This window comes from Phallusia mammillata, chromosome 1, assembly GCF_965637545.1.
Source record: "Phallusia mammillata chromosome 1, kaPhaMamm4.hap1.1, whole genome shotgun sequence".
Classification (NCBI taxonomy): domain Eukaryota; kingdom Metazoa; phylum Chordata; class Ascidiacea; order Phlebobranchia; family Ascidiidae; genus Phallusia; species Phallusia mammillata.
The window spans coordinates 1,623,635-1,687,725 of NC_137252.1; the positions used below are offsets into that span (position 1 = coordinate 1,623,635).

Consider the following 64,091-nt stretch of genomic DNA (forward strand, 5'->3'; position numbering starts at 1 on the left):
ATAGAATAGACCTAACCAACCTTAATGATTCAGCATCCCCGCACCCCCTAGGAACAGTTCTCGCACCCCTTGGGGGTGCGTGCACCCCAGGTTAAGAACCCCTGACCTAAACGTTACGACACTTGCTACAAAAAATGCCAAACGTCAGAAAACGTCAGAAACCCTATACTTGGGCACAAAGTAAATGCATCTCGCGTGTTATACCGGATAATTTGAGGTGCAGCGGCTTAAAAAAGATTAAAAAAATGTGAGTAAACCCAGTTATCCGATCACCCATTCAAAGTTACATTCTGGCTTTCAATGTACCGCAAACGACTTTTTCAAAAACTGATACTATTATTGCATACTTTTACTGTGTATGATTGCTTAAAGAAACAGACGTATGCGTTTGTATGAACCTAGTAGTTGTTTTTTGTGTGATTGTTTTGTGTTTATGTGGGTGCAAGAAATAAACTTTTAGTAGGTTGCAACGTTTTTAGCATAAAGAGCTTAGTACTCGTCAGTGCAGCATTGGTGGATGAGTTTGTCTTTTCGCATTTTCTCACTAGTTAGCAACGATCTATTAAGCCTGGCGACTGTCGTAAAGATTACAAACTAGTAGCTGGAAACAGCCAATATGTTAGAACACGCTGCCATGCAAACAATTGTTTGAAACAAACGCTGGTTTTCGAAAAACTGTCAGCCATTTCATACGAAAGTTTTCACACCGGAAAACATAGCATCTTTATCAACCCATGGGCGTATGCCTGCTTTTTTAGATGCCAAAAAATGCAGTGGCATTTTTCTTTTTACTCTTGTCCTTTTGGATGCATTTTTTCTTAAAAGATTGCGTAACATAGAAAGTTTCCCTTACCACATTTGGACAGTCTGACAAGAGTTGTTTTAATTTTTCGTCTGTCCTGTCATATTGGCAATAATATAAACTGGTTATCGTTTGCGTTCCGATTTGCGCATGATATTAAATACAATTCGTTTAAATGAAGTTAAATGTATTCTTCAAACTCTACATTCAATTAATGGCCCAGGGCATGGAGGTTTTCATCGTTGTGTACACTAGCGTAAGTCAGCTTTCTTGCCCTCCCCGCAAACCAAGAAATTTACCTAAATGTGTCAAACTAAAAGACTTGATTATTTTACAACTTACAACTATTAACAATATATAGAGTATGTGTCCGCTATAGCTTATTAGTGCTAAATATTCTGCATCTAAAACAACATGCAATAAAAACAACCTAAAAATATAAGTCAAATATCAAAACTTTCTGATATTGTTAAAACGAAAACATTCACAAACCGTTTCACCATTCCTCACTTTTATTAAACTGCAGTGAACACACATTCATATTGCATTTTATTTAACTTCCATTTCTTCGAGGACAACAACTTCATCAACCGGATTAGTTCTCTTTTTCACGGATGCCTGAGAGAGAGGTCGATTGGTCGCTCCGCCATTCTGTCGCCTAAACCCCACATCCATAGTAGAATCAACTTCGTTTTGACGAACTTCTCTGTATCTGAGATAAGTTAGAACGGTTTTAAATCTTGCCAAAGGGGCAATATTAGCGTAAGTATTTGCATGAAAGTCAATACCGTCTCAACCTAATCATTCTTTTGTTCTACAATTATGTTGGGACCTTTATGAAATGAAAAAGTAACATCAGTCACCCCGTTTAAACATATAACAAGCGTAGTTTATTGTTAAAAACATAAAACAACATACACGAGCATCCTTGCTCAAGAAGGGTATTGGTAATATCTTTTCTTGCCCAAAAAACCTACATTCATTTTTGAAAGTAGGTCATATTCTTACATTATAATAAGAAACATTGATTACAGTAAAACCATTTCTCCTAAATGTTGGCCATCTAAATTTTACTTGAAAGGTTTAAACATTACTGTTGTGGTGTCGTTTAAAACCACAATCTAATGTTGGATTCATATTAGTAGGTTTATTACCATAAATAACTTACACTTAGTAACCTGCTTTAATGTATTTGCGTCTGCGTCTCAATAATCACTTGTTATGACTCGGACTTACAGTTTCCTTTAGTTATATGCTGTTGTCATAAATTTACCTACCTTAGTAGGTCGATGTTACCTCGAATATAACAAATAAACATAAGAATAATTAGGTTTGCAAGTAAATTCACACAAGCTACACCCAGACCAACGTAACTGAACCAACTATTATCATCCATCACTGCCTGCTTGTGATTGACTTGTGCGACGGACCAGCAAGTTTTATTTGGATTTCCTTGCATTCATGATAATTTGCATTCCATAAAGTCACAGAGGGTTCGTTTTTAACTTCACCTGTTGGCAGTTATTTCTTTGTACCTAACCCAATTTCTTCTAATCATCTTTCCTTGCAGTAATTAAACACACACATTTATTTCAGTGCGTTTGAACTCATTCCAAATGTATTGTAAACATGCAGGCATTGGTCGTGCACCCAGAATCGAACAAGTGTTGGGATAAACCAACATTTAGTTGTGTGTAGACCAGACATGGGGTCGAATACACGCGTCCTGTATTCGAATACTTTACGAATACCTGCATGACTGTATTCGAATTCATGAATACTTTGGTAATTTTTGAGTGACAGCAATTCGAATGGTATTCGAATAAAACGAGTCAAGTATTTGTATTCATGAATTGTTGACCAAACTACAACAACATGTAATTGGAATACTATTCGAATAAACCAAACCATGTATTCGTATTCATGAATACTTACACTCTTTTTGAATTTCAGCAATTCGATTTGTATTCGAATAATGCCAGTAAAGCACTCGTATTCACGAATTGTTTCGTAATGTTAAGGTGACAGCAATTCGAATTGTATTCGAATAAAACGGTTCAAGTATTTGCATTCATGAATAGTTGACCAAAACACAACGACGTGTAATTCGAATACCCCTAAGTGTGTATTCGTATTCATGAATACTTCTTTCCTGTTTAGATATAGCAATTCGAATTGTATTCGAATAGTTCTAGTTATTTGTTCAGTCGTTGTAAGAAGCCAACAATTCGAATAGCATTCGAATGCACCGATTCGGGTATTTGTAGTTGTGGAAATTAAAAGAAATAAAAGCGCCCCGAAACTCAAATGGTATTCGAACAAAAAGTAACATTTGGGTTTATGAATTGCAAATTTATTGCTGAAAATGTAAACCAACGAGCTTTGTTTTGCCACATTAGCTTGAGTGATGTAATTAACATGAGATTTTCGCCTCACAAACACGCTATGTGCTGAGAACAAACCAATGTTGCAAGCTTTATAACACAATTCCATTTATGTAACGTCACAAACAAACTTCTATGTGTCATTGTTTCGTAACATAAACAAAACTTGTCAAATCAGGTCACAGATCATTGCCAATTTGAATTGTATTCGAATCTTTTTGGCAAAAATATGTGGCAACATATTCTCGACTACTCTTAGTTTGGAGGTAATTGACAATTCGAATTGTATTCGTAAAATGTAGTCATGTATTCGATTTTACGAGTTGTTACGTTACCAAAGACAGACAACAATTCGAATTGTATTCGTAAAAATGTAGTCATGTATTCGATTTTACGAATTGTTACGTTGCCGAAGGCCGACAACAATTCGAATTGTATTCGTAAAAAATTATCGTGTATTCGAATTTGCAAATTCCTAAGTTGGCAAAGACCTACAACAATTCGAATTGTTTTCATGCACTATCGAACGAAAGCCAAAATCATTCGAATACAGCACGAAGGTGGTAAAACCTGTATTCGAATGCATTCGAATACGAATGACGAATACGAATTGCCCCATGTTTGGTGTAGACACAAAAACTTAAAAACGAACCATGGCAACCATGACACAAATCAACTTCGCTAAAACGATGATGCCACTGATTAAGTCTGTTGCAAGTTGATTTGAGAAAGGCATTTTTGGTTTGCTTAGAGGCGCTTTTCGTTTCGGCCAAACGGTTTTCGAAACGATTTTTTGGATCACAGCCATTTTTCCTATGTCTGCCGTACCTGTAGTTTTCTTTGTCTCTATCATGTAAGTTGTTGTTTTGGTCATTTGGAATGCTGCTGAAGTTGATAAAGGCGCCCATACCTTTGTGATGGCTTTATTTGTTTACTCATGATTTGTATTTAAACAAATGTTGTTTAGAATGAATTAATTATTTAGTTTTTGTAAAATTGGTAATGCAAATACATTGCCCAGAAACTGTATCAAAGTTCAACTGTAGTACAAAGTTTTATCTCTTGTTTCCTTACTGTTCAATAAATGGGCATTTTCTGTACCTCATTTACATTTGATCGTTGGTCGCACGGTTCATCACTGGTTAATTTGCATGTTGTATTGTTGACGCCGCTACAATAGTTGCTACTTCCGCTGAATGATGCTTTTCTGCATAGCTTGGTTCTGCGAAAGTATAACAGCTTGCAGAAGATACAAAAGTCGACATAATGGATGTAAAGTTATGTTTAGTGCTGTTTTTAACAGGTAAGTGGTACTTTTTAGCAAAAAATGCATGCATTGCGACTTGTTAAATGCTACAATCATTCCAGAATACTGTTAATATTAAAACGACTTGCTAAAAAAAATATTAAAACGACGTTCTACGTTAATGTTGACGAAAATTTAATAAAATATTTTTTGTTTGAAAAAAAAAACACTGAAATCACTGAACCACACACTAATATAAACTGATTCCAGGTGCAAACGTGTTTCAATTGTAACATTATGTATTTTTAGGCTTTACCGTTTCGCTCGCTGTGCTTCAAACCAGCAAGTGCGGTCAGTATTTCAAAGGCAACTGGCTTGGCATTCTTTACATGGTTGGTACAAACGGATCAAGTTGTAATTTGACCCTTGTGCCACCCGTTGATAACCTCTCTGGGATAGCGATGCAGATTACAGAGCTGAGGACGACCAATCCAGCATCTCTTTGTACATTGGTGATGCCAGATTACAACAAGCTACTCAGTGAGCCTGTAGATTTTTACAACGCTCCCAGGCAGCAGTGCTTTATATTCACACAACCAGGCGCAACGATTTGTTCTGATGCGGACTTCAACACAACATGTAATACGCCGATTGTCACAACGACAAGCCAGTGGCCACCGGTCGTCAAAACCCAACTCTTCGACGCCGCGATTATTGTGTCATACACGTTCTTAAAATGCCAGAGAATCCCTGTTGTTCCAACAACGACAACTCTTACTAAAGTTGCAGGTGTGGTATAGTTTCATGCAAAATATCATGTAGTTCGTTTTGCCTGTTTGCTGCAAGTATTGTGAGGCTATGTAATAAGGCTTTGAGTAAACCGGTGATCAGGTTGAAACACAAATCTTCATTTTTCTTTTAAATCAGAATCTTCAGGCAACATGATTAATATTTAGTGTTTTTCTATTTTAGCTTCTGGAACTGATCTTTCACTTGCAAACGCCATTACAATTGCAACATCTATATTCTTGATTTTGCAGGCATTGATCTGTGTAGCATTTGTCAGGTTAGATTTAAAATCAATGATTAGAGCAGGGGTGGGCAAACTTTTCAGTGCAAGGGCCGCATTCAAAAGTTTGTAATCTTATCGGGCCGCATAGTATTTTACCAACAGCCGCCAGTTGCTTGCTTGTTTACGTTTTAAAATAACTGATGTAAAGAATTAGGTTTATATCACACATATACCATTTAAAGTCGCCTAAAATGCTCAGATTAATAATTTGTAACTTGCGCATAAGTTTAGCTAAACGAAGCTAACTGTTTATGACGTCATAAACTGTATTGTGACGATTGTGGTGCCTGTTTTATTCGCATTGTTTGCACACAATAATGGGATAAACGCCTGGCGCATATGGTTACTAGACTGGTAATATTTTTTCCAGTCTTGCAAAATCTGTTTTTAGCAGTTTGAAAATCAAAATATTAGGCAAAATAGTTTTAGTTACGTCACGGCCTCCAGTACATGTATTTTAACATACATTGTCACGGCCGCACAAACTCGTCTCCGCAGCCGCATGTGGCTGTACGGCCGCAGGTTGTGCAGTGTGCACCCCTGATTTAGCCCAAAATATTAACATGGTATATTTTCAGCTAAGTGCAAATACGTTTGTTGTCACTTCAATGATTGTACAAACATTGGTTAAAACGCTACAATTGCAATTGTTTCAAAAAAAACAAGCATTTGTTGCAACATAGGTTACACCACGGTTTTTTGTTAATAAATTCCTTGCGCCAACATTAAGCAATGCGAACCGCTTTTAATACCCATCTTTGGGTGTTGTGCGGGTCTGTGTTAATGATTCTAAGCCGTGTTTAATGTCCGTTTGCAAAGTACTGCAACGACTTGATCCAAAGTGACCAAAGTTTTGGCGTCAACAGTGCAAAGTGGGCTGTATTTGAAAACGTGAATCGCTTTTACTTTTATTTACTTCTATCGAACGAAGAAATTGTGTCAAGTGACGATTTGCATTATAACGTGGCAACAACAACAGGCTAAAGCACGTAAAAAGTATCTGTGTTTAGTTCCAAAGTATGGGACGGGTGCAGATACTGGACATGGTATAGGTATCGGCAAGTCGCGGTATTTTTAAAACTCTACGCCCGTGCTCATAATACTATTCAGCGTTACTCGGAAACTTTCTCTTTAAAATTTACTAACATTTGGCGGGCCGCATGAACTCCTTTGCCGGGCCGCATGCGGCCCGCGGGCCGTAGTTTGCCCACCCCTGGATTAGAGTAACTGCTTTATCGCTTATTTATTTAATCCATTTACAGTCATTGCTTCCAAATCAAGAGAAAAAATAGACGACCTCTATCAAATACAGGTAATAATAACTTTGTGTGTAAAATTCATGCAGATTCACCAAACAAACTGTGTTTTTAATCTAATTTGCCAGGGTCGAAAACTTTTCATAAAACGAGCCAAATTTCCTACATCAACTGCACAGACCAACCAGGTGAGTTATTTTCTTTATATATAAGCTTATATGTAGAGTTTGAACCGTAAAAGAGCCATTCAGTTTAAGTGAGCAAAATAAACTTGTTAAGTATGTACATATGTATGGTCACCTGTTAAAAGAAACTCCGTTAAGTTAATATTTTTAACTAACAAAATTGAAATATTTGATAGGTTTTGACGAAAGACTTCCTAAATCGGATATGGATGTGGATGGATATTTAAACCCAATCAGTAAGTTATTTTACGTCAGTTTATAAATACCACGAGTAATTGTTTATTTGTTTTCAGGAACCGGAACTGGCACTATAGAAACGGAAGTTACGTCACCGGACCCATACGTCAACAACAGAATCAGTCATGTTTATTTGAACTAAATACTGCATCCAAACAATTGTGCCAAATGAGCCTTGGTTTAAGACGTTTTCAGGGGCAAACCTTTGAAACCAGTGTTCCTATATTTTTTAACCAGCTAAAAAGTACTACTTTGTCCCGATCTATTTTACAGGCTACGGAAACGAAACATATTAAAACTTTAATCTGATGAGCAGATTGCAATAGTAAACATCCCAAAAGAATGTTCTAGCGAGTTCTGGGGCTTTTATGCATGTTGTCCCTAAACCCTTAAGTTGCAATATTTAAAATGAATGAGACTGTCTTCTGTGGTCATAACAACGCGGATATGTGTAGTTTTTTGTTTTTAGCAGGGTCGTACTCGGGCATGTCCCATGTTAACATATGCTTCGTACATCTGTTCAAGTAATTATATGTGAACAAAAACATGTCGTTAAAATTGTGTCTGTTTTATGCAAATGTTGTATACAGTTGGAATATTTATCTCCTATATAAATTTATCTCAAAGTTACACTGTTCATTGATAACCAGTTTAAAGAACCCAGTTTTCATTTATTCTCGCCTGCAGGCGATTCTCGCCATGGTTTTACCAATTTGTAAGTCGTGATTCGTATAAACTGATGACCATGCAATTTACGCATAGCTCGATCAGTTTTCAGCGGTTAAAGTACTTCCGATAGTTTGACACTAATTACTCAAGAACATATTTACATATTGTTGATTTCACCACACAAGTTTCACCGCATCAGTTCTTCAGTGTTGGAAAAATAAAAGGAGGAGATGAAGACTTTGTTACTGCTAAGCATAGGTAAGATTTGTTTGATGAATATATTAACAGATTATATTCAGTCAATCATAGAGTAAAAGCTCATGTTTCAAAAGTACCCAGTTTTTTTTTGCAGAGAAAATGCCTTTTTTGTTTTCTGCAATGAGGAAGAAAGCGAGATTTCGTGGAAAAGTAATATAGCAGAATGCAATGTACACACATCGACTACAAATCTTACGTTGTGTATTGCACGTCTATTGTTCAGTTGCTTATTTGTTGATATCATTTTGTGTTTTGTAAAACCACTCGCTAGTGTTCTATGATCTCTACACCGTTCGGTTTTCTTACTGTTTGTTGCCAGTTTTGTATTGTTGCAGCTTTCGCTACAATGACGATGGTCCGATGCACTTGCACAGCTTCGTTGAGGCAGGAATTGTTTGGAACTTTGTATCACGGAAGCAACCAAACCACACCGGAAGACTGTAGCACAACCTTTGCTGCAGTAGCACAACGCACGGACCTTGTGGTTGTGTTTAGTATTCTGCAAGCCAAGCTGTCCGTCCCGACGAACTACGATTGGAGTTACACTTTGCCAAACGGTAGATTCATTTCTTTGTTGTTGATATCGGGTTATTTAACTTCAAACCGAAAGCGGCTCACTAATAACTTGATCACATTGAAAACATTAGCTGCAAGTTTTCGCAAGTGTTTTTGGTGACAACATTAAAAGTCAGTTTATCCTTTACCGAAACATCAAATGGCTCAGATTAACTCTTCTGTATTTGCAACAGTAGCATTGTATCATACTTGTTTGTTGCAACCAGAGTCCGGAGCATTGTATTTCACAAATGACTGACAGTATTCACTCCACAAAGTTTTTACAGATTAAAACTTATTTTTATGTTATGTTTTGTATGTTATATCTTTTGAGCACATTATTCACCATCTAAATAGGGTCAGAATTATATAAGTAACGTCTATAGTGCTATCGGTCTTAGCTTTATTGTAACGTATATTCAATATTGTTGTTTTCTTTTTAAGACATGATGTTTGATTTCGCCGATGGCACCATCTCCAACATGTTACAACCTCGATGTTTAGCATTTGTAAGTCCAGCCTCAACCACTCATTCTGGCTGTAAGGAATATGTTGAGCTGCCAAACTTTTGTGGAGGAACAGCTATGACTCATACAAGTGTAAAATGGCCGCCAGTGTTTTCCAGTCATGCTGCGAAGTATTCTATTCTTATTCAGTTTAAAGTTATGAAATGTCCGACACAGTTTTCGATTCCAAAACTTTCATCCCGAGCACCAGGTAACGCTATGTTGCTTTGTCAGGTATCAGTTGTCGTGCAGCAGCAAACAAGATTTGATTTTTTACTTGTATCTCATTTAAAACGGTTGACTGTGTTTGTAATGTATTTAGTATTTGCATTGACTGAAATAACAATTTAAACCTTGTACAGCTATTCTAGTAGTTGTCTTAATGTCTTCCTGGAAAACAAAGACATTTGCCAAAAGAGCTTTATAAGATTATTATTATGCCTGGCAGCAACAGCTTAAACAAGTAAAACATAAAAACCATACAGCAAAAGATATGTTTTCAGTTCGAGGAATGTTGTAACGAAACATCACGTGTAAACTTAATTTTCTTTCGATTATTAGTGGTTGCCATAACTACTACGGCCCTATCAAGTACTGCAATCATCAACTCAACCACGTCTACATCTGCAATAACATCTCCAAAACTGCTTGGTATTTTGCTGGGGGCAATCTTCTTTATTTTCTTAACAGAGATTGTTGTCTTTTTACTCTGCAGCAGGTAAATATAAACCTAGTCAACAAACTATACGTAATATTTCTCGTAAACCTATGCTGATAAAGAGCAATAAACGTCCAGACAATAATCTTCCGTAAACTTGGAAAACGGTGGTGGGATTCGAACCCAAAACAATTCAAACGATCAATTTATTATTTTGTTTCAGCGCCAAGAATAAAATAATAGCAGTGTACGTATGTATTTAACCGCACACCAGTACAGACATTGTGCAGTATTGCCGCCCACGCATACTAAGATGTTTATGGTTTCGGGTAGACTGAACAAAATTATGATTATTTTACTATCATAGAGGGATGGAAAAAGCTACCAACACGTCAAAGGAGGATTTATCTTCAGGTAAAATGTTACATTATTTGTTTGCGGAACTTTAGTATTTTGACAATATTTCAGGCACAGGAAATGCAGTCAACGATTCCGAACAACCAGTTTCAGCATCGGACAATTATATTTCCCCGATACGTAAGTACTACAAATTAGATAAACTCTTAACCTGTAAAACATACACACAAATCAGATTTTCACATAATGCTAATTTGTTTCCCTGTTTGATCTAAAACTTGTTTCAGAGAAGAATGTCACAACAGGTATGGTAAAATTGGTATTTGAGCATTTGGTCGAATTACACTGCTGTTGGCATATTTTATTTTGCCAACAATAGAAATCCTTAAAATTAGTGGGGAATGGATCTTTACTGCCATTTGTGGATTTAATTTTTATATCATGGTTTACAAATCCACAAGTTATAACTTCGCGTAAACTATAAACTAAGCTTGGATATAGCAAAGACAACAATATTAATATTTTTTATTTTTAACTTCAAGGATACCAATCAAAATCTGAGATATTGGAACATCCCGGATACATTAATATCGCTTGCAGCTCAAATGAAAATGTTGATACTATATATGAGAAATACTCGTAAAGAAGCGCTTCTGTCAACTTTAATGGAATAAAATACATATTTATTACATCCATACGAAATAATTTTTGGATTTGAAATTTGTTGATGGAATCTCATGCAACCTATTTGTAAAGTTTTCTAAAGTGTATGAGCTATTGCATTGTCGTGTTTATACCCTATTGCATCTGCCTTGAAATTACTGACTTCTAAACATTTCGCGATCAATCAGTGGTATTTTTTTTAATACGTAATAATAAAACTTACCCACGCATTACCGTATAACCCTCTTATCAATTAAATATTTGAGGATAGTAGGAGGGATATTTGAACACTAATATTGCATTATTTGGTATCAGTTCCTGACTCAATGCAACAAATTTGAAAAAATCCGAACTAGCATGGTATTCGTATATTTTTGTAATGTCGTGAGGACGCAGCTATCCCCTTACTTGAAATGAATTCCACATTTCTGTCTGTTTAATAATTCAAAGCAATCACAAAACTGATTTGAGCACAAAAACAACAAGCGGCATTGACACATGGTTAGACAACGAAAGGGCCGCAAATTCTATACAATACCTACACATAAAAATAAAGCATTGACATTGTAAACTTTTAAATGATGCCGTTGTTGATATGCAGTTCATTTGTAATTTGAATAGGTGTCGAAATCAGAAAGATATTGCATTACGACCGAGTAGCAGTATTTGTAGAGTTCCTGTAACAGCATTTGTTCAGTTTTATGGGTAGGTTCTATATTCCTAACCCAGAACATTTAATACTAAAGACAAAAAATAATCTTCCAGAAGTGAGAAGTATTAAACGACTCTCAGTACTTTTGCAAAAGCATACCTTGTTGTCGACCATATTCGGTCTCATATCTCTCAGATCTTTCACAGTTCGGAATACATCCACCCGCTTTTGTGCCTTTAAACGTTCGAGAATGTTAACCAGAGCGATAAAGGTTCCAGTTCTTGTTGATCCGTTGCTGAAAACACGAAAACACGAGAGTTATATAGTAACCTGGCCGCTATGTGAACCCGCGTTGAAGTTAATTGATCTTTATGTACATGCTACAGTTGCGGTGTTAGTGATAGCCTGTTTGGTCGACGAGGATAGTCGATTTTGCAACAGGTGTTGTGCACGCGTGTTGGGCAAGTTAAAAATAAATTCACTTAGAACAACATTTTGGCAGCCATTTCGAGAGAGCCGTCTAATGGGACAACTACAACAATATCAATTGGTTGGCCGCCCAGTATACAATAGACTTCTTTTAATGAGCAATGCAAATGAAATATTACCTGCATGTTACCAACACATACTGGCAATTCTGTTTGGTCTTTAGTCGTTGCATTTCCTCGATAGTTTTAATGAAGTCCATTTCTTTCGGGGGTCGTTCCACGTCACTCCATCCCTTGACTTGCAGAAGCATCAACTGTGTATCAGCCTGAAAACAGTTAAAGCTAAGTTTCATTGTAAAACGTTAATATAATGCAAAATCTGTCTTACAAACATACCCAAAAACTGTAAGTATATTTCTCTGTTGTCTAATTTATTAGTTATTAAGGTATGAGGCTTGTTCGTTTTCAACTACATTCTAATAATATAATATAACCAGAACTATGTTTGGACATAAGACTGCAGTCAAAAGTTGTTAGCAGCCATGTTGTTTTGAATTTTTCAACTTACAAAGGCCTTGGTTGTTGACCAGACGTTGACAGTTATCAGATCGTGAACGTTAGTTTCATTCACATCACGTACAAAAACCGAAATGTCGTCATATTGTAAAGCTGCATTGGTTGGAATCTAAGGCAGTAATGTTTTTATAAAGAAAAATGTTTCTCAAAGAAACGATTTCGGTAAAAAAAAATAACAAACTTACATCAATGCTGCTGTCCAAATCAACGACAACCAAAGCTTTCTTCTCCACGATCATCTTCCAGAAATTTTCCTTTTCTCCAGCAGCAGGGCTTCTTGCTGCGATGAAGAATTCTGATGAGCCATGTTCCTGTGGGAGAAAAACAAGCTTAAAACCAAATTGGGTTAAACCAAATGAACGTTTCACACTGAGGAACATAATTATACTCTAGGTAAATTTTGAATTAAAAGTGCCAGTCAAGCAATAAATAACGTTTCGTCGTTCAGTCTGTACAGGGTAATCCGTGAAACCTATTTAATTTTACGTTGAAACACGTTCTAACAGAACGAACGCCGCCAAATGAAAGTGAAATGTAGATGAGCTAGCAATTCGTAGTTTGTAATATCACCTGGATATACGAGGCATCCAACTGACGCATAATCTCAAGTTTTTTGTCCCAAACTTTTACCGACGTGTTCTTATCTAAAAATAATATTTTGAGTTTTAATAATGAAAAAACTTCAGTAATTAACTTACATGTTCTCAGCTGTGGGCGATTTTCCTGCCATTCCTCGCCAAATCTCCACGCTGACAATGTTTTGAATTCTTTCTCTTGCATTTCGTTACTGCAAAAGAAAACTTCAAGGCCGTGCTCATATAATTTTAAGGGGAAGAAACTAAAGAGAATAAGGACGAAATGCTTTGACTTTTTTGTGCACAATGCGAATAATATTCCTTTCTTGCTTTTTCTGTTACTTGTTTTAACTTGCACAACCTACAAGAAATTAGATTTGCAATTAACTACCCAACTCATGTCTTACAAAAAAACCTGCTTACATTTCACTTAAAGTCGTTGATTGTAATTCTGCAGCACCTTTATCTGTTTCCATCAAGTTCTCACCCTCCATTAGCAGTTTATAGACGTACGTGTATTGTTTCTGGACAAATACAAAACTAGTACGACAAACATGATTTGATTGTGTGCTTGTCTTACATATAATGTATGCCCATATCTTGGGAATCACACATGTGATTCCATAATAAAACTTTTTCAATGTGTGTTTTCAAAATGTGTAACTACAGTTTACCAAATTTTGAATCATGTCTATTCGATTTTCCCTCGTTCTTAATACGGTTCTTGGCACATCAACTGTTCTTTTGTCGTCAAGTTCATGAAACAAAGTGTCCATTACTATGTAAGTACCTGTGCGTCCAACTCCAGCACTGCATACAAACATATGCTTGAGTGATTGATCTCAGTAGCATGGGAAAATGTTTTACCTACAGTGCACGATGATTGGAGCATTTGTGTTTTGCAAATCATCGACCATGTTACGTAGGTGGATCATGTTGGATGTAGTTACTGGAATCCCATGATCGGGCCAAGTTGTAAACTGCAACTGTGTTATGGTTCGTTGTTCCTAGTGAAGAACACAAGTAATAATATACTTGTTTTAATTATTGTTTCTTCTACTATAAAACCGTTTGCCAAAAAAGTCTTTTCTGTCTTATACTCTTGTTGTCCAACCTTATACCGTTCTTGTTGTCTTAGGCTGGTCACAATTAACAAAATAATAATCAAACGCTGTAATTTTCAAAAATAGGTATAATGTGTGATGAGCCCTTATGGGTCGAAACAGTGTGCACTGTCTGCAGGTATAATGTCGTTTTTTACGTTTTTAGTTATAGTTTTTCATTTGCACTCACCCTGTTTGCGGATATAACAAACTGTCGCTGAACGATTCCTCCGATGGTTACTTCATGTTGTGTTCGAACTTCCAGATTCGGCCACAATTTGATTTCAGATTCAACGTCAGGCCAGTATTTTTCACATTTTGCCTGGCGGAAAAACCACAAACGACACTTCTACTAATCAATCAGCAGACTAAGACAAAACAGTGTTTAGCATTCAAAGTGTCCTGGCGAAAAGCACTCAAACTATTCCTCGCAACAAAATGTTATTTTATTAAGCAACAACAATTTTATGATTATTTTTACTAACGAACACTTAATACTTAACAAAGCTTTCCTTTTCGTACCTTTATAGAGAAACGATTTTGTGGATGTCGAATATGTGGGTGTCAATGTCCTATCGGCACAAAGTAATAGCAACCTACCTTCCCATTTTCCCTTAAGCCAGTAAGCATTACGATGATGTTGGAGTTTTCCTGCCAAACCATCAACCAGAAATCGTTGATTGTCTCCTTCTTCGGACCCTGAGTGGCGATGAACTTCCTCTCATTATCGTAACCCGGTATAAAAGCGGCGTTGATGTAATCGTTTCCACCGCTTCCTTGCAAAACTACTCGAGCATGATCGTCTGTAAAACAATGACACGAAAAAAATTAAGCAAAATGTTTAACCTTGTTAATCTACCTACTTTACATTTTGTATTTCAATACTTACATGGGAAAATATTCTTGTAGCGGTTTCTCTCAGCGTTTTGTGGCAACTGTGACACGTCCCTTGTTCTCTGGGTGTTTTTGCTTTGGTTCTCAATTGCCTAAAAGTATTTGTAACAATGCTTTAATTAATTGACTGTAGATGAGGATTTGCTCAATTGTCGGGCTCTAACCTTAAACTCGTTGGCAAATAGAAATCCTGACTCAGCATTTTTCTTGTACAAGTCAAACAAGTTCGTGACTTTGCTGTTTGTGGAAGCACCAGCAGAATGAGGTAAGTTTTCGTAAGTCACGTTTCCTATCACCACAAAGCGTAGTATGAAATTTATGTTGCTAGCCGGCAAACAAGCGGAAAAGTCAAAAAAACTTGAAAAGAGGATAAGACTGTACATGTTACCTTCGGGAAATGTATGAGGAGAAAAATTTGCCTGTGAAGGCTGATCTTTGCTCATCCTGCAAACCAATTTGTAGTCCAGTTACTCTGATTGATTTTTTTCCCTAAAGACCTATATAGCCTTTTTGGTTAGACAACTATAATCTGATTTTCGTAAAATGGACCAAGAGAAAAATGCTGTGGACATGAAGACAAAGGCAATGAAAACAGCATGTATGATTGATTACTTGTCGCGCAAAAGTTTAAAAATAATTCTTTGGTCAAACAAATCAATCGAAGTCAAACCTTTGTTTTCGACGTATGTACACGACCACCAGCCCAACAATCACAACTACTACAAGCAACAGCCCGATCACCAGACCAGCAATCATTCCAACACTCGTTGCAGGAAAACAGCTTTGAGGGGGATTGCCCGGAGTTGTTACTGTGAGATTGGATGTGATGTTTGTGTTGATTGAACCAGTGACAATGACTGTGACCTGAATTTTAAGAAGATATGCTTATCTACTTACCACCTGCAAACACGATTTTACTGACCGTAATATAATACAAGGTAGAATGGCTGAGATCTTGTAATTTTGTCGATTTAACTGAATACGGGACGGAGATTATTTGATTCAAAACCTGAATCTCAACCTGTAAGAATGTAGTGACATTATTACCTTAGTTTATTTCAGAATGTTTCTGCATTTACCAAAATGTAAAATTAATACTTTAATGTACAACACGTTTTTACCTGCGCTGTTAGTTCGTTGTTGGTAATAAATTGATCAAGTCCTGTCCAACTGACAAGCACACTTAAAGCATCGCATTGAAATGTCTCCGCAGTCGTGTTTACTGCAACAAAAGATTTACTGTTAGTGGATCACTGATATAGAGATCGGAGAAAATTTTTATTAGAGCTTTCAGAATTTTGATTGTTGAACACATTTTATTCAAGTGCAACCTTACGATGAAATTATCTCTTTTACCTGCTGGAAAACAGTTGGAAGGGGGTTTACCCGGAGTTGTTACTGTCAGATTGGATGTGATGTTTGTGTTGATTGAACCAGTAACAATCACCGTGACCTGTGATTCACAAACAACGTTTTGGGTCTTGATTATAGAAGTATTATGTAAGATACTATCCCGTAACTATTTGCTCAAATGACAAGATTCTCACCCGAATTTCATATAATGTTGAGTAAAGAAGTTCTTTTATTGTCGTAGAATTCTCTGAATACGGAACGGTAATTGTTTGACGCAAACCTTCAATTTGAATCTTAACCTGCATGTATCACGGTTTTAATTATTGGTTTCGGGGCACACAAAACTGGGTTTAAACCTGCGCCTTGAGATCGTTTTCGTTGATGAATTGTTCAAGTCCAGTCCACCTGATACGCACAGTTGAAGCGTTGCATGAAAATGTCTCTGCAGTCGTGTTCACTGCAAAATTCGTTAGTAAATTTCGAATTCAATTGGAAATTGTAACATGCATGCTTACATGGAGGATAGCAACTTGATGGTGGATTTTGGTAAGTTGTGACTGACTTGATTGTTGAGACATTGGCGATTAGGCATTCTGTAAGCATCGTAGTAACCTGTGATTATCAATTATTTTATTTTGTTTGTGTTTTCATATTCTTTCCAACGAGATTTTAAGAGCTAAATTGGTGAAATCGGTTTTGAAAAGACTAGTAGGCCTATTGGTTAATTTTATTTTTTTGGCAAGGAAATAGTTGGCCGTCTAAAGGAACATACAGTTATACCGACAAATCTACAATACTTGGGAATTTTTTGCCTTTTGTTGAAAATTGTTCAGTTGATATGAACTACTTACTTCAATATCATACTCTGTTTCAAAGTAGAGGCTTCCAATGGTTTTCGATAGATCTAAATACGATGCCACAAATCGTTTATTTAGTTTCGAAACATGAATTTCAACCTAAATGTAATAATGTCAAAACAGTTATGTCTGAAACAGGTTATGTAGTTAAATTAGAATTTACCTTTTCATTGAAATTGTTCTCGTTTATCAGGTGATCAAGTCCAGTCCAACTGACCACCACAGTTGAGGCGTTGCATTCGAATTTCTCCACTGTCGCTTTGACTAAAAGTGAGTGAATATTTTTAAAGCCGCATAATTAAATGAAAACGGAAATTCGGCCCTAATATTTGCGAAAAAGCATCACTGCTAAAGACCAACCAAAAAAACGAGGATAATTAAAATTAACTACGGTTAAAACCTTGTACTTGGAATCAGTTTGGTCGTTTTGTGATATTTAAAGAAGACAAATATTTATTTTAACTCTCCTGTATTTTTTGTTTTGTTACTACTCACATTTAACTTGACAAGCGTAGTAAGCCAGTTCACCACTGCAGTTCATGCTTGACTGCTCCCATCCTATCCCATAATGCAACGCTCCCTGCTGGCAAGTTGTAACGTTGGAAACGGGAAAGTTTGCCGGAGATCCGTCACTCCAATACCAACATTTCAAAGTGGTGTTGTAACGAGCTCCAATGAACACTTTAGTATCTAAAAATGTAATGTCTGGACTAAATTGCAATATATTTAAGAAACGATCTACGTTGAAACTCAACGCTCACTTGGTGCCAGAAACGATCCATTATATATGGTGAAGTTTTCATACGGTTCATCAACACTTCGCAACTTGCTTGAAATTGGGCTTCCCCTTCTATAATAATTGAACACTTCTTTTTGACATTTGTTTTTGTTTTTGTCAGAAAACAATGAATACTGAAATGTCCACCCTGATGCAATGTAAAAACTTTGGTTTGACTTACAAAGAAAAAAGTGTAAGGTGAAAACGATATAATTACGAACAAAAACGGAAAAAATATTTTGTAGTTAAGTATTTATTTTGTCGCTGTTTGTGGTTTGCCGCAAAATAAATAATAGCAAAATATACATACCATAACATATACGTTATGTTATGTATACATAATGTACAAGCTGATTGCAAAACAAAGCTTGGAAGATTGACTGTTGTGTTCCCGATATATTAAAAACAGTAAAACAACGATATGGATAATAAGAACAAAAAATCAGAACAAAAATGCAATAATTTGTTAAATAGAAAAGTAGATTTTTGAAACGGCATTTTATTTGTGAAAATTAATTTAATTTTGTGCTGTTTTTTTGATTTACTGCCCTAAATATTTCAGTTTGTTCTGCCTTGTATACGATTACGCAAAATCTTCCAGCGGAAAATGATCTTTGAAAAAAGTTGCGCGTCAACAAATTGTTGATGTCCGATAATTGTTACTGAGGTAAATTAATTTCTAACCTCCGCCTTCACAATTTGTTCCGATGGTCACAAACCATCTTTCGGTGTCCATGCCATTTACATAATTGCAGAAGTATACTGTTTGTATCGTGTTTTTAGGATTACTGTTGAACAAAACGAATTATTTTATGCTAACGAGTTTGTTTCTGTTGAAACTTGTTACCATTTATACAAGTCGAAATACCACAGATGTCCCAGAGATTTTGTGCTCGTCCAGCCCAACTCAGCCGGATTCTTTGAGTATTTGTATCGTTCATTCTCTATTGTTGCGTAAAAAATATAAACCCTCTGCAATTCTAAAACAGCAAGCAATTGATTAGTGTACATGCGAATTTTGCAGGTCAATTGCCGAATAATTTAACGACATAATCGATTTGAGTTGTGCAACACTTAACTGATTTAGAAATTATTACAGATGTTAATAAGTTAATATGTGTGAAGTAAATTTTGTTTCACATCTTTTTTTCTGCAATGTTAAAATTGCCACTCTTTAAGTGCACACTCAAACCTGATGTATATTTGTCTGTCATGATTTGAGTGAGAGTTGCGTTGATCTGTGGGTCATCAGTCATTGCAAGATTTCCACCGAGCAAAGAACATATCTCCTGTGCAGTGTTTGCATCCACAAGATCATCAGATAACATCAACACACTGTCCTTCACTGCTTGAAAAGTTTTGTTGCAACCTTATAAACAAGTTGCGAAGAATATAATGGTGTTTCTACCTTTTGTTTTAGCAGAGAACATCTTACTTTTTGGCAGGGCTGATGACCATTGAGCAATCAAAATCATCACAATCGCCACTCCTCTGGTCATCATTATCCAAAAATACAATTTGGTTATTACTTTAGTAATAACAATTGACCTTGAAAGATATTTTATTTTTCCAAACAACCTGCTACAAGAAATGTTATCATCACAAAACGGGTTTGAGTTAGTAATATCTGACACAGAATAGACAAATGCAACTTCTACATTACAATATATTTCTTATCTGGCAACTGAAATCCTCAGCTGAAAATTCTTATTACTTCTAAAACAACCTACTCGCCTATAATCCTAGCAAAATAAAACGATTTATTTCTCCTTTTACGATTCTTGACTAATTTGGCATTTGATAAATCTTACGACTACTTGAAATAGTTTACTTTTATCCCAGCGCCTGCTTTTTTTTTACAAAATCTATCTGACAGTAATACAAGTAAATCCCGACTCAAGCCAATCGTGTACATTTGATTTTACAAACTTCAATTCGTTAAATGTTTGAGCAATACAGACGGAAGAAAGAACAGCACATGCAAAATAGCAAGATTTAAAGCTTTCAAAGCGTTTGTGACATTAAAACACGAAATCACAGTACCTACGAAAACGAAAGTGGTTTGGTGTTTCCCGATTCTCACATTTGCGTTGACTATTTACCGACTCATTCAACTGTGTGTATTGACCTACCGCAAACATTATATTGGTGAGCGGTAAATATTTGCTAAGGCTGAAAATTCAGTGTTACTTTCACTGTACGAGTTAACAGCTCATAAATTTGCTGACTGCGAAATTGTGTGTTTAGGTGTATTAAAGTTTGACTTTTAACTGTTATTCATAAAGATTTCGAAGTACATCATTCTTACTTTATCCTTCACTCTTCGCCCAATTTTGTAACTTAAATTTCGCACATCACTTTTCTAGTTAAAAGTAATAAATGTGGAGGATCTATGCTTTGTGTTACAATTTAGGGCACATGTCGGTTTCGTTTTTGGCGTTTAAACGAATGGGCATTTGCTAGACAAAATTTGACAGCAAACTTCCGACAATAGCTGCAAAAATTCGATAGCCATTTGTTTGTGGGTCAGTATGTAATAATGCGGTCTGCTTCGCTGCAAAAAAAGCAACTATCTGTGCGTTGTTGAGTGAAACGTACTAACGACCGTTCAAGAGATTGAGAGATTAGGCTTGACCCAGGTTGGTTTGTAAAACTGCATTTCCGTTGAATTAAGGGCAAACGCAACTAATCAACAAGTCAGTTACTTACTCGTAACTCCATTGCTGCCCAATGCAACCAAAAGACAGAACTGCCCCAAGACACCCGTCCTGGAGTAGGTGTCCAGAATTTTGAGCAGTAACGGCAAAAAACAGAACAGTTGTTTCTCAAAGCTCCTGCTAAAACATACAGAGTGTCCTTTGTTGCAGGCATTCAAACACAACATGCGAAGCGTCAAGTCGGTTTCTCAATATGGAGAGTGCAGTGCGTTTGATTGAAGCGATTGTAATAACTAACTTCCTAAAATGATTGTCGCTGTGGATGGGTGTACAATAAAACTAAAATTATTACTATAAACAACACAATCAATCGTTCATCATGTTTTAGGACCCGGGAGTGACATCGCAAAATTGGAAGTTATGTAAGTGACGCCATAGGCAACAGTAGGATCGGTAACGTGTATTTGCAGCAACTATTGAGGTATGTGCTTGCATAAACAACATCGTCAAATAATATCAACACACTTGTTATTGAGAGCTTAAAAATGTTTTCGCTCTCTTACAGACGTTTGACTTATTTAGATTTCATCCTGCGTGTTTTTTATTCAATTTGATACTTAGATTCTGTTTACCCATGTAAGTAAAAAATATCATTAGCGAAACTTGTCCGATCAATCTCATCACTTCAGTTCTGAATTGTCAAATAGAATCGGTTCTGATGAACTTTCGATTGCGTATATTATTCGTTCCAAAAAAAAAACTCACATGTACGAAAATAAAAATAAAAACGAACACATGTACGTGCAAGTCCAGGTGATCACGTCAGGTTTTTGTTTCCAAAGGCGTTGAATAATTATGCTTATAGCGTAAGTTACAATGGTTAGTGTTGTTTACTGTTTATTGTGTAACTATTTTATTGTTTTACTGTTTAACTATTTAATTGCTTTTTTATTACAGTGCTGTATTCGCTCACAAGAACTGAAGACGCCAAAAACATTTTGTGAATATATATTTTGTGAAAATACCCTGTATAACGGTTGATTCTAAATATTTTATAAACTGTGTTGGGTTACAACCTGACCAAAAAATTGGGGATTTTGTATTTTTGTGTTTCATCATGGTACGGGTACCAAACTATGGCTTGTGCCGTCATTTCACCCGCCTCGAATAGTATTTTAAAGTACACGAGTACACGAGTACACGAGTACACGAGTACACGAGTACACGAGTACACGAGTACACGAGTACACGAGTACACGAGTACACGAGTACACGAGTACACGAGTACACGAGTACACGAGTACACGAGTACACGAGTACACGAGTACACGAGTACACGAGTACACGAGTACACGAGTACACGAGTACACGAGTACACGAGTACACGAGTACACGAGTACACGAGTACACGAGTACACGAGTACACGAGTACACGAGTACACGAGTACACGAGTACACGAGTACACGAGTACACGAGTACACGAGTACACGAGTACACGAGTACACGAGTACACGAGTACACGAGTACACGAGTACACGAGTACACGAGTACACGAGTACACGAGTACACGAGTACACGAGTACACGAGTACACGAGTACACGAGTACACGAGTACACGAGTACACGAGTACACGAGTACACGAGTACACGAGTACACGAGTACACGAGTACACGAGTACACGAGTACACGAGTACACGAGTACACGAGTACACGAGTACACGAGTACACGAGTACACGAGTACACTAGTACACTAGTACACAAGTACACAAGTATACAAGTTCTTGATTCTTGAACCTCCTGTCGAAATAAAACTACCCCAAGGCTAGTTTAATAAGTGCTTTTAGTCACTGAAACAACAAATGAAGCTGCAGCATTTCCACTTTATTCTCACATGGCAACACTGAGTTGAAAATTACGATTAACTCTAGAACGGCCCACAGATTCAAGTAAAACGAAAGTTATTTAGCCTTTCTTGTTTTTTGATACATCTGGTGTTTGTCAAATCAAACGGCTGCTTGAAATGTTTACTACCATCACAACGCTAAAGCAATTCAAAACACAAAATAATTTTACATATTTCATTTCACCATTACATTTCCAAAAGATACCATTGGGAAAGATTCTGCGAAGCCTTTGTGACATGAAACACCGAACTGTTGCACCTGTAAAAACGAAAGTGGTTGGATCTTTAACGATAATCACATTGACGTTGACTGTTTACCGACTCGTTTAATTATGTGTATTGATCTACGTATTTCTTGTACTTTACGAGTTAATAGTTCATTATGTGCTGTGCGTTTATGTTTTCGTCTGAAAGAGTGCTGAATGCTCAAATGTAAGTTACCTTCAGGTGTAATGATGTTTGGATTTTAACCGTTATTCATGAGCATTCAATGAGCAATCGAAAATTCGAAACACTTCAGATGTTACTTTATCCTTAACTGTTTACCGATTTGTTTTACTACGACGTAAAATAATGCATTGGTATGTTTTACATTTTTGGCAGCTTAAAATTTGTAACGCATCACAGCATGAAAATTCTACTTCGCCTGGAGCAGGATTTTTTACTGTGATGAAAAATTCATAAAACTACAAATTTAAACGCAATGTTCAACACAGTTCCGCTTTCGTTGCAACAGGCCCTACACCTTCAGTTTTTTACCATCCTCAATCTGCGCATTTTAAATCTGTCTGTATTTTATTGTAAACAAACTTGGCCGAATGGCCGGGCGCGCCTGGCCCATGTACAGTGATAAAAAACACATCGGGATTCGGGAGTGTCCTGGGTTCGAATCTTGTGAAAAAAAAAAACTAAATCTTGCATTATGGAAATACCAAAACAAAACAAGCAGCAACGAAAACAAACTAGCACTTGGCATCGACGGACAAACAATTGTTACAACCGAATTCTTAATTTATAACGGATATTAGAATTTCAATCAAGCAACGTATGTAGGGTATTCATTTAAACATTTAGTGCAATGTGTGAAGCAACAAACTAAGTAAGCGTTTAAATTCGCAATTTGTAAACTCAAATTTATGGTTAAAAGATTGTTGTTTTATCTGATCTAGGTTACACGAACAAACTTGTTACAATATCTCGCTTGCTTCAGTTGTTTCAGTAGCTCTTACGTTTTGTCTAGTCCAGGGGTGTCCAACCTTTTTGGTCAAAGGGCCACACGCTGTTTACGAATGATTGCGCGGGCCACTTGAGTGTTACTGCCAATTTGGAATCTTAGAAATAGCTGTCTTATAATTTCTTATTAAAATCCTCCACGGAAATTCTAACCTTAGAAATGTGAATTATCCTCGTTTACAGTTATAAGAACAATAAAAACACCAAGATATAGTAAAGTCAACAAAGTTTTTCCCACACGTCGACATTTCAGTGTGAAGTTTGGCACTGTTTTTCTCTGACAAATTTGGCAATACTCGGTGAGATGGACGATGGAGAAATGCAGAGCGATTTTTCCATATGACTGAAATTACTGATCTTACAGGGGATCACTTGTCAACCTTTCTTGGAAAGTTCTGTTGGCGTTACTTGCTTTTTATTTCCTGTTTGGCATAATTTATATCACTGCAGAGAGCGGAAGATGTTTTACTGCTAAATGCGTTTTGCGCGAGTCTCTGATACCAGATGTAGGCTATTTCAATGAACCAAGAAACATTAGGCTACTGACTGACTCTTTAAGCACAAGTCGGATTGTGACGGAACAATGTACAAATTGTGATGCGTAACAATGTGCATTGTGACGCAACAAAAGTAACTTGAACAGTTGTTTAATACTACTCTATTAACAAAGAAATAAGGCAAACAACAATTAAAATGTCAATTTTTCGGAATGAAAGTTTGCAATAAATTACGTAGGCGATTAAGTTGTCATTTCAAAAAATACCACGCGGGCCACTCAGAACCTTCCTGCGGGCCACATGTTGCCCGCGGGCCACGGGTTGGACGCCCCTGGTCTAGTCTAACTTTTAAAACTTGTTTCCCAAAACAGTCTGATGATATAAAGTCCGGGTACTCAGCAACTAGCTTAATCTGAATCCAAACGCAAAATCATGTAGACAATAGCAGTTGGTGAATCGTATGTTTTTTTTACAAGATCTTAGTTTTGTTTAAAGATGTTTCACTCTAGAAACATTGTTTTGTTGCTGTTCGGTTGCAATAAATCTTGTCTTTAAAGTGGTCTCGCTCTTTTGTGTTGTTTATTGATTTTTTTTGCAAACAATCAGCGAGCATCTTCACGATCTCCAAGGCACGCATTATCAGCTTCACAACATGAAAGACGACGTAGCAGGGTCAATATCTGAAAGTGTTTTCATGCAAAAGATACGAATAATGTTTGCGGTTCGAACGTTTCCAAAAATTCAGTTGAAAGGAAACAAACGAAGGATGTGAACTAAACAAGACAGACAGCATAAAAAGTCAAATGACAATGGTGTCAAACCGAGTTTGAAGTAACAAAATTACATAATTATTTCATATGTGGGGTTTGGATCCGTCTGTTCTAACTTTATAACTGTTTCGTATTCGTCTTCGATTTATACACTACATTTTTACTCGGAGAAAATTTCCCTACATTCAGACCCTTTATGTGGAAGCTGGGCTTGTGTTGTTTGCTTTTGAGTTCGCTTATTCAGATTTTTCCTGAAAAATATCACAAATGCTGCTCAAAATGTGTTTTCTGCATTGCTGCATGTAACGTATTAATACACTGCATTACTTTTCAGGTCTGTTTACAATTAAGCCTTATCAACTAAAAACCAGACTTCCAAAATATAATTTTATTACAACAGTAAAACTTTGTATTTGTAAACTTTGTACCTCTGTCTTCGTGTAAACATATCCACCAGCCAACCAATGACAAGCACCAGAAGCAACAGCCCGATCACCAGACCTGCAATCATTCCAACATTAATTGTACGAAAACATCTTGTAGGGGGATTACCCGGAGTTGTTACTGTGAGATTGGATGTGATGTTTGTGTTGATTGAACCAGTGACTATCACTGTGACCTGGAATATACAAAATATGACTGTGACCTAAAATACATCAATTTGTGACGTTGTTTGCTGATGGAAATCACGGCGCAAAACAGAGCATGTCGTGCAACAGATTTTAACTGCGACGAAAAACAAAACACTTTTCACCTGAATTTTATAGAATGTTGAGTGAATAAGATCTTCTATTATCGCAGAATTTTCTAAATAAGGAACAGAGATTGTTTGACTCAAACCATTAACTTGAATCTCAACCTGCGCCCTCAGATTGTTGTCGTTAATGAATTGAATAAGTCCAGTCCAACTGACAAGCACCAGTGAAACGTTGCATGGAAATGTCTCTGTAGTAGTGTTTACTAGCATAAAAATGTTACATCTTATTTGCCAGTAATTAGTGATTTTAATTAATTCCCGTTTTTTCTGATTACATGTCTTTTGCGTTGACGTAACAATAACAACGCATCTTGGTTAAGTTCTTTTTGTTCCTGACTTCCGTGTAGCGAGGTGCTACGTCGGTTGTATCGGTCGTGTCTCCTAAGTTGACCCTATATGCCATGCCGCTAAGTTCGCTTATGCAATATTTGCCATGCACGTGAAGTTAAGTTAGTCAGGGTGACTGAGTTGCATTCGTTCATGCAGTGTTCTTGCGCTTTTATGTCGAAACCGTCTCCTTTTGGACATTTTAACCTGCTCGCTCAAACAAGATTTGCAACAGTAGAGTTTGTTTAAAGCCTTTAGGAGAAACGTTTTAATGCCCCCTCTTGTGACGTTCTGCGCTTAGTACCGAGGGGCGCTCACAGGCCGTTACAAAAATATGAAAGTCTAATGTTAGTGCATGGTTGATAAAACATTTTAGTCTAGTTCTCACAATTATTATTGCTATCGTTTTCCACAATGCCTGTTCTGAAAAACAAAAATATATCTTTTTACCTTTTGGATAGCAGCTTTGAGGGGGGTTACCCGGAGTTGTTACTGTCAAATTGGATGTGATGTTTGTGTTGATTGAACCAGTGACAATTGCTGTGACCTAAAAAACAGAATTTAAGTAAAAAAATGTCATGTTTAAAAAGTGTAGATTTTTATTCACACAGTGCCCCGCATGTTATTCTTGAACAATTACCTCACGAAAAAATATTTGTTTACCCGAATTTCATAGAACGTCGAGTGAATAAGATCTTCTAATATAATGGAATCGTCAAAATACAGAACAGAGATTGTTTCGTTTAAACCTTCAATTTTCATCTCGACCTGCATGAAGTTTCGTTATGAATGGTCGTTTAACTAACGCAAACTTGATTTAAACCTGTGCAATTGGATCATTTTCGTAGATGAATTGATCAAGTCCAGTCCAACTGACAAGCACCGATGAAGCGTGCATGGAAATGTCTCTGCAGTCGCATTTACTGCAATAATAGTTGTTAAGAATTTAAATTCAAATTCCACTTCTAGCTTGTTCGCTTACGTGGAGGATAGCAACTCGATGGGGGATTTCCAAAAGTTGTCACTGATTTGGATGTTGAGACGTTAGCGTTTAGGCATCCGGTAAGCATTGTAGTGATCTGTTGGTGAATTTTGTGTGATAAAATTAATCGACTTCCCATGCAAGTGTTTTATGTTTTCCAAACCTAATTTGATCAAATCATTTTAAAACTATTTTCGTATCAGTTATATTCCCATCTTTTAGTAAATTACAATAGTACGTTGCAGCTCAAAAACAACACTTAATCAGCCATCGATGTGACAACTAAATCAAACTTGACCAATTGCAAATAAAAAAACGTTATTGTCAATAAAACACACGTTACCTCAAAACTATATTCTGTTGCGAAATTTAAGTTTCCAATCGTTGTCGACAGATCTAAATATGGTGCCAAGATTCTTTCGTTCAGTTTCGAAACATAAATTTCAACCTAAAAACGACATTTGTCAAAAACTACCCTAAAAAGGTATTAAAACTATTGGTGTAGCCACTTCACATGTCACATATTGTCGAAGCATCTTGTGCCAAACCTTTTCCGCAGAACTTGCATGCTGGACTTTAGTCTCAATTTAATAGATTTACTCGGTACTGAAGCGACAAATATGAAATTAAACCACCATGCTGCTTTGCATTTTTTTTTCAACTTCACGGGGTTCGAACTCAGGACACTCCCGGGGACGAATTCAGGTCAGGATTTTTTTATATATCTGTATATGGGTCAGGCGCGCCAGGCCATTCGGCCAAGTTCCTGCCACCATGCTGCTTTGCTATCAATAAAGCCAATACCGAGACAGGCGAAACACCCTCCAGTGCTCACAGCGCTAACTATGTGTTTATTGCAGGGTCATGCACCTAACTTTCTAGGAAAGATTTTTAGCAACCGCAATTGCCGAAGCATCTTAATGTTGGAAACTTCGCCGCAGAACACCAAACGCTCGGCTTGGTGGTATAATTATGTGTTACCTCTGCTAATAGATTATTGACTTCGATGATCTGATCTAGTCCAGTCCAACTGACCACCACAGTTGAAGCATTGCATATGATTTTCTCCACAGTAGCATTGACAAAAAATAAATTATATGGGTAAGAGTCCAATAGGGAAAAAAGTATTGTAAATTTAATTACTCACATCGTACTTGGCAAGCGTAGTAAGCCACTTCACCACTGCAGTTCATGCTTGACTGCTCCCATTCGATCCCATAATGCAACGCTCCCTGTTGGCAAGTTGTAACGTTGGAAACGGGAAAGTTTGCTTGAGATCCGTCGCTCCAATACCAACCATGCAACGAAGTGTTGTAACGAGCTCCAATGAAAACGTTATTATCTAAAACACAGCTGCAAACACTATTGATGCAACCTTGTCGTTTGTTGTTTGTAAGACCAAACACTCACCTGGTGCCAGGAACGATCCTTCATATACATCGAATCTATCAAACGATTCATTGACACCTCGCAACTTGCTTGTAATGTCTATCATTCCTCCGCTTCTATAGTTAAACATTTGTTTCTGACGTTTGCTTGTGTTGTTTTCCGAAAACAAGGAATACCGAAATTTCCATCCTGATCCTTTGTAAAAATATTTGTTTTTAACTTAGCTAATAAAAATTATAATTAAGGAAAATTATAACACGTATAAGTAAAAACTGAATGATGAACAACGAAAAAAATTAAAATATACATGATTTAATTAAACAGATGATATCTGTCGTGTGGAAATTTATGGTTTATTATGTTGTTTCGGTGCTTTTATAGACCTGAATGTTTCTGTAATTTGTGTGCTTGTTTAAACTTAAAAATGTTACTAAGAAACGTAGAGCCTAAACCTGGACCTCCACAATAGCTTCCGATGGTTACAAACCACCTCTCCGAATTCGTGCCTGTTACATAATTGCAGAAGTAAATTGGTTGACCCATGTTTTCAGGATTGCTGTTGGACAAAACGACTGTTTCATGGTTACGAATTTGAATCAGTTAAAAGCTGTTACCGCTTATATCAGTCAAAATACCACAGATGTCCGAGAGATTTTGTGCTTTTCCAACCCACTTCAGTCGTATTATATGAGTATTTGTAGTGATCAATTTTATTCCTTTGGTACAAGATATAGATTCGCTGTAAATCTAAAACAATTCATGATTACATTATTTAGATGAGATTATTTTTTCAGAAACGTCCACGTTGACTACAAAAACTGACGATCACGTTTCCAACACTGATCTACAATATATTTCATGATTTCAAAATTGATGTTGTAACATGTGGATAGTAAATGTTGCTGAGGTTATTCTCTTGCATCAACTCACACCTGTTGTGTATTTGTCTGTCATGAGTTGAGTGAGAGTTGTATTGATCTGTGGGTCATCAGTCATTGCAAGATTTCCACCAAGCAAAAAACATTTCTTCTGTGCAGTGTTTGCATCAAAAAGATCGTCAGGTAATATCAATATATTGTTGTTTACTGCTTGCATGGTCTTGTTGCAGCCTGAAAACAAGTTTATAGCATTGTATTTGTGTGACTTATAAAGGTTCGCGGTCAAAAACTGCAGCCCCACTCATCGTCATTTTAATCGCCCCAACAGTGTTTGAATTGTTCCGATAAATGTTGTTAAAGTGTATTAGACATCAATGGTTGCAAAGTTAATTTCTATATGCTATAAACGTGTTAATTGCTATATGTTATAAACGTGAGTTTTTTTCCTGCAGATCGTTGTAATTTGTTTTTTTTTTGTCTTTCCCTAACATACGGGCCTGACTTTACCCTCTGTGCCATCATTATTTTGTGTAAATTTAACTAGCTAAGTAGCTAGTTGCGTCGTGACCAATTGTCTATGATAGTTTATTGTGTATGTTGTTTTGATCTTTCATGAGGCTTGATTGTATAGGCCTGTCAATCAAACTTTCGGGCCGTGCTTTTCCGAAACGACTCGGTTTCGGACCGGATTTTCAGGCTCCTTTACAACTCTGGGTCCTCGCACGTTTTTTAAGTTATCCGAACGGCTAGGAAAAAAGATTCATGACACTGTATTAGGGAAAAGTACAACTTACTATTTGGTTGAGCTGATGGTAATTGAACAAGCAACATGAACACAAGTATCATAAATCCGTGCATCATCATCGTATAACTTCTACGTTGTCTAACTTCAACAAAGTGATTACCGCTGTGACAAACTTTCTGTCGAAGATAAACTACTTCAAGGCTGGTTAATTAAGTGATATTTCACAGAAGAGGCTAAGAAAGCTTCAACATCTCAACAATATTCTCATATGGCAACTCTATGACAAAACTGGAAATTGTTATTAACTTCAAATTAGGCCTCTGAATCGCATTAAACATTCTGGGTGAAAAAATGTTTTTTTGACACATCTGGTGTCACATTTATCTTACAGTAAAACGCTTTGTATCCAAGTTAACAGTGCATATTTTAATTTACCATTACATCAGTACTTAGTATACTGCCAGAAAAGAGCAAATTATACAATTAGGAAAGATTAAGCGAAGCTATTGCGACCTTAAACACCGAACTGTTTCACCTTAAGAAACGAAAGTGGTTTGATCTTTAACGATTTTCACATTGACTTTCACTGTTTACCGACTCGTTTAATTAGGTGTGATCTAGCGCAAGCATTGTGTTGGTGAGTGTTAAATCTTTATTGAAGCTAAAAATATAGTGTTTCTTCTACTTTACGACTTAATAGCCCTTTATGTGCTGTGCGTTCATGGTTTCCGATAAAAAAAAGTGCTGACTGCTCAATTGTGTGTTCAGGTGTAATGAAGTTTGGTATATCAATCGTTGTTTATGAGCATTTAATAAACAATCGCAAAAGCAAGTCTGAACATGTCAGATGTTACTCGATCCTTGACTGTTTCCTGAATTGTTTAACTACTTCTTTTAAAATATGGTTGGCAACATTACTTAAAAGCTAACAATTTTCGAGTGTTACTTGTCTCGTTAAAACATCAGTATGTAATAAACGCCTGTGTTAAAACTGGACGGACTCTGTTTCGTGACAAAACTTAAGAAATCTAATAGGCTTGACCCGTTACCGGCTGGACATATGTCAGGCAACACGGTGAGCAAACCTCCGTTGTTTTGCTGCCAGATTCCGAGATCCATTTGATTGGTGTTTACTGGGGCAGGATGTTATCATGTGGTCCTCTGTTCTACACCACATCCATCTGCACTTTGTGGAGCGGAAAATACAAACGCCGATTCGAAGGCGATTGAGATTGACTCGGGCAGGTGCGAAAAAGTGCATTTCCGTTAGTGAAGACTTAAAGCAACTAATAAACCAATGTAGTAGGATAGTGCACTTCCTCTTAACTCCATCTTTCAATTGTGACCTGCCCAAATAGTTACGTTGCTCAACTTATTTAAATTCTTTAATATGTTTTCAAATATGAGTTGCCGCTATTCTGCGTAGCGCTAAGACAGAATCCCATATTGAAGTAAGTATTCGGACCTTTGTGTAGGCAACCTTAGAAAAAGATCAGCTTTTGGGCGAAGCAGGATTCACAGCATGCCTACTGAAACAGATCGTTGGTATGGGAAATCCAGACACTCAATGCAGAGCGTCACTTAGTAGTGCGCCATCAGACTCGAGCAAAGTACTCCACCGAAGATTGGTAGCAGTGAGAGAGATGGTAGCAAAGTACATTAGTTCGACCATGCTAAACTCATCAGAATCCCAAAGCGTATTGTGCTGTTATTGCAACGATGAAACGTGACCATCCTATAAAGCATTATGCCGGGGTATGTTGGTTCAAGATAAGGCCTGAACTTCTACAGTGATCATAATCTCCCGGATGCGCCTCGCTTCTACAGTGTGGGTGAGGCTGACTGTCACATAAGAATTCTATTATTTTTTTCTGATTATCGTGTGCAGTGTTTGCATCCACCAGATCATCAGATAATATCAACACACTGTCTTTCACTGCTTGCATTGTCTGTGTAGCAACCTGGAAATAAGACTAACTAGATAATGTTGGATATCAGTGAGCTTGTTTTTAAGTATAAAAGTAGCAATAGAACGTATCAGTTAACTCGGTACTTAATTTATAATTATGTCACATAAACACAACGATGAATTTTAGGCTTTTACTAAAAATCAAACACAAAAGTTTTAAAAATAACAAAACTTAGTTGCTTAAGTGGCGTAACAGTTACAAAAAGGTCACATAAAAGCAAACTAAGTATCTGTTTATAGTTTATATTAATAGTTTTATAGTTAGATTATTGGTACCTTGGCTGATATTTTGTTTGCGCATTTAAAGCGTACAGTAAAATAAACTTACCGTTTGGTTTCGCCTGACAGCAACAGAGGATCAAAAAGAATGCGACTCCAACCGCACAATACCAGATATGTCGCATCTTATTTCAGATCCAGACCTTCCTAATACATGAATAGACAAGCACTGTATTGTTGAATGAATTAAAAACAGTATCTTAAAGTCCTTCTACATCTCATCATTTCAAGCACTCGACCAATGTATAAACGTGTAAACTTTCCTCACTCTCCCACATTCGCCCTTTTGATAAACAAAAAGTGATTAGTTTTTAACTCGACCGAAAGCACACCTTATATTACTGAAGCCCGTATAGTCACCATCACTCACGAATGAGCAATATTCAACACTTCCGTGTATGAAAAAAATACTCGGGAAAGCTGTGATTGACGGTTTAAGTTTCCGATGCGAAAATCTCTAGACGAGTCAGTAGTTGGAAAAATCCCATGTAGGTTTAGCCCTTTTTAAACCTGAAACCGTAAGATGCATCGCAGCGTGATAACGTTATCTTCCACGACCTTTGAGATGGAAATGACGTAGTTTAGCTTGCACAGGACTATTTTATGCAGCACTTTCTTAAATGCTCCGAAACTTAACTGCTTTCCAACTTCAAAATGACTGTAAACTTATATTTAGTACGACTAAAGCTATTAATATTATTAACCGTTCATGTTTCTTACGAGAAAACTTCAATTCACAGGCTACTATGCCATGGCATTTTCATACAACAAAACTACAACATTGTTTAATTTTACAAACTTTTCATATTAAAAAAAAGATTTCCTAATTGCTCTGTAAGGAAGTTTCATTGACGAGTCAGTAGCAAAAAAACAAAACAATTTTTGGTTTGGAGAATTCTACTGACACCATACCCCAGAGCAAACCCACCTGTAGCTAATTTTCGATAGGTGGCGCAACGAGCATCTTGTCATTTAAAAATACATATATATCTAAAAATACTCACAGTTAAGGCCATAACAAAGCAAGTGTTCATAACAAAGCAAAACAATATTCACGCATCTAAAACGAATACTTTAGTTAAGTGTTCCTGAAAATCAAATCAAATAAATAAAACAATTATATCGATCTTCATAAACCTAGAAACAATGTTTTTGTTTTGTTTTTTACTTAAGCGACAATTTTGGAGATATCCTATGTTTTTAAGTGAATGTCGGGCTTTTCAGGTCAGGCGCAACCAGTCAAAAGATCAATCACTAACGAAACTGAGGATGCAACAAAGAAAATCTCTCAAGGACCTTTTGTTCTTGCACCTGAACTTGATAGTGATGGCCAACTTGTTTGCAACAAGGTAAATCTTCTATTGTTATTCGATGTGTGAATATTTTGGATGAAACTTCCTTAAATTGGTTTCTAGGAGGAATTGGGATGCTCTCACATGTGTGGTATCGACACGACAGGTGAAGCTCGCTGTATTTGCCCTGAAGGATATTTCCTGATGAAAGATAGAAAGACTTGTGTTGGTAAGACTCAAATATGTTTCTCACAATCTACAAATCTTATTCTGTGTTCTGAATTTACTTATAACTAGACAGTTTAACAATCGTTCTGTAATCCAAGTTAAACCCAAACTACCTATGTCAAAATGTGGTTATTATCTAATTCAGTAAGCAACATCAATTGGTCTTTAATTTTAGCATTACACTTATTTGTTAGAGGTCCAGCAGTTTATTGAGAATCTGATGGAAGACTCTCCTATGTCGGGTTTTGGAAGAAACAAGAAGACTGATGAGGATTTGGAAGAATGAAAATGAGATGATGATAAAAAACTGAAAGGATAAACTGATAACTATATTGGGCATATACACAGATTGCAATTGACTTTCGTGTGGTTGTTTAATACAAAAATAACCCACTTACATTGGTTTGTTTTTACAAGTTGTATAATGTGATTGCAAGGTTTCATTCACCTTTTTTTGTAGAATGTGCACTACATTTAATTTTTGAATTAAAGTTTAGGAAAACATTATTTATGACGAACTGCACATTGAAATGAGTTGAGTTTATTTCGCCGATGAAACAAATCGTAGCAGCACAATTTCGCTTAAAATTTCACCAAGCCGCAAATAGCTGCGCAACGTTAGGACGTTATAAAGCGCGACAAAGTTGAGGGCGCTATTGGTGGATAGATGGTAGACGCGCAGCAGTTACACCGTTACTGTAAGTGTTATGTGGTAGGGACTAACACTAGTGCATTGATTCTCAGCTGCGGCACTCAGGGCCTCATGCGGCTCCCAACTACTTATTTTGCGCAGCAAAAAATTTTTATAAAAGTTTACAAAGCAGCATATTAAACACTATCTGGATTCAACCCAATCAATCTATTACCGTGGATAATTACATATAAATTGTTTAGTGCATTGTGTCTCATAAGTCAGAATCAGCAAGCTTTCTGCAACTATTCAGATTCTTGTTGTTTGCTGCAATCTCGCATTCGTTTGTTTGCTGCTTCGTACACACTTGAAAAACTACCTTTTGGCCCCAAATATAAAAAGGTTCCACTCCATTAGAGTGTGAGGAATATGTTGATTCTCAGCTGCGGCCACCAGGGCCTCATGCGGCTCCCAACTACTTATTTTGCGGAGCAAAAAAAATTATAAAAGTTTACAAAGCAGCATATTAAACACTATCTGGATTCAACCCAATCAATCTATTACCGTGGATAATTACATATAAAGGTAATTGTTTAGTGCATTGTGTCTCATAGGTCGGAATCAGCTTTCTGCAACTATTCAGATTCGTGTTGTTTGCTGCAATCTCGCATTCGTTTATTTGCTGCTTCGTACACACTTGAAAAACTACCTTTTGGCCCCAAATATAAAAAGGTTCCACTCCATTAGAGTGTGAGGAATATGTTGAGTCTAACTTTTATTGCTTTTTAGGAGGAATTGGGATGCTCTCACATGTGTGGTATCGACACGACAGGTGTAGCTTACTGTTATTGTCCTCAAGGATATTTCCTGATAAAAGATGGAAAGACTTGCCTGAGTAAGACATATTTTGCTCTCCATAAACAGTTAAAATACACTTTTTAGGATCTTGACTGCACGAAGCTCGATAGGAAACCAGCTTTAAGCTTGCAAAGTAGTGCATGTAACAAGCGCTATGGTTCATTGCACGAAGCTCGATAGGAAACCAGCTTTAAGCTTGCAAAGTCGTGCATGTAACAAGCGCTATGGTTGACTACACGAAGCTCGTTAGAAAACCAGCTTTAAGCGTGCAAAGTCGTGCATGTAACAAGCGCTGTGGTTGACTGCACGAAGCTCGATAGGAAACCAGCTTTAAGATTGCAAAGCAATTTGAAACGAACAATAACTTCACAATATATTGGAACTTGTAAAAGCATAGAGCCAATAAATGATAAGCTGCAGACAGTGCACACTCTTTCGACCTATAAGGTCTCATCGATGCAGCTGGTGACGAGAGATAGGCCGTATAAACAAACTGGAGTGCCGTTGGACGGCTACACAATACAGCCGATCACTTGTCACCAGCTGCACCGATTAGCCCTTGTAGGTCGAAACGGCGTGCTCTGTCTGCAGCTTCTTTTTGGAACTTGTCATTGAAACGAAACCGCGTAATTGACGTCATAAAGACATAAACACTCTCATATCCATTGTTCTTAAACAGCGGTTTTCAACTTAGTTCGTCAACTTAGCAAAACAAAACAAGAAATCAAATAAGAATAAAACAAAATAAGCATTTGCGGTTTAATACTTTACAAAAATAAAAAGATTGAGCATCACAAAGCACTTCTAGCGTAGAGATTTTGTTAAATACACTTTTTAAAAGTTACATTGGATATGTACTGACCCTTGGGTAGACAACTAACAACACTCCGTTTATCTGACTCTAATAAACAAACTAACGCTGATTAACTAAGCCTATAAAGACGCAAAACTAAAGTAACATCCCAAATATCTATTTTAGACGAAGCATGAAACAACAGTGCCTTTACGACTGTACACGCAACACAATTGTCACCCGCCACGAATCAACTGTGGGATAACAACTCGAATGCACACTCGGTAACTTATGTCTCTGTAGCAACTGATTTTAAGTTTAAGATGCGTCGATTTATATAGCGTTCAGGTCACATTTTGTTATGAGTTGTAAAGCAGGTATAGTTATAAATACGTACGGCCGGGAATTTTGACTGAGTTCTGAAACGTAATTATTCGTTAAATTGCTTTACAGAAACGTCAAATGTAACATGGCTCGAAGCCGTTTAAGACGTGGTTCCCGTTAACACGTTAAAAGCGATACAACGATAGCCTTAAGCCAGTATATGACCAGTGCGGTGATTAGAAAACAGGTTTGACCGAGTTTGACCGGGTCAATACGTCACGAAAAATGCATGCAAGTAATATGTTTTAAATTAAAAGTCCAAAGTCCGATGTGTTTTGAATGAAAAGTCCAAGGTCCGATACAGATATAACAAGGACAAAAGCGGTTCTCTGTGTTTACCGGAAACCATTAAACTATGATATGTTCTAGAGGGGACACAAAGATGCTTACAATAAAAAACAACACATGACAATATGACAATTACTTTTGGTGAAGTGCAGCATGAAGCGTTGTGAGTGTTACGTAGAAATGTCGACAAGGCTAAAGCATCATCATAACGTGTATACCAACCACGGATTAAGTCATAGAGGGCGTTTTATAATATTAAAACAGTCACGTTTGTATTTGTGTGTTTTCGCATTTCACTTCGTGTTCTGCACAGTTTACTTGAAATTTGAATACGTGTCAAAATTTGACAGATATTCGAAGACGACCGAGTAGCAGTATTTGTATAGTTCCTGTAAGCACATAAACTAAATTAAAATGATTTCCATTTATATAAACACTTTGTCTTAAGTAAAACATTACCTTGTTGTCGACCATATTCGGTCTCATATCTCTCAGGTCTTTCACAGTTCGGAATACATCCACCCGCTTTTGTGCCTTCAAACGTTCGAGAATGTTCACCAGAGCGATGAAGGTTCCAGTTCTTGTCGATCCGTTACTGTGATAAACAGTGTGTAAACGTATGATGTTTGCGGCGTTTTGTAACTTTAGGAATAAAGCAGTTTGGTAATGATAAAGTTGTTTACTTAATTTTAGATGCATTTTGGGAAGTTCTATTGATTTGAGTGGATATGGGTTTATTTCGGTTGGTAAAAACACATGCAACTTCACAATGGAACAGAACAATCAACAAGCCGAAAATAGCTGCGCAACGTGGAACCATTATGAAGCGCAAAGTAGTGAATGGCACAAATGGTGAATCATAACCAAACGCGCTGAAGCTACATAGTGTTACTTGAGACGGAATTTAAATTACAATAGGAATTTCTTAATGACGAAAACTCATTTGTTTACCTGCATCCCACCAACACACACTGACAATTCTGTTTGGTCTTTTGCCTTTGCATTTCCTCGATAATTTTGATGAAATCCATTTCTTTCGGGGGTCGTTCCACGTCACTCCATCCCTTGACTTGCAGAAGCATCACTTGCTGTGCAGCCTAAAAACGTAATAATGAGTTTCCATCAGCATTGCTACCTAACACGGTATTTACAAAGGGCCATAGTGCCTTATTATAGAAAAATGTTAAACTTAACGTAACAACTAGGTTGCTTAAAATGACGTTAGTGTAGTTTTCAACTTACAAAAGCGTTGGTTGTTGACCAGACGTCGACAGTTATGAGATTGTGAACGTTGCTTTCATTCACATCACATACAGACACCGAAATGTCTTCATATTGCAAAGCCGCATTGGTTAGAATCTGAAAACGATGTATGGTATAAAGTAGAGGGTACGGCTATTTCATGAAGATGCAAAATGTCAAAATTACTTGAATGCTGTTGTCCAAATCAACGACAAGTGAGGCTCCTCGTTCAACAATCATCTTCCAGAAGTTTTCTTCTTCTCCTGGTGCAGGATTTCTCGCAGCGATGATAAGGTCTGAAGAGCCATGCTCCTGTAAGGAGAAACGTTGAAGTAACAATTTTAAAAAAGATGGCGGTATTAAATATAAATCAGGCACTTCGCGTAAAAGAATGAGCTTCAACCAATTTGAAAGCAAATTTAATTCTGACCTGAATATAGGAAGCATCCAAGTGTTGAATGCTTTGGCTTTTATTGTCCCAAAGTTTGACCACCGTGTTCTTGTCTGTAAAATGGGTATAAGTTGTAACCAAATGAAGTATTTTCAGTCACCTTCAGGTATTTTATTTATTTCGTGTTTTTGCACTCGAATCGCCTATTCTGACATTAAACGTTTATTACTTAAAACACCAGGTTGCGTATATAACTTGCTATACTGGTGCAAAATTAGTTCGCCAGTTGGTACGCGTTGACGACGCGTAGCCTTGAAGCGACCACTATAAAGTTGGGAATCACTGATTTACATGTTCTCAGATCTGGGTGATTTTCCTGCCATTCCTCGCCAAATCTCCACGATAACAATGCTTTAAATTCTTTGTCTTGCGTTTTCTGGCTGTAACACAAGTTAAAAATCATTGGCTAATGTGTGAATCACAACAACAGAAATACTAGCTTGCAGATTTGGTTCGAGTTACTATACTACAAACTGCTCACATTTCACTTGAAGTCATCAGTTGTAGTTCTGTTACATCTTTATCTGTTTCCATTGAACTCTCACGCTCCACAAGTAGCTTGTAGACGTACATGTATTGATTCTGTAGAAATACAGATTTAATAAGATAGACATGATTGACAATGCGTTGCTGGACTTATTTACATCATATCCTCTCCACAAGAGAAGCGAACGTGGATTGTAACTGAAAACCAATTTTTCTATTTGTTAGTCGAGATAGAAAACATGCAACGACAGTTTACCGAATTTTGAATCATGTCTGTTCGATTTTCTCTCATTTTTAGAACAGTTCGTGGAACATCAACTGTTCCTTTGTCGTCAAGTTCATGAAACAAAGTGTCCACCGCTATGTAAGTACCTGTACGTCCCACTCCAGCGCTGCATCCAAACATATGGTTATTGGTCGATCAAACTAACACAGGGTATGTCAATTATTTACCTGCAGTGCACAATGATCGGAGCATTTGTGTTTTGCATATCATCGACCATGTTACGTAGGTGGATCATGTTGGATGTAGTTACTGGAATCCCATGATCGGGCCAAGTTGTAAACTGCAACTGTGTTATGGTTCGTTGCTCCTAAGGATAAAACACGCGTGATATTGTTTTTGAATTTCTTCCTGAAATTTTGCATGACAAAACCCTAATTATTGTCAAGGTAGTCAGAAAAGTAGGTTTGCTTTTGTTAATGCTACACAAACTCAAAAACATCTTGTGTAACTTTCTGCCTGCTATTGTTGTTATTCAATCTCAAGCGGGTTTCATTTTGCAGAAAAACTTTGTACGATACCGTTTGTGTGGGACAAATATATGTTGGACATTTACGTTTTTATTATGTTGACACATACCTTGGTTGAGGACAAAACGATCTGTCGTTGAACGATGCCACCGATGGTTACTTCATGTTGTGTTCGAACTTTCAAATTCGACAACAACTTAATTTCGGATTCATTGTCAGGCCAATACTGTTCACACTTTGCCTGCATGTAAAACACGTTAAAAAAGGATAAACGTTTTTTTTATTTCTTGGAATACATTCAAACCCCACATTTTTAAGACGAATTCAAAGCTAAGAATTACCTTTCCGTTTTCCACCAAGCCAGTTAGCATTACGATGATGTTGGAGTTTTCCTGCCAAACCATCAACCAGAAATCGTTGACTGTCTCCTTCTTCGGACCCTGAGTGGCGATGAACTTCCTCTCGTTATCGTAACCCGGTATGTAAGCGGCGTTGATGTAATCGTTTCCACCGCTTCCTTGCAAAACCACTCGAGCATGATCGTCTATTGAACAAACACAAGTTAAATCAACAAAATACCCTTTTGCCCGAGATTTTGATCAATGTAAAAAATCCAATCCCATAAACTCATTCATAAAACTACTTTGCATATCGTGTTTCAATACTCACAAGGGAAAACATTCTTGTAGCGGTTTTTCACAGCATTTTGCGGCAACTGTGACGCGTCATTCGTTCGCTGGTTATTTTTGCTTTGTTCTTTAATCCCCTGGAATAGAAACAAAAACAAATGATAGACAAGGTATTAGGTAACTCTAGTTTATTTAACTGGACTTTGCATATAGATTTTTTAATTGTTTTACCCCTTACCCTAAACTCGTTTGCAAAGAAAAGTTCTGACTCAACATTTTTCTTGTACACATCAAACAATTTGGTGACTTTACAGTTTCGGGGTGCACCAGCAGAAGGAGATAGGTTTTCGTATGTCATTTTTCCTGTTTAAACAGTTAAGTATGGTAGGAGGATATTTTGTTGCAACGCATATATTCTTATTTATTGTACACAATTACATAAACAAGCCAGTTAATGATTGTAAACCTTACCTGTGTGGGTTGCTTCGGTAGAAATGTTTACTTGGGGAGATTGACCTTTGCTGATTCTATAAAAGCAATAAAAGCGTAACGTGTTGTTTCTCATTTCCCCCCTGAACCATCGCCTCCTTATTTATATTTCAGTTGCTTAAATGCATCGTATCAGATTTTCGGATCATGAGGATTGAGAGGTAGGAATAAACTATATGTTTGTCCAATGACTTTTCGCTCGAAATGGTTTTCGAAAAACTTTCGGTTAAATGTAAAATCACGATGGTACTTTGTCATAACATTGATACAAAGTGAATTCGCGATCAGTCATATCAATATGAGACGAACCATAGCATCTATAAAAGCTGCAACGTACATTTCTACGGCGAAAACTCAACTATACACAAACCTGTGATTTCGACGTTTAATCATAACGACCAGCCCAACAATGATAAGTAACAGAAGCAACAGCCCGATCACCAGACCAGCAATCATTCCAACACTCGTTGCAGGATTGACCGTGTCATCTCGTAAACAACGTGGTGAGGGGTTACCCGGAGTTGTTACTGTCGTATTGGTTGTGATGTTTGTGTTGATTGAACCAGTAACTGTCACACACATCTGATAGCAAAAAACTGCTTTTGTTAGTGTGTTTGGGCGCACCAAATTATAAAAACTGTGCTTACCAGGATGTCATACGAAGTAGAGGAAATGACATCTGTTATTATTGTAGAATTATCATAATACGGGACGAAGATGATTTGATTCAAACCCTGGACATGAATGTCAACCTACATGTTGATGTTAGCAAGAAAAGTTTAACAAAGTTATGTTTGACAGCAGCAAAACAAATTTTATTTGCACCTGTGCAATAAGTTTGTTATTGTTGATGAATTGATCAAGTCCAGTCCAACTGACAAGCACAGTTGAAGCGTTGCATGGAAATGTCTCTGTAGACATGTTTACTGCAATGCAAATAAGAAAACTCTACTGTTTGTGGTTTACAATATGGGCGGGTTGTCAAAAGTTTATCTCGTTTCTCGGAAACTATATTCACTAAAAAATGATTACATTAAGTTTGTTTTCCTCAATTTCAGTGTAACTTTCAACCTGCTAACGTTTATTTTTACCTTCAGGATAGCAGCTTTGAGGTGGATTACCCGGAGTTGTTACTGTCAGATTGGATGTGATGTTTGTGTTGATTGAACCGGTGACAATCACTGTAACCTGCGATACATAAAATTATGGTTCATGTCTTGGTTGTTTTGAAGTCATGTTATGATTTTTGGTAATACATAAAGTGTATGTTGAAAATGAACAAAATAAAAGTGGTTCATTACCTGAATTTCATACAAAGTGGAGTGAATGAGATCTTCTATTATGGTCGAATTGTCAGAATACGGAAAAGAAATTGTTTGGTGTGAACCATGGACTTGAACCACAACCTGCATGTGTATAGGATTCAAAAACAATTCAACAAAACACAAACTTTTCAAACCTGCGCAATTAGATCGTTGTATTTGATGAATTCATCAAGTCCAGTCCAACTGACAAGCACAGTTGAAGCGTTGCATGGAAATGTCTCTGCAGTCGTGTTTACTAAGAAAGACAAAGATAAGTTAAGACACACCATGTGCACCATAATTATAAACACGTTAGATTACCTGGAGGATAGCAACTCGATGGTGGATTTTCATAAGTTGTTACTGATTTGGATGTTGAGACCTTGGCATTTATGCATCCCATAAGCATTGCAGTGATCTGTGAATTTCAAATTTGTTTGAATTTGTTATTTGTTTAAGGCTTCCAGAACAAAAAAAGTTAAGAGGAAGTAAACTGTTATTGTATGTTTTATTTTTGGTTACACCATTTGGTAATAAAGTGTTTGGTTGCCTCTCGAATTTAATTCTGCCATCAAGCAACATAAATTGAATTTAAATTCAAGTTGAGAGCCATTATCTCATTGGATGAAAACTTGTTCAGTGAATATTTTTACACTACTTACAGTGATGGTATACTCTGTTTCAAAACCAACGTTTTCAACGAATGTGTTTTGATCTGCATAGGATGCTAAGATCCTCTTGTTTATTTCCAAAACATAAATTTCAACCTAAATACAACATTTGCAAAAAGACATAGTATACACATGTCAAAAAACTGATGTGATAAAACATTACCTTTGCATTAAGATTGTTATTCGTGATGAATTGATCAAGTCCAGTCCAACTGACAAACACAGTTGATGCGTTGCACTTAGATTTCTTCACATGAGCCTTGACTAATTGTGGATAAAAAGGTTAAATGCCTACACAGTAATTTTTTTATACACACAAATCACTCAAAGCTGCAATATTTAAAGAAACGTCACAAGAAAGTCATGCACTGTATCATTAAAAAGCAAGTAATGAAATCGCAAAAGATATTAGGAAACATAGTCTGCAATTTAAACAAATTGTATTGTTTGGATCAGTGAGTTCAAAAACGAATTAAAAAATAAGGAGAATCATTTTATATCTATGTTTACCTGACCTAAATAAATTTGTTTTATAATTACTTACATTTAGCTTGGCAAGCGTAGTAAGCCGTCTCCCCACTGCATTTCAGGCTTGACTGCTCCCATCCGATCCCATAATGCAACGCTCCCTGCTGGCAAGTTGTAACGTTGAAAACAGGAAAGTTTGCCGGAGATCCGCCGCTCCAATGCCAACCATTCGACGACATGTTGTAACGAGCTCCAAGCAGAATGTTAATGTCTAAACAAAATTTGCGAATGTTATTTAAAAATATAAATTACAAGATCAAAAATTTTTGTCTTTGTATGTTTTCAAACCAAACGCTCACTTGGTGTCAGAAACGATCCTTCGTATTTGGTAAACGTTTCATACGGCTCATTGATACCTCGCAACTTGCTAGAATATGGATATGTATATCTTCCATAGGTAAATATTTGTTTTTGGTGCCCCAGGGTGTTAATTTCGGAAAACAAGGAATACTGGAATTGCCATCCTGAAAACAATACGAATTTGCTTGCAGGTCAACCCTATGTAGAAACGTTTTTGTTTGACTACAGTAATAAAGATAAAGGGAAGAACGTATTAGTTAAAACGGGATAAATAGCAAGATAGTAACACAATAGTAGTTTTATTGGAAATCTACACAGTTCAAATAAAACAGTCTAATTAACATTTTGCTATTTATGAATTGTTTTGGTTGTTGTTGGAGACTTTACAGACCGTAGTGTGTTTATTTTTTGGTAAATTTAGGTATCAATATGAACAGTTAACATAAAATTTTGGCACCATCATTTTGTTGTGGACCGTAGTTACGGTAGGGATTAAACCAGTCAACACCCTAAGTCAGATGCTGTCGCACCCCTAAGACTCCATTGACACAAATGCGGTAAGGGGGTGTATTGTACGCAATCCCATGTAAACAGTGCAACGAGATTTACATTGGCGAAACGGGAAGGTCTTTCAATACGCGCCGTAAAGAACATGAAAGGGATATAGCTAAGAAATATGCTAAAAATCGGCATTGGCACAACATGCTACTGTCCTTAATCACGCCATAAAATTCTCTGCTGCCCAGGTGTTAGCGAGAGAAACTGACTTTCACAAGCGAGGTTTACTGGAGTCGTGGAACATACATTCTCACATCAACACGATGAACGTTAAAACGGACGTTCTAATGCCGATAATATATCGGTCGCTTTTGCACCATTGAGCTGGGTGTTATCATTCGACCATTGGTGCGCACTGCGTTTTTTTTACCACCGCCCATTTGTGTGTGTGTGTTTCGTCGCTCTTTCGCTTTACAATAACTTGTGTTTGCAATTTATGTCATTACCCTGATAAAGGTGTTTCGTATGGGACATCGAAACATTGGCATATTAAAACAAAAACTGCCGGAAGAGCTAAAATTTTGTTGATACATTATTCATGGCTGCAACAGTGTATTCGTAGTTACTAAGCTCTTTGAAACGCAAACCTTGGACCTGACAAGCTCTTCCAATTGTCACATTCCACCTCTCTGTGTCATTGACTCTCTTGTTTTCATAATTGCAGAAGTTAATTTTTTGTCTACGAATTCCAGGATTGCTGTTGGACAAAAGTCTGTATAACTAATATACATCAATAAGTTTGTTTTTTATTTTTCACCTTTTGTACAAGTCGAAATACCATAGATGTCCAAATGATTTTGTGCTCGTCCAACCCACTTCAGTGGAATTCTTTGAGTATTTGTATCGTTTAGGATCGGTGGAATTGTAATAAATATAAACTCGCTCTATATCTAAAAATGTTACGATTACTTGCTTTCTCTCTAATCTATTTGCGACAATGACGTGCAACGTGTTGATTTAAAGCTAAATTTATGCCGAACTATGTTTGCAACATAGTCTGTGTTATTTTGCATCCTGGCAAACCTGTTGTGTATTTGTCAGTCATGAGTTGAAAGAGAGTTGTGCTGATCTGTGGGTCATCAGTCATTGCAAGATTTCCACCCAGCAAAGAACATTTCTCCTGTGCAGTGTTTGCATCCACAAGATCGTCAGATAATATCAAAACACTGTCTTTCTCTGCTTCCATGGTCGTTCCGCAACCTGACAAATCAATTTAAGCATGTAATAGTGTTTCTACGGTATTTCACCACAAAGTAACTTTTACTTGTTGTTTCAGTTGATGAGCATTGAACGATCAACAAAAACACAAACGGCAAAGCTCTGACCACCATCATTCAAAAAATATTGTGAAAAATGCGTTATATATATTTTTTCAAACACCCTGGAACAAAAAGTGTTAATATTTTGCTACTGGTTTGTTTATCAACTTGAAGCTTAACAAAAAAAACTAATAATGGTTTTGAAACTACCCACAAGCCTTTTAGTCGCCGCGAATACAATCTAAAGTTATTTCGTAGAGAACACTTTTAATTGTGATCAGCCAACCTTATTTCAAATGCTCAAATGTTGTTCGCGATATAAATTGCCGCTGTTTTGTGCAACACAAAGGCAGGAGCACATCTTCAGATTTTTAGGCATGCAAGATAAAAACAGAAGCCGTAACGATTTGTACGATTTCAAAGTCTAGGTCAGGGGTGGGCAAACTTTTCAGTGCAAGGGCCGCATTCAAAAGTTTATAATCTTACCGGGCCGCATAGTATTTCACCAACGACCGCCAATTGCTTGCTTGTTGTTTTGTTTTAAAACAACTGATGCAAAGAATAAGGTTTGTATCATATATATACCATTTAAAGTCGCCTAAATTGCTCTGATTAACAATTTCTAACTTGTGCATAAATTTAGCTGAACGGAGCTAACTGTTTATGACGTCATAAACTGTATTGTGACGATTGCAGTGCCTGTTTTTTTGCATTGTTTGCACATAATAAGCGGATAAAAAGCCTGGCACATATGGTTACTAGACTGCTAATCTTTTTTCCAGTCCCACGAAATCTGTTTTAGCAGTTTAAAAATCAAAATATTTAGCAAAATAGATTGCGGCCGCAGGTTGTGCACCCCTGCGCAAAATTATTACATAGTATATTTTCAGCTTTATGCAAATACGTTTGTTCATGACTGTACAAACATTGGTTGAAACGCTACAATTGTAATTGTTTCAAAAAAACAAGCGTTTGTTGCAACAAAGGCTGAACCACGTTTTTTGTTGATAAAGTCCGAGTGCCAACATTAAACAAAAAGTACTGCAACGACCTAAACATGATCCAAAGTGACCAAAGTTTGGGCGTCAACAGTGCAAAGTGGGCTGTTTTTGAAAACGTGAATCGCTTTTACTTTTATCGAACGAAGAAATTGTGTCAAGTAACGATTTGCATAATAACGTGGCAGAAACAACAGGCACGTGAAAAGTATCTGTGTTTAGTTCCAAAGTATCGAACGGGTACAGATACTGCATATGGCATTGGTATCGGCAAGTCGCACCCCCGGTATTTTTAAAACTCTGCGCCTGTGCTCATAGTACTATTCAGCGTTACTCGGAAACATTTGGCGGGCCGCATAAACTCCTTTGGCGGGCCGCATGCGGCCCGCGTGCCGTAGTTTGCCCACCCCTGGTCTAGGTGGTAATGCAAGGTTTCTGTTTCTAAATCCGTTACCCAATAGTGCTTACAACGCAATAAGCAAATGCTAGCGCCTGCTATGGAATAACTTGAAAAGTGTAACATTTGGTAAAATCATCTTCAGTTTCTACGAAGTTTAAATTTAATCCACCGCTGATCGCCGGGAGTCAGAGATTCAGTTCGTGTTTGTCAAGACATTCACCTCAACATCTTTACCATATACCGGCCTTACTCAACTGATACTTTACAATATAAATCTGTCTGCCCGGCTTTCCGTATCAGCAATGGCTTGTTGTTTTGCCTCTGAGTAATTGTCTTCAAAACACATGCATGTGTGTGGGGAAACATGGCTGCGTGGGAGATCATGCACAACAGTTATCAAAACCGTGTATACTTCAACTATTGGTTATTACAATTTATAAAAGTGATCTATCATTGGGATTTGTCGGGCGTTTAGCACTATGAGACTTTAGCAGACGGTAATCTGTCGGGAAACAGATTATTACGCTAAAATAACGTATTTTTGTTGATATGTTTGTCATCAGTTATTGTACAAAAATAAAAGCAAAATTAATTCAGAGATAAAATTAATGCAATGATTAAGCAGATCCGCGAAAACAACTGATCTCTCACAAGCGTCATTTCAACTCTCGAGTGTAACTGTGTTTAAAACGCCCAAGTTGAAAAGCAGTGCGTCAAACCAACTAACATCAGTCAAACGAATTTGTGTTATGCCCACAAATATTTTCACAAGTGTTCGTGTTTAATTTCCAAGGTTCAAATAAGTGCAATCACTTCTAACACTGTTGAGTTGGACTGTAGTTGATCAATTGGCCAATATATTTTCCTAAACATATAGGATACAGCAGTCGCAAAAACACGAATAAGTATACAGCAGTCGCAAAAACACGAATAAGTATACAGCAGTCGCAAACCTTTTGTCGTAATGGCGATGCTCTACTACAAAGCTTACAGGTGCGGCATAAGTGACATGCAACAGTGCTTATGGTTTGATATTTGACGGGCTTACAAGTAAGCGTGTAGCTGAGTTGGTAGAGTGCGACCCCAGGAAATGCTTTTTGTCGTGGGTTTGTACTCCACCGCAGTTATTACATTTCTAACGTATTGTCACATGAAAATGTTTGCGTTATCGGCTTAATTAGACATATCGCCTTCGACACGCCTGATTTATCCTTGTTTGGTTTTGTTTAATGTGAACATGAAAATTTTGAACAAGTCATTGATAATTGACACTTACTTTCAGTTTGTCCCTGTAAGCAATAAACCAGTAGCGAAATTTCTAAAAACTTGTTTAACCAAATCGCCAATCATCGGGTTGGCGAACAGATTGGGCTGATCATACACTTTCGGTTGTGTCTACTAATTGTCTTGAGATGAAGCAAAGTACTTGAAACAAACAAATATTTTCCTTGCAATGTCATGTTATTTTGGTTTGTGTTACCGAAGGTGATTGTGTTTATTAAAAACTTTTCGTGCTCATATAACCATTCACTAAAGCTAGCGGCTTCAGCAGAATGTTTTACAAGTTACTACATTTGTTTTTAAATTAACTAGCTCTTTGGTATATGAAAATGTTTGTACAAAGCTGCAATTCTAATTAAAACTCTGATTGGTGGAAGTCAATTATACGGTTCTTGTTTGTCAGGCTACATCACCTCAACATCTTAACCGTACAAAAGGGTTACTTAAATGATGTTTTGCGCTGCACATCTCTTCTAGGCATTTGGCACTAACCATGGCTTGTTGTTTTGCCTCTGAGCAATTGACTCCAAAACAGACGCCTGTGTGTGGAACATTACATTACGTTGCAAAAGCTCTACGTAGGGGATAATGAACAACACTTACCAAATAACGTTTTCACTGTGAGCTCTGTTAGTAGAGCGCCTCCTCATAGCAGGTTTCTGTTGTTGGTTGGATCTGACTTGTCCTAAGCTTTTCCTGCCTACGCCATGTTGCACGAGCAAACGTACATTGACTTGGTTTGCAATATTTCATCCTGTATGGCGTGTGCACTGTAGCAAACTAACTAAATCATTATTTAATGTGATTATGTTTAAACCTATGTGTTTAGTTCAAGGTGATGTGCAACCCAGACAAGGAACGATCAAGTTAATATGTTTCTGAAAGAATACGACCTCAACGCTTAGTATGTCCAACCTCACATTGTATAGAACTTTTTCAAGGAGAAAACTTGAAAAAAGTTTCAAGGAGAAAAGAGTTACGAAGTAGCGTAACGTTACAGGACTTACATTTCTCTTCTGTTCTTGGACAGCAATTATGCAGCACAACGCGACACACAGAGTGAACTTCCACACTCAAGTGTTGGCCTCGTCAAGAGATCGCACACGGCTGCTGCATTCGAAGTTCCAACCTCAGCCCCAAGCAAAATGTGGATAAAAAATCGACCCAAAAAATTATCTAACCCTGTTCTCCAAAAATGTTGTTAATGAGATTAATGATTAAGCTGAAATGATTTACCGCTTTCACTGTGATTTTCACTTTATGCCGATCATACGATGTTTAGATACGGACGAATATCACGCTTTCTATGTATTGCTAAATACTTCTGTTGTCTGATGGACAGAGACCGTTTCAGCAGACAATGTTATTGTTGTAATAAGCGTGTGTCGCTTTGCACAATCACCGATTACCAAATAAAGCTTTCCGCATAAGAAGCAACAACCCTGATGATGTCCTTGATTTTGTGAATTTTGAAGTATGAGCGCCACCATCTACATGCAAAGCGCCATTTACGTTGTACCGCAGAGCGCAACGTATTTGCTAATTATGACGTTGATTCCGATGCAAGTCGGACTGTCACATCGACGTGTGGATACTTCTCGGCCAGAAAACGAACGCTGCAAACCGGCGGTTTTATGTGCGGTTCCTGGGTATTTGCAAAGTTTAAGTTTAATTTTCTAATAGTCGAAAAGATTGGTCTTTGAAAGTTGCCTCATAAATTCTAATTCAAATGTTTTAAACCGTAACGACGGCAAAAACCTCAGCCCAGTTTTCCGCGACATTTTGCGTTCGACTTCCTCTTCAAATATCGGGCATTAGTTACGCACTGTCACAATATAGCACACTCAACCCATCACGATAAGCCTTTGTTCTCTTATAATTACTTTACGTTATATCCCGCTGCGCTTGTGCATTTTCGCCTGTTATGCTTGCACTATATCGTTCATTGCTCTGATAAAGCCCTACCGTTCTGGTGGGCGAAACGTTAGCGAAATACAAGTTCTTAAAAACAACAATTAGTATTTTGTTCAGCATTACACCAGTTGAACGACAAGTTTGTTTAAATATGCAACCTGGTGGACGAAACGCCTGTTCAGTATTTTCTATGATGAGAAGAGATTATAACGAAGCGAGTCTACAAGCGGCCAGAAGGTATGTCAAGGCAGTCGGTACAATCGAGAAAGAATATGGCCATATCAGGTTTAATCACGCCTGCAAAGCGGCAGATATGTTACCAAAAAGCCTCCGCCTAGCTCCTCCAGACAAATCCAGATCGTCGTTTTTGATAGTTCGCAAGTGTTGCTGGACACTGCTCAAAGACAGAATAACCGATTCGCATCAAAAAATCGGACAACTCAAACTACTCTGCAAAGACTTAAAACTACAACTCACGAAGGTTTTAACACAGCAATGTATGGATGTGTTGGAACAATATGCTACAAAACGTCAATGGTCGACCACAACCGGATGTTCCATAGTACATGAAAAGAAGCTCCAGGCGCTACAAAAAGATCGGCAGACAAAAACTACGAGGAAAGGTAAAAACTTCAGCAAACAAAGATGGGTCAACAACGTTTCTTCTAAGATTCTAACCAAAGCGGAACACAGTGTTTTCTAACTTGTGCATAAATTTAGCTGAACGGAGCTAACTGTTTATGACGTCATAAACTGTATTGTGACGATTGCAGTGCCTGTTTTTTCGCATTGTTTGCACATAATAAGCGGATAAAAAGCCTGGCACATATGGTTACTAGACTGCTAATCTTTTTTCCAGTCCCACGAAATCTGTTTTAGCAGTTTAAAAATCAAAATATTTAGCAAAATAGATTGCGGCCGCAGGTTGTGCACCCCTGCGCAAAATTATTACATAGTATATTTTCAGCTTTATGCAAATACGTTTGTTCATGACTGTACAAACATTGGTTGAAACGCTACAATTGTAATTGTTTCAAAAAAACAAGCGTTTGTTGCAACAAAGGCTGAACCACGTTTTTTGTTGATAAAGTCCGAGTGCCAACATTAAACAAAAAGTACTGCAACGACCTAAACATGATCCAAAGTGACCAAAGTTTGGGCGTCAACAGTGCAAAGTGGGCTGTTTTTGAAAACGTGAATTGCTTTTACTTTTATCGAACGAAGAAATTGTGTCAAGTAACGATTTGCATAATAACGTGGCAGAAACAACAGGCACGTGAAAAGTATCTGTGTTTAGTTCCAAAGTATCGAACGGGTACAGATACTGCATATGGCATTGGTATCGGCAAGTCGCACCCCCGGTATTTTTAAAAATCTGCGCCTGTGCTCATATTACTATTCAGCGTTACTCGGAAACATTTGGCGGGCCGCATAAACTCCTTTGGCGGGCCGCATGCGGCCCGCGTGCCGTAGTTTGCCCACCCCTGGTCTAGGTGGTAATGCAAGGTTTCTGTTTCTAAATCCGTTACCCAATAGTGCTTACAACGCAATAAGCAAATGCTAGCGCCTGCTATGGAATAACTTGAAAAGTGTAACATTTGGTAAAATCATCTTCAGTTTCTACGAAGTTTAAATTTAATCCACCGCTGATCGCCGGGAGTCAGAGATTCAGTTCGTGTTTGTCAAGACATTCACCTCAACATCTTTACCATATACCGGCCTTACTCAACTGATACTTTACAATATAAATCTGTCTGCCCGGCTTTCCGTATCAGCAATGGCTTGTTGTTTTGCCTCTGAGTAATTGTCTTCAAAACACATGCATGTGTGTGGGGAAACATGGCTGCGTGGGAGATCATGCACAACAGTTATCAAAACCGTGTATACTTCAACTATTGGTTATTACAATTTATAAAAGTGATCTATCATTGGGATTTGTCGGGCGTTTAGCACTATGAGACTTTAGCAGACGGTAATCTGTCGGGAAACAGATTATTACGCTAAAATAACGTATTTTTGTTGATATGTTTGTCATCAGTTATTGTACAAAAATAAAAGCAAAATTAATTCAGAGATAAAATTAATGCAATGATTAAGCAGATCCGCGAAAACAACTGATCTCTCACAAGCGTCATTTCAACTCTCGAGTGTAACTGTGTTTAAAACGCCCAAGTTGAAAAGCAGTGCGTCAAACCAACTAACATCAGTCAAACGAATTTGTGTTATGCCCACAAATATTTTCACAAGTGTTCGTGTTTAATTTCCAAGGTTCAAATAAGTGCAATCACTTCTAACACTGTTGAGTTGGACTGTAGTTGATCAATTGGCCAATATATTTTCCTAAACATATAGGATACAGCAGTCGCAAAAACACGAATAAGTATACAGCAGTCGCAAAAACACGAATAAGTATACAGCAGTCGCAAACCTTTTGTCGTAATGGCGATGCTCTACTACAAAGCTTACAGGTGCGGCATAAGTGACATGCAACAGTGCTTATGGTTTGATATTGACGGGCTTACAAGTAAGCGTGTAGCTGAGTTGGTAGAGTGCGACCCCAGGAAATGCTTTTTGTCGTGGGTTTGTACTCCACCGCAGTTATTACATTTCTAACGTATTGTCACATGAAAATGTTTGCGTTATCGGCTTAATTAGACATATCGCCTTCGACACGCCTGATTTATCCTTGTTTGGTTTTGTTTAATGTGAACATGAAAATTTTGAACAAGTCATTGATAATTGACACTTACTTTCAGTTTGTCCCTGTAAGCAATAAACCAGTAGCGAAATTTCTAAAAACTTGTTTAACCAAATCGCCAATCATCGGGTTGGCGAACAGATTGGGCTGATCATACACTTTCGGTTGTGTCTACTAATTGTCTTGAGATGAAGCAAAGTACTTGAAACAAACAAATATTTTCCTTGCAATGTCATGTTATTTTGGTTTGTGTTACCGAAGGTGATTGTGTTTATTAAAAACTTTTCGTGCTCATATAACCATTCACTAAAGCTAGCGGCTTCAGCAGAATGTTTTACAAGTTACTACATTTGTTTTTAAATTAACTAGCTCTTTGGTATATGAAAATGTTTGTACAAAGCTGCAATTCTAATTAAAACTCTGATTGGTGGAAGTCAATTATACGGTTCTTGTTTGTCAGGCTACATCACCTCAACATCTTAACCGTACAAAAGGGTTACTTAAATGATGTTTTGCGCTGCACATCTCTTCTAGGCATTTGGCACTAACCATGGCTTGTTGTTTTGCCTCTGAGCAATTGACTCCAAAACAGACGCCTGTGTGTGGGAACATTACATTACGTTGCAAAAGCTCTACGTAGGGGATAATGAACAACACTTACCAAATAACGTTTTCACTGTGAGCTCTGTTAGTAGAGCGCCTCCTCATAGCAGGTTTCTGTTGTTGGTTGGATCTGACTTGTCCTAAGCTTTTCCTGCCTACGCCATGTTGCACGAGCAAACGTACATTGACTTGGTTTGCAATATTTCATCCTGTATGGCGTGTGCACTGTAGCAAACTAACTAAATCATTATTTAATGTGATTATGTTTAAACCTATGTGTTTAGTTCAAGGTGATGTGCAACCCAGACAAGGAACGATCAAGTTAATATGTTTCTGAAAGAATACGACCTCAACGCTTAGTATGTCCAACCTCACATTGTATAGAACTTTTTCAAGGAGAAAACTTGAAAAAAGTTTCAAGGAGAAAAGAGTTACGAAGTAGCGTAACGTTACAGGACTTACATTTCTCTTCTGTTCTTGGACAGCAATTATGCAGCACAACGCGACACACAGAGTGAACTTCCACACTCAAGTGTTGGCCTCGTCAAGAGATCGCACACGGCTGCTGCATTCGAAGTTCCAACCTCAGCCCCAAGCAAAATGTGGATAAAAAATCGACCCAAAAAATTATCTAACCCTGTTCTCCAAAAATGTTGTTAATGAGATTAATGATTAAGCTGAAATGATTTACCGCTTTCACTGTGATTTTCACTTTATGCCGATCATACGATGTTTAGATACGGACGAATATCACGCTTTCTATGTATTGCTAAATACTTCTGTTGTCTGATGGACAGAGACCGTTTCAGCAGACAATGTTATTGTTGTAATAAGCGTGTGTCGCTTTGCACAATCACCGATTACCAAATAAAGCTTTCCGCATAAGAAGCAACAACCCTGATGATGTCCTTGATTTTGTGAATTTTGAAGTATGAGCGCCACCATCTACATGCAAAGCGCCATTTACGTTGTACCGCAGAGCGCAACGTATTTGCTAATTATGACGTTGATTCCGATGCAAGTCGGACTGTCACATCGACGTGTGGATACTTCTCGGCCAGAAAACGAACGCTGCAAACCGGCGGTTTTATGTGCGGTTCCTGGGTATTTGCAAAGTTTAAGTTTAATTTTCTAATAGTCGAAAAGATTGGTCTTTGAAAGTTGCCTCATAAATTCTAATTCAAATGTTTTAAACCGTAACGACGGCAAAAACCTCAGCCCAGTTTTCCGCGACATTTTGCGTTCGACTTCCTCTTCAAATATCGGGCATTAGTTACGCACTGTCACAATATAGCACACTCAACCCATCACGATAAGCCTTTGTTCTCTTATAATTACTTTACGTTATATCCCGCTGCGCTTGTGCATTTTCGCCTGTTATGCTTGCACTATATCGTTCATTGCTCTGATAAAGCCCTACCGTTCTGGTGGGCGAAACGTTAGCGAAATACAAGTTCTTAAAAACAACAATTAGTATTTTGTTCAGCATTACACCAGTTGAACGACAAGTTTGTTTAAATATGCAACCTGGTGGACGAAACGCCTGTTCAGTATTTTCTATGATGAGAAGAGATTATAACGAAGCGAGTCTACAAGCGGCCAGAAGGTATGTCAAGGCAGTCGGTACAATCGAGAAAGAATATGGCCATATCAGGTTTAATCACGCCTGCAAAGCGGCAGATATGTTACCAAAAAGCCTCCGCCTAGCTCCTCCAGACAAATCCAGATCGTCGTTTTTGATAGTTCGCAAGTGTTGCTGGACACTGCTCAAAGACAGAATAACCGATTCGCATCAAAAAATCGGACAACTCAAACTACTCTGCAAAGACTTAAAACTACAACTCACGAAGGTTTTAACACAGCAATGTATGGATGTGTTGGAACAATATGCTACAAAACGTCAATGGTCGACCACAACCGGATGTTCCATAGTACATGAAAAGAAGCTCCAGGCGCTACAAAAAGATCGGCAGACAAAAACTACGAGGAAAGGTAAAAACTTCAGCAAACAAAGATGGGTCAACAACGTTTCTTCTAAGATTCTAACCAAAGCGGAACACAGTGTTTTGGAAAAAGGCCACGGTTTCGCAATTGCACCCAAGAAGGTTCCTGTCCTAGAAATGGTTGGTGCCGCAGAGGCGGGTCTACTAGGGCTCGCTAACGACGATGCAGCTGCCGCGGATTTGGCTAGGAGTCGGATTGCGCAGGTTTTGAAGAAATCCACGGCACCCAAGCCAAATTTGTCTCCGGAAGAGACCCGCGCCCTAAGTGATCTGCGAAAGGATGAATCGGTGACAATCTTGAAAGCGGACAAAGGAAATTGCACAGTGGTTATGGATAGGAAACAATATGAACACAAGGCACAAGCACTTTTGGACGACAGCTCGGTATACCTACGATTGACAAAAAATCCACTCAAGGGCATAGAACGGGAACTAAACAAGTTCATTTGGAAACTACGCACGAACAACTGTCTCACCGACCAAGAATACCGTCACCTCAGAAGCACAGACGGACTTCTTCCAAAGTTTTACGGTTTGCCGAAGATTCATAAGGATAATATCCCTTTGCGACCTATTGTTTCTTTCGAAAACTCACCCACTTATAGTTTATCAAAATTTCTCGCCGCCATAATCTCGCCTATCGTTGGTCGTTCCGGTTACACAATTAAAAACTCTTTGGATTTTTTAGACACTATTTCGAATTTTAATATAAAACCAAGCGAATGCCAAGTTTATTTTGATGTTGTCAGTTTGTTTACGTCCATACCTACCGATTTGGCACTTTCGATCACTCTGGACAAACTCAAACACGACACTACACTACACGAACGCACCGGGTTAGATCTTTCTCACATACAAACAGCTTTACAGAATTGCCTTAACGCAACAGTTTTTACTTACAGAGACACAATATACAAACAAATCTTTGTTACACCCATGGGCTCTCCTATTTCAGCTATTCTTGCTAATCTCACTATGGAACACATAGAGCAGAAGGCACTTGCAACTTTCCACACACCGCCACGTCTATGGCTTCGATACGTTGATGACACATACGTCATTATCGACAGAAACATGGTCTACACATTTCACACACACCTGAACACCATATCACCTACAATAGCTTTCACCATGGAAACCGAACAACACGATACCATTGCGTTTTTAGATGTGGCTGTTACCAGGCAGCCAGATCAAAAGCTCATCACTGGCATATACAAGAAGCCCACGAACACTGACCGCCACCTACACTACACGTCTCACCATCCACGGCACCAAAAACTTACAGTCGCCAAAACGCTTTACAACAGAGCCACAACTCACATCAAGGATACGGTTCTTCACAAACACGAATGCAAAAATATTGCACGCGTGTTAAAGAATAACGGTTTCCCGCGTAACTTACACCACTTGACCCATAACACAACCACCTTACAAAACAGACAGTTTAAATCATTCACATGCTTACCGTATGTCCAGGGTGTATCGGAGCGCCTAAAACGTATCCTGAATGATGCTGGGGTAAAAGTGGCAATGAAACCTTTTAAAACTATTGGGCAGTTACTACCAAAACCAAAAGATGCCACTATACCACAACATCGTACAGGAGTTGTTTACCAGTTCCCTTGCCGTGATTGTGATATGGTATACATTGGTCAAACTAAGCGGAATCTAAATTCACGTCTCAAGGAACACAAAGTGGCAGTCAGAAACATGGATGTTAACAAGTCCGCCTTATGCGAACACGTTTTTGTATGTGATCACCGCATAAATTGGAACGATGCCCAAGTTTTGAAACAGGAACCTAATTGGTCGAAAAGATTGGTCTTTGAAAGTTGCCTCATAAATTCTAATTCAAATGTTTTAAACCGTAACGACGGCAAAAACCTCAGCCCAGTTTTCCGCGACATTTTGCGTTCGACTTCCTCTTCAAATATCGGGCATTAGTTACGCACTGTCACAATATAGCACACTCAACCCATCACGATAAGCCTTTGTTCTCTTATAATTACTTTACGTTATATCCCGCTGCGCTTGTGCATTTTCGCCTGTTATGCTTGCACTATATCGTTCATTGCTCTGATGAAGCCCTACCGTTCTGGTGGGCGAAACGTTAGCGAAATACAAGTTCTTAAAAACAACAATTAGTATTTTGTTCAGCATTACACCAGTTGAACGACAAATTTGTTTAAGTACCCTATGGCCGCATACAGTGGAAGTGTTCATTGTGAGCAATGCAATACAAATAAAATACTGATATGCTTCTTTGCTGATTTAACTTTGATAAAGTAACGATTTTTACAGATGTTGTGTACATTACTATTTCACTAGTTAATGTTTAAATGAAGGAATTCGCCCAAAAATGAATGCTCTTTACCTTTGAACATTAATCACTCAGTCTCATTGCACATACGTCACACTCGTTCAATATCACGCGCCTGTAACATGTTATCGCCGCAGTGGTTCTCAGTACAAAGAGGAAAATGTGCATCTGACGTGACAAGAATGAACTGCCATGACACAACAGTATTGCAGGCGATGACGTTGGTTGATGTGTTTTTATCGACAAATTTCCGGGAGTTTAACGTCTACTGCTGCCCAGAGACAGTCGGATGAGAGGAACTCGGTATGTTTTTCAGTGACGTGGAATCGCTTTGAAGTGAAATTACTACTAAATCACATTGCACAATAAAAGCCACAACACATAATAGAGTGCAGAATTTAAAAAGAAATCGAAGTGTAATAGTCCATAACACTAAACAAATTTTGGTATTCTTGAAAGAATAATGGAGTTTTACCTGTAAAAAGTGAATTAACACATCTTAGACATCATATTTAAATCGACACTGTTTGCGCCAAAAAGTTTTAAATGTCTGCTGACACAGCAGGTGTGTAATCCCAATTTCAAACACAGATTCTTTTCGACTAAAACACAAATTTACGCGAAAGTTCAATTTTAGAGTTAAATCATCTGCCAATTGACACATTACAGTACAGTACAAGAAAGATAAGCAAAAATGCCAAATACATGAATGCAGCTTTCATGCAATGTTATAGAAGACAGGTTTATATCAAGGTGACGAAGATCTTAGTATTAAGTACTCAACAAGTTTGAACGAATCGACAAAAAAGACTTTCACGCAAGTCACCCCCTAAAAGTTTGTCCTGTTACTTGTGAATCAGACCCAACATCAGCTTCACGCTTGCACGGTAAAACTTCCTTTCTGACGTCATCATCAATGACACAATACAACAGAAAGACGACGATACCCTGCGATCCGTTAACCAAGCTGTGGATGTACATGAACACCTCGTTCGAAATCTCGTTGCCAATTCCTGCAGAAAAGAAAGGGTGCTTAACATTTATTGATGTAACTTTACATTGATGTAATTAATTTGTTAGTAATTCGAAACACACAATGTACAATTATTACCTGTGAAAAAAGCAAAAATCCAAGTTCCACCAAGCATGAGGAAGAGTAAGATGAAAGACTTTGATGCTCTTAATGCATCTCCTGTCCCCGGATCTTCTCCTCCGTTTCGCATCCGTCTCGAGTTCAGCATCACATGTGTTGTCTTCAGGATAATGATCAGGTTGATGAAGAGGACAAGAGCAAGAGGAGCGATGACCGTTGTGTAGAAGATCGGAGTACCGGGCACCAACCAGCATCGGTCGTATTTTTGAACCTGTATCAATTGGTTACACTGCTCGTTTAGCGGTTGGGGCTTCATGTAGATTCCCATGACAAACCCCACAGTAGTAGATATTCCCACTAATAGAGCGGGAATAAGCCAGCCAGTGAGCATAAAAACCCTGAGACGTTTCGTTGAATCCTGAGTTTGAAACTCGACTGGAAAGGAAGTGGCCATAAACAGACGAATTCCTTCGACCAGAGACCACATTCCTGAAACAAACGATTCAATCGATCACAAACAAATCTTTTAAGGGTTGAATTATGTGGTTAGTTATTTACCTGCACAGAGTAATAAATATTGATTGGCTGCTGTGTGAATCACGCATGGAATCTCGTGCATCACGGCAAGATCATGGGATAGGTTGACTGCGTGGAAGAGTAGCAGAGCCATTGACAAGCTGATTTGAACCGGAACCCGATCAATGTTTTGTTTCGATTTGTATAGGATTACTATGGTGGCAATCAGAAATACGACTGATGTTGATTCTGTGGCGTAAGATGTGATCTGAAATAAAATATTGCGTAATCATGTGCTGTTTGTTAAGATGACATTTGAATCTTTAAACTTTACATTCTAAAATAAAATATTTCTTAATAGTGAGCCATTCTTTAAATTACTTATTTGAATCTTTACCTTGATGCCCTTTGGTATGGTGGTGGTCTCGACAGCCAGCAGAACAGTGAACAAGGTGAGATGGTGGCATTTGCAAGTGACGTTGCCTGTTACGTCATCAGTAATTGTGGCGCAACCACGATCTGAATACTTATCTTCAACTCTGTCGAAGTAGAGACAAATTGGTTTCATTTTGTTGATAATAAGGTTTGCATTGCTGATCTTTCCCAATTTGATTTTCTTGCAGACGGATTCTAGTGACATTGGAGATACGGTGAAATTTGCTTTTCCTTGAAGATGATTGTTTTCCTCGTTGCTGGTTGAATGGTTGCTGGATATGGGTTCAAAGCTATCTGCATTGCGACCAACAATATTAATAAAGGTGGTGTTCAATGCAGCTTCATACTTTGTTGTTGTCAGGGAGCCGACTTTGAGAGGTTGAATCTGTGCTGTTTCGGTTGTGTTTATCTGAAAGACATACACATCAATAACGATGCGTTGAACCCCGTTTGTCTGCAATGAGATGTCAATCTTAGATGATCCCAGCTGTATAGTCGAGTTATATGTCTCTTGGTTGATGCTGGTAACAACGATGTACAGTTGAGCTTCTCCGTAATCATAAGTTGTTCCGTTGGTTTCAGCATGATTTTGGGAAAATATTCCAATTTGTTTTGCAATGTTTTTGATTTCTCCAGTATTTGCTAAATTCTTATTTCGGAATCGTTGGAGGAATGACAGGGCTGCAAAAAACAACTCCGTTAAAAAATATATATAACGACTAGCTCGTTACTTTTATAAGACAAACACTTTTTTATCCTTAACTGCAAAACGTGCTTATACTACAATTCATTGTCACTTGTTGAGTCATTTCACATCAGAAAAAGATGTACATTAGGTATGGACAAAAGTATTTGAAAAAGGATTGAAAGCTGCATTTTTAATATTCTTTACACCAGGAAATCTTTTGTGTTTCAGTTCATGCATATTAGAACACTCACGTTTCACTTGACAAGCATAGTAAGCCGGTTCACCACTACAGTTCATGCTTGACTGCTTCCATCCGATCCCATAATGCAACATTCCCTGCTGGCAAGATGTGACGTTGGAAACAGGAAAGTTTGCCGGAGATCCATCGCTCCAATACCAACCATTCAACGACGTGTTGTAACGAGCTCCAACAAACACTTTAACTTCTAGAAAGAAGGTAAATGCTTTTTGACATGAGAGCAGATGTATTACTATTTAAGATCAAACGCTCACTTGGTGCCAGGAATGATCCATCATATGTAGTAAAGTTTTCAAACGATTCATTGACACTTCGCAGTTTGCTTCCATACATTTCACCGATGCTTCTGTAGCTGAATATTTCGTGTTGACGTTTCCTTGATTTAGCGTCGAAAAACAAGGAATATCGTAGGTTCCATCCCGCATATATTTGTATGTGAGATACAAGACATTAAATAAAAAAGATTTTGTATCAAAACCTGACAAACCCAAAACATAAACTGTACATAATATGTTTTGGCAATAATATATTTTTGTGGTCCAACAAACTTTACTGAGGTAATAAAAACCAACCGGCCCAATCTCCATGAGGTAAAAGTCCGTCACAATTTCTTCCAATAGACACAAACCACTTTTCCATTTCAGGATTCCTGTCTTTCCAAGCCTCGCAGAAGTAAATTGGTTCCATCGCGTTTTCGAGATTCCTGTTCGAAAAAATTTAGGTTAATTGATAGTGACAAGTTTATAACTATCTGGTTTTAACCCTTATAGTAGTGATTTTGCTTTAATTTTTTGTTTTCTAAGGTTAACATTCAACTTTATAGACCGCTAATTCTCGAGTTGATGAAACGGGCCGCTATGAACACATAACTGAAAAATTTTAGCCGCTGATCCAAATGATCATGAAAAGTTTATAATTATCTGCTTTTTACGTTTTGTACAAGTCGAAATACCACAGATGTCCGAGAGATTTTGTACTTTTCCAGAAATCCACTTCAGCCGAACTACATGAGTATTTGCATCGTTCATATGTGTCCGGGTCAAAGAAAATATAAACCCGCTGCAAATCTGAAACAACGTTTTGTTGGGATAGGCAGTTAAGTCGTTTTGTTGTACTTTGTTGCCGAGCCTTAAAATTGTATACCAATATGCCAACCTTTCGTGTATTTGTCTGTCATGAGTTGAGTGAGAGTTGTGTTGATCTGTGGGTCATCAGTCATTGCAAGACTTCCACCCAGCAAAGAACATTTCTCCTGTGCAGTGTTTGCATCCACAAGATCGTCAGATAATATCAGCACACTGTCCTTCACTGCTTGCATCGTTTTGTTGCAACCTGGAAAACACCTCGTTGTTGCACTGTTTTCTGCAATTGTTTTGTCTAATAAGTTGTTAAACGCAACACCAGGCTTGAGTTCGGACAGTTGGCACAATTAATTGCAAAATTGGCAAAATTAAATTGCCCAACAAACGAATATTAACACTTTTAGTGGTAACACTTACGTTTAGTTTGTCCGTATACATTGTGAATCATCAGGAACAAAATCACAAACTTGCTGATGGAAAGCCCAGTCATCACGTTTGTCACAATGATCACATATACGGCCACTTTCTACTTGCCATTACTATTTGCTGCAGAAGTAGAAGACACGTTGTGTTTCACTGGCTGCAATTATAACATAAACTTTGAGCTCACAGGTGGGCTGTGGACGTTTCAGTCTGTCCTGACGCTTTGGTGTGCTGTATTCTGGCTATAGCCAATACGGTCAATGTATTGTAACCAGCTGAACCGATTCGCCCTCATTTTCTCGCAATACTGCTTTGCTTCCGGACCAAGTGAACACAAGTGAACTGGACATTGTCTGTGCTTAAACTTTGTAACCAATGTAAGTTATTTTACAACAGGGAAGCTAAAATGCACAACACTTGATTTAAAATCTCCATGCAATGTGCTATGCCAGGGGTGGCCAAACTGCGGCTCTCGAGCCGCATGCGGCTCATTGAGCCTTTGATTGCGGCTCTTTGATGCTGCACATGCATTCCCATCTTGCAGTTGTTTGACCAGTTGATAAAACAATGCATTTTATCACGTATTAACAATAGACTGACTGTTTGTCATAACCAATGTACATTCCGAAACCAGGCGAAAAGAACATTTTTGTACAAAAGTGTGCTATAACTTGTGCATTATAGTCAAATATATTTTTAGATTTAAGCTGTAAGTCAGGGCTGACATTAAAAGCACTTTACATTTCTATTGCAGCTTCTACTAGCAATAACTGCAAAGTTTAAACCTGTGTGTCTTATCTGTCAAGCTTTGTTCAATCATTACAAAACTAGTGACTTCAAACGTCATTACGAAGCTAAACACAAAAACTTTTCCATTATATCAGCCAAATTTCAAACACCTTGCAGCCCAGGTGGAGACTCACAGTATCACCATACAACAATAATCATTATTTGATAGCTTATGCTTCGTGGTGATTAAATGAATTCGTTTTTTGATTTTTTTTGTGTTGCGGCTCTTCTAAAACTAAGTTATGTGATATGGCTCGAGCGTGAAGCAGGTCTGGCCACACCTGTGCTATGCAAAGCAATATACAACACACCGTCTTACGCTACGCTTGCTTAGCACATTTGTTATGTGACCCAACTGTATACAAACGCGTGTACCTGATGTATCCCTTCATAACACTGCTGATGGCATGTGCCGAACTGTAAACTATGTCGCTTTTTATTTTCTTGGCGCTGTTATTTAAATCATGAAGTAGGGAACCATTTACACAGATCTACTTCTGCTTCCTGTGCGTCAAGATTTTAACCCTAGAACAGGTACGACTACCCACTGCACATCTGCACAACCGACACTGATTACTGACTCATAACACATTGTTGATTAGCTTTGATGGAGTTTTCTGTATGTTGTAAAAATGAACAGCTTCGTCTGAAAGAAAGAGCAATGCGTTGCAAAGCATGACTCAAAGCTGTCTGTATATCTCATCCTCCATTTGTTTTGTTTTATTCCTATAACGTGTAGGAGCGGCTAACGTAAAAAAAACACCGAGCAAGCAATAGGCGGTTATGTTGGTAGCAACGATGTACAGCTTTTCCGTAATCATAAGTGGTTCCGTCCAGAGTTGCAAGCGGGCCCGAAATCTGAGACCGAATCCGGCCCGAACCCGAATGTATAAGCCCGAAGACTGGCCCGAACCCGAATGTATAAGCCCGAAGCCCGAAGCCCGGCCCGAACCCGAAACGTTTTTGCAAAGCCCGTTTGGGCCCGAAAT

General features: G+C 37.7%; 4 protein-coding genes and 1 long non-coding RNA gene across 8 annotated transcripts; 3 read left to right on the top strand and 2 right to left on the bottom strand.

Annotated features, from left to right (window-relative positions):
• The first annotated feature begins 7,134 nt into the window (after positions 1 to 7,134).
• On the top strand, positions 7,135 to 7,688 carry LOC145219624 (uncharacterized). The gene is made up of 2 exons (XR_013857920.1): positions 7,135 to 7,181; positions 7,239 to 7,688. It is a non-coding gene; the product is annotated as an uncharacterized LOC145219624 (long non-coding RNA).
• Positions 7,689 to 8,064: 376 nt separating this feature from the next.
• LOC145209012 (uncharacterized) lies at positions 8,065 to 10,828 on the top strand. The gene is made up of 7 exons (XM_080079261.1): positions 8,065 to 8,109; positions 8,445 to 8,666; positions 9,109 to 9,381; positions 9,732 to 9,888; positions 10,196 to 10,242; positions 10,297 to 10,365; positions 10,728 to 10,828. The coding sequence occupies exons 1-7, from the start codon at positions 8,082 to 8,084 to the stop codon at positions 10,826 to 10,828; spliced, it is 897 nt and encodes a 298-aa protein (XP_079935387.1). The 5' UTR covers positions 8,065 to 8,081.
• A 14,095-nt stretch (positions 10,829 to 24,923) lies between these two features.
• On the bottom strand, positions 24,924 to 28,337 carry LOC145219556 (uncharacterized). Of its 4 annotated transcripts, none has more exons than XM_080086923.1 (10): positions 28,175 to 28,337; positions 27,537 to 27,641; positions 27,194 to 27,290; positions 27,035 to 27,134; positions 26,875 to 26,979; positions 26,662 to 26,758; positions 25,882 to 25,934; positions 25,556 to 25,746; positions 25,311 to 25,378; positions 24,924 to 25,037 (listed from the first exon to the last, which is right to left on the bottom strand). In XM_080086923.1, the coding sequence occupies exons 4-10, from the start codon at positions 27,107 to 27,109 to the stop codon at positions 25,003 to 25,005; spliced, it is 624 nt and encodes a 207-aa protein (XP_079943049.1). In that variant the 5' UTR covers positions 27,110 to 27,134; positions 27,194 to 27,290; positions 27,537 to 27,641; positions 28,175 to 28,337; the 3' UTR covers positions 24,924 to 25,002. The 4 variants fall into 4 exon arrangements, with proteins under 4 accessions (XP_079943049.1, XP_079943039.1, XP_079943033.1 ...); XM_080086913.1 differs by having other exon boundaries at positions 25,319 to 25,378; positions 25,882 to 26,087; XM_080086907.1 differs by having other exon boundaries at positions 25,882 to 26,087.
• Positions 28,338 to 30,320: 1,983 nt separating this feature from the next.
• On the bottom strand, positions 30,321 to 40,833 carry LOC145219590 (receptor-type tyrosine-protein phosphatase epsilon-like). Its single transcript, XM_080086938.1, has 16 exons — positions 40,727 to 40,833; positions 40,529 to 40,625; positions 40,201 to 40,403; positions 39,969 to 40,100; positions 39,560 to 39,699; positions 39,363 to 39,498; positions 39,102 to 39,202; positions 38,912 to 39,000; positions 38,600 to 38,673; positions 38,356 to 38,481; positions 38,170 to 38,286; positions 37,879 to 38,024; positions 37,387 to 37,522; positions 32,503 to 37,316; positions 31,291 to 32,166; positions 30,321 to 30,381 (listed from the first exon to the last, which is right to left on the bottom strand). Exons 3-14 carry the CDS (start codon positions 40,261 to 40,263, stop codon positions 37,242 to 37,244), a joined length of 1,335 nt encoding a protein of 444 aa, XP_079943064.1. The 5' UTR covers positions 40,264 to 40,403; positions 40,529 to 40,625; positions 40,727 to 40,833; the 3' UTR covers positions 30,321 to 30,381; positions 31,291 to 32,166; positions 32,503 to 37,241.
• Positions 40,834 to 48,825: 7,992 nt separating this feature from the next.
• On the top strand, positions 48,826 to 57,676 carry LOC145219396 (uncharacterized). The gene is made up of 2 exons (XM_080086767.1): positions 48,826 to 50,813; positions 53,776 to 57,676. The coding sequence occupies exon 2, from the start codon at positions 55,012 to 55,014 to the stop codon at positions 57,439 to 57,441; it is 2,430 nt and encodes an 809-aa protein (XP_079942893.1). The 5' UTR covers positions 48,826 to 50,813; positions 53,776 to 55,011; the 3' UTR covers positions 57,442 to 57,676.
• The last annotated feature ends 6,415 nt before the right edge of the window (positions 57,677 to 64,091 follow it).

Coding starts and splice junctions, on each gene's coding strand:
- LOC145209012 (XM_080079261.1), top strand. CDS start 8,082: ATGAAGACTTTGTTACTGCTAAGCATAG. Junction 9,889..10,195: donor GTCTTTTTACTCTGCAGCAG/GTAAATATAAAC, acceptor TTACTATCATAG/AGGGATGGAAAAAGCTACCA. Junction 10,243..10,296: donor AAAGGAGGATTTATCTTCAG/GTAAAATGTTAC, acceptor ACAATATTTCAG/GCACAGGAAATGCAGTCAAC.
- LOC145219556 (XM_080086907.1), bottom strand. CDS start 27,109: ATGCACGCTTCATCGGTGCTTGTCAGTTGGACTGGACTTGATCAATTC. Junction 25,747..25,881: donor CAACATTCTATAAAATTCAG/GTGAAAAGTGTT, acceptor TGTATATTCCAG/GTCACAGTGATAGTCACTGG. Junction 25,038..25,310: donor TCCACATAAAGGGTCTGAAT/GTAGGGAAATTT, acceptor AAACACTTTCAG/ATATTGACCCTGCTACGTCG.
- LOC145219590 (XM_080086938.1), bottom strand. CDS start 40,263: ATGGTTTGGCAGGAAAACTCCAACATCATCGTAATGCTAACTGGCTTG. Junction 39,499..39,559: donor CCGATCATTGTGCACTGCAG/GTAAATAATTGA, acceptor GTTTGGATGCAG/CGCTGGAGTGGGACGTACAG. Junction 39,203..39,362: donor CAGACATGATTCAAAATTCG/GTAAACTGTCGT, acceptor GTATTTCTACAG/AATCAATACATGTACGTCTA.
- LOC145219396 (XM_080086767.1), top strand. CDS start 55,012: ATGCAACCTGGTGGACGAAACGCCTGTTCAGTATTTTCTATGATGAGA.